Source organism: Mastigoproctus giganteus, chromosome 10 (genome assembly GCF_048544385.1).
Source record: "Mastigoproctus giganteus isolate SK-2022 chromosome 10, ASM4854438v1, whole genome shotgun sequence".
NCBI classification, from domain to species: domain Eukaryota; kingdom Metazoa; phylum Arthropoda; class Arachnida; order Uropygi; family Thelyphonidae; genus Mastigoproctus; species Mastigoproctus giganteus.
In genome coordinates, this window is record NC_143584.1 from 11,019,001 (window position 1) to 11,091,089 (window position 72,089).

The 72,089-nt window shown below is 39.9% G+C and overlaps 1 protein-coding gene across 1 annotated transcript; it reads left to right on the forward strand.

The window, feature by feature from the left end:
* Positions 1-8,269: 8,269 nt before the first annotated feature.
* Positions 8,270-42,328, forward strand: LOC150078686 (G protein-coupled receptor dmsr-1-like). The gene is made up of 2 exons (XM_090382601.1): positions 8,270-8,492; positions 39,964-42,328. The coding sequence occupies exon 2, from the start codon at positions 40,071-40,073 to the stop codon at positions 41,211-41,213; it is 1,143 nt and encodes a 380-aa protein (XP_090238727.1). The 5' UTR covers positions 8,270-8,492; positions 39,964-40,070; the 3' UTR covers positions 41,214-42,328.
* The last annotated feature ends 29,761 nt before the right edge of the window (positions 42,329-72,089 follow it).

The window sequence follows — 72,089 nt, forward strand, 5'->3', positions numbered from 1 at the left end:
AATCATGTAATTCACTGAAAGTAACAGTTGTGAATATAGGGTGGTCATCAGAAATAAGAACCCACGAAAATTGGAATATTTCCGAGTAAAATAGGGCTAGAGGTCTCTGGAGAAAAGTTGATATTCTCAAAGATGGCGATGGATCATTGCACACCATACGTGCTACACGGGATTTTTATGGACTATACATAACCCATGTGGGTAGCACAGTTCATGTAGTGTTCCTGAGGAAAAGACCTGACTTCGGATCCCGTCAATTACGTGAGGAATTTTATGGACCTTTTTCACAACGTGGTTAGTCGGTCTCAGGCTACAGGAGCAAGTTTTTTCTCCCGAATAGATACTCCGGTTTTTCGTCCATCAAACAGAAAATTGACCACAGAACACATCCAATTTACAGATAAATTATATACAAGTTTTAAAAGAGATCCATAAAGATTCCTCACATCATCAATGGGATTCAAATCCAGGTCTTTTCCACCCGGTGTTGAGAGAACGGTGAGGTAGCGACAACAGGTAGATTTAACCAGTAGCCTAGATTGGGGTGGTTACAATCAGAAATCCATTGGTTGGATATTATCAAGAGGACATAACCAGTTAGACGTTTCTATGTAATTAAATTTCAGGCGGATCTGACTAGGACGAAATCGGGAGCGAGAAAGCAAAACAGAAGACAGTTGGGACGATGGGGAATAAATACATGAAGGTTAATCAATGGTTGGTCCTCCTGTTAAAGATTTCTATGGAAAAGTCCTCATTTTCAGGAGCAAACTGATGAGACATAGTCGAGATTTGTTGTCGAAGATCTTGGTAGATTGGGCAAGAATAAATCAAGTGTTGGCAGTCCTCGGTGCCACCTCATAAATAGGAATCTGTAGCCGCGAGAGTAAGCTGTAAGTTTCGCATTATGTCCAGTGTGGAAACGGTTTTGTTGTCCACGCCTGAGACCGATTACCTCGGGCGTGGATTAAATAAAGGTTCCTCGTGTAATTGACGGTATTCGAAACGGGCCGTTTCTAACCCAACACCAAGCACCACCTTCCGCAACTCTTACAGAACGCAGTAAGCAGATGTCCTTACACTGCGCAGGTTTCATCCTACATCAAAGAAAGAAGTCTGATATTCACTATCAAGATGGCCACGGGTAAAATAACAGAGCCGAATTTCTGGAATCAATGCTCTTGGCGAGTTCCTCGGCCTTACTCCAAGTCTTCAGCACAGCTATTAGCAAACCATAACCGGGTAGCACTCACAGATAGATTCCTGCCTAATGAAATGCTTCCCTCACTGCAAGTGATCGACGGTGGCCTCCAAGAAACATTTAGAACTCCACGTCATGTCCCAGCCAACTGCGCTTTTACTTGCCAATAGTTGCAACTCCCTCACTATACCAGCTTCAATAATATAATGGCACGAACAAGACATAACTCCAAACGAAATCGCAAGTGTCCTATCAGAAACCTTCGCGCAGCCATACCACCATCTGCATATCTACAAACTCTCCAAAGCTCTAGTGGAAAAATATAAACTCGATTTGTCTACCATTCGAGATCTTCCATGCACGCAGCCTTTCATTACAGATGAGTAAAAACTGTTGCGTTGTAACTCATCTGTAGTTGAAAAATCGAAAAAGAAATGCCGGCCATAAGGAATAAATTATCAAGTTATTTTACAACTCAATGAGAAAGCTCTACACATTCTCCTACTCCTGTACAACAGCATCTGCATATAAAACTGCTATCCAGCTTCCTGGAGACATTCCATATCCTTGGTTTTCCTAAACTAGGAAAAGACCATACGAATCCAACTCAATAATGTCCAATTGCCCTTACAAGCAGCTTTCCCCCAAACACAGCAGTTTCTTGGGGGCTCCCACTGAATGTTGGAACTCCCTCTCCCCTAAAATCTCAGTTTTTAATGAGTTCCCATTTAAAATGAACATGCAGTAGTAGTGTCTTTATAAAGTGTAAAAATGTTTTTCTTGATCAATGGTTATCGGACATATACCTGCCCATTAAAGCATGAATTCCTGGGACTACTTACTTGAGTATTTATATTTAGTGAACTGGTTTTCCCTGGGGCCTAATAATAACCAGAGTGCAACTCGACTATATCCTTGGTCTTCGTGATCGATGGTCTAATGCGATAATTATCTTCCGAACGTCAGACTCCATTTTTTATTGTACTCAGTTAGCTGGCAACGATGTCATTAAATCTCTAGTTTAGTGTGCTCAAGAGACCACAGAAGTTATCTTCGTGACATCCAGCCTACTTCAGTACGCTGATCAATCGTTGCAGAAGCTAATTTCCTGTAAAACGTTCGTTAGTGTTATGTCTAGGATCGCATCCATCGCTTGTTCTACCCACAACAGCATCTCGTTAGACACAAACTAAAGTTTGCAGTAACGAATTAATTTTCTTAATATGCCATTTCGGAATATTTAAGATCTTTCCAGAAAGCTTTGGACTTTCCACTTTCAAAATCCAGAGGTTTCCTCCCATATGGAGCGGTTGTCGATCTTTGTTTGTACCACGCTTGGTGGACGACTTTAAACTATCTCCAAAACACTCAACATCCACCTTCGGATATGTCGCTTTTCATTTTTGAGGTATACGCTCCTCTGTGATGTGAAAAACTTCCACTACACTGCAGTGCCAAAATATTATCATGCACATAAAGTAATGTTATCAGAAAAAAGATTTGAACGAAAGAGTGGCTTGATGAACGCAAGGAAGACGTCTAGCATCTGTCCATGCGAGTTCAATTCCCGGATCAGGCAGTATATAGGCAAGTAAATATATATAAGAGCAGCTGGTAGGTGGGTGTACAGTTCAAACGTATTTAAAGTACAGGACGCGTATATAAAGGCAAGTGAGGACACTTATTTGCGTAACTGTTCAGTATTTCGCAAATACAGAGCTGGAGACGGGCGTGCCCACGCAGGAGTCGTCATCCTTGTGGGTAACCACGCCCCTATTTTAAGCTACACCACTTACAACCAACTTAGAGGCTGTAGCATTTCAACTTAGTAGAGTTCCTCTTAACTGTTTGCTCCATCTATTTGCCATGGGAACAACATCCCCCAGGTAGACTTTGAGGTCTCATTAGGCAATTGCCGTTCCCTTTTCTGCTACTAGGGGATTTTTTTAATGGACACTACTAAACAATTTCCTCCAACTGTGAACAACGCTCTCTTAGTTGATGATTTACCATCTTCTCTCAGTCATGCAACATGAGGATTATCTAAAGACAATTACAGCACATCGTTGACCATGTCAAATCTTGGGCAATGGCTATCGGTTTCAGGTCCGGTCCGCCTTTATCGTACACTTGTCCGAGCTAAATTAGACTATGGACCCCAACTGTACGCATCTGCTAGAAACAGTATATTACGGTGGAACATCCACAGGGCCTAACTTGAGGATATGCGGGCGCTAGACAAAAGTATTTTTGTGGCCCCTGTAAAAATGTTTATTATGAAATGACATTTTAATGTTTTTGAATTAATAATGATAAATGGATAGTTTTTGGTGCTGTTTTGTGAAGTCATGGCGAATATGGCGCATTCAAAAAGTCATCTTGTCAATAATGTTGCTTGAAACTACTCTTTAAAATACTAATATTACACTGTTCTGCTCTAATATGAGGCGACTGTTTGCTCAATACCATACAGTTCAATACTTGTTATTTGATACAGATGAAAGTTTCTGGAAGAAGGCATCTTGATGAAGGCCTTGGCGTCTTCTTATCCGTAATGGGAAACTCTCTATAACATCTCTCAGACTGCAAAATGTCCCTTTGATGTCCGTGTCCAATAGCTGTTCAGAGAGCTTAACATCACGGTAGACAACGTTGCCCAGTCACCAAGGCAACTACTTCCACCCTGCCATGGTTGCATATCATCATGCGACTTGTCCATTAAAAATTGGGGTAAAGCTATCTTCTGTCTCATCTTCTGTCCACCAACAACTCTATACTGCCCACCAAACAGAAAACCCTGACTGTCTGTCTTCACTGATGGCTTCTTGACTGTCACCTTTATATTTTATGAAGTTATTGAAGTCTAGAGTCCACCACTGTCGGAAGTCAATATAGCACGTTTAGTGCGGTGTGGATAGCAACTTATTTGATCCAGTTAGGCATTAGTGGATTAGAATCATTGCACATTTTCCAGGGAATATAGGCTGTAGTTTCTACGCAGAGGTGAGGGTTAAGATATTTTGTTGCAGTTGGGCATTAAACTGTTTTCTCTCTTGAGATATTGAAGTTCCTCCAGCAGCCATGATAAAACTATTGGCTGGTGATTCGACTAAAAGATATTAATTGGACCATCTTCGGATATGCACATCGAAAATTAAAATGAAAATTCTGAAAGGTTTAGTCGCTTATTAAGTTGTGTCATATCCATATATTGAAGGAACTTGCAGTGCCTGACAAGATGACCACAATTAAGTGGCAATTTAGCAACCAGGGCACTAACTCTTCGATGATTTCGATGGTTGGTCCTGGAGGAATATAAATAGATGCGATATCAGTGTGGCTAGAGTGGAATCTCAGTGATACTATTTTTGCTTCAAAAGACTGAGTTGTAATTGACATTCAGTTTTCTAGGAGAAAAGGGAAGTGTTAAACACCATGGCCACATAACCACCCGTGTAGTGCGCTCTAGAGGCGCACAGCATGTAGATGCCGGTAGTAGCATAGAAGATTACTACTCTTGATTAGGTTTAAGCCATGTTTCTCCCAGACAGATTAGGTCAATGGCCTGAGAGGAAAAGGGCCATTATATTGGACATCTGGATCTTAGCCCTATACTGGGTCCGGGCTTTTACCAGGCTGCAGCTAGAGTTTATAGAAGTTCCAATCCTAGTCCATTTACGTGAAATGCACCCGTACGATGACCGACCCACCCGGGGGTATCCGTGCGTCCATCTGGTTGCTTGTGAAGGGAATCCACCTTGAGAAGACTCGAAGGAAGGGAAGAGTAGGACAAGGGGTGTAGTGACTTGACAACTCCTCACAGCATAACTTTCACAGACATTTTTAGGCGTATCAGCGACTTAGTCCACATTGCGCATTTTGTCTGGTCGATTTTACATTTGCTGCCAAAAAAACATGAGTTTTCGAACCACCACGCGTGAGACCGACTGACTCATTCACGTTGTGGAAAAGGCCCATAAAAATTCCGCCTGACACGAAAGGAAGAAAATCTACTGGGCCAGCAAGTGACAGATGCTGACCCAATAAATTTTCCTTCAAAACTCGATTTCATTTTCAAATTAGATTTTCTTTCAAAACTCGAGTTTTGAAAATGAACATAAATCACATATGTCTAATATTCTAATTTACACTGTATTAAATTTTAATTAAAATTTGAATATTAAATTGACTATTCCAATCAATTCATAACTTTATGGAATTTCAAGGAATGATAAATGATAAACCTCCGTTCAAAATTAATTCCACAAATAAATAGGAAGGACATCTAGGTGAAATATAGCTCAACATTTCACAGAAGTGTCACCAATTTTCATTACGCAAAGCACGCAGATAAATTTCGGTTGAATAATTCGGGATTGGTATTTAAAAGTACTTTTATGTATGATAGTTATCTCACATCTTCTAAAGACCTACTCATAACCAGGTTCCTGGATGTTTCAACTCAACGATCTTCACTTACCGATTTACTAGTTCCTGTTACAATACAGAGGGTTCGTCTCTAGTCACTCTTTGGGACAGTTTGGGTTTGCATCCATTCAAGACTGGAGGAATTCTTAAAGGCCATTTTAATGGAGGTTGTAAATAGCGGACCTGAGGTGGAGAGGATATAGAGCCGTGCCATCCGCAGAAACTGGGGTACACGTCATGCAAAGGAAAGCAGATTCAAACCGTCACAGAATTGGATTTGTTAGTCCTAAAACTGCAGATTAAAAATTCAAAATTTAATGGCACATTTTTTCGTATTTGTCCTTATGAGTTATCACTATTTAGGTTACAGGTTTAGACACGGTTACAATGGGCAACTTTCAATCACAAATTTAGTGACATATCAGTGTAAAATGAAATTTTGGAGTTATCTGTAGGCGTGATATTGCTGCCATCTAGCGAGTAGATGGTAAAACGAGGAGAAAACCTTTGACATCATTGATTTGATTAAATTGGACTCCCGACTTCTAATACTGTAATGGACATTGCCCACTGGGAATGGGACTGTCGCTCGGCAGCTCCATAATCATTGTCGAAAGCTATAAACCCCAAAACACACACTGACAAATTCTGATTTACTGTAGGAGAACAATTTTTTAAAACTCTTTTTTGCAAAAGCAAAATTCTGATATGCATCATGGCCTTAGTTTCCTTTGGCGCTCATAAACAGCAACATCTATGGGTGAGGAGAGCAAAGTGTCATCCTAGAATTTAAAAAAACGCGTCTAAATAAAATATTGTCTAATAAATGTTAAAATAAAGAAAGGGGTTCGTAAAAAATCAACCTCAATTTAATTTATAAAATTTTTCATTATTAAAAATTTCGCTTTGAATACGTTTTTATATGCAATTTTTTGTACATATATATATTTTTTTTAATTTTCGATACTTAAGAAGAAATTCTTAAATATAAATTTGTTTTTCTATAATTAAATTTAAGTAATAACGTTTCTTTGTCTAGAATTTAAAATTCTCTCTAAAAATCTCCCTTGGAACATGCGTAGAAATGCTATATTTTAGACTGTTTTTTATTTAAAATAATAAAATCCGAATTAATGCATTTAATATATTTTTTTTAAGAAATCTATCATTAAAATATACCAGGTGTCGCTGTTGGTTATGATTACTTCAGTCATGACGTCATGGTATCGTATGTTCGAGTTACATCTGTTGTCATCATAACCAACAGCGACACCTGGTATATTTCCTTAATAGATTTCTTTAAAAATATATATTAAATACATATATTTTAAAATTTATATGGCTTTAATACAAAAAAGTTAGTTTGCAGATCGAAAAGTTAATACGATTATTGTACAACAAAAGTAAATACAATTACTGTAGAACAAAAGAAAATAAATATTTTGTACGCTACAATTATTACTGTATTTTCTAAATTCTAAATACTTCATTCATGACGTCATGGCATCGAATTTTCGAGTTACATCTGCTGTCATCATAACCTACAGCGACACCTGGTATATTTCCATAATAGATTTATTTAAAAAAATATATTAAATACATATATTTTAAAATTTATATGGCTTTAATATAAAAAAGGTAGTTTGCAGATCGAAAAGTAAAAACAATTATTGTACAACAAAAGTAAATACAATTACTGTACAATAAAAGTAAATACAATTAGTGTACAACAAAAGTAATTAAATTTTTTGTACGCTACAATTATTACTGTATTTTCTAAATACTAAATCAGTTTGATTTTTATCAATTTTTTCCTCTGATCTTGAAAATTCTTCACAATCTTCAAGTAAAAGGGAGCTACTTTAGCTTCAGACACATGCTATATTATTAAATTTAGCTATGGAAAGGTCAAAGTTTTTAGTTTAAATCAATTTCTCAAATCCAAGAACTTTGTCAAAGTTCTTATAATCAGTGAACCTTTCCAAAGGATATACAGAACTCACCGGGTGGAAAAGACCTGAGTTCCAGTTCCATGGATGACAGAGGGGAATTTTTATGGGCCTTTCACAACTCGGCTGAGTTAGATGGTCTCAGGCAAGAAGGGCATGGTTTTTTCTCCCGGAAACTGGGGTTTTTCTTCCACCAAACAGAAAATCGACCTCAGAACACACGCAGTTTGTTGCAATAAAACCCTGCAACAACAACTAAAGGACAGAAGTACTGTACCTCTAATTCCTCTTACTTTTGATTACCTCATTATTTATTAACTTCCTTTCAGTGACTGGATTTGTTTCTAAACTTTGGAACTTTAATTTCAATGTATCACCGTCTTCCCTTTTTACTCGATTAAACGCTGTACGCGACTTCTGTAAAATGTGCTGAATTAGTTTCGTAGGAATCGTGTCTGCTCCAGCTCTTATGAACGCGTGTTCGTGCAATTTTCCCTCCTTTCTTTACGTCTCCATGATAGCAGCACGTTTTGCTTGGTTCAAGCAATTTCTGGTGTTTGCATTAACGTCTGAAGATCCATCGCACTCTCTCGTAGGTCTTGCGATACAGGTGGATGTGTTATTGGCTCCTCGTACTGTAAGTAGCGCCACCCTGCGGGAGGAAAGGGCTTACGGCAGCCGGACAGCTGTCTACTGGAACTACGTTCCATAGTGTGGGAGCAGATGCAAAAACTAATGCAACAAGCTAGTTCGGCTGTGGCCTTTACGAACAAAACGGTTGCTTTTAGAGTAGCGATGGACACAAACACGTAAGAGAAGTTGATGGACTGAATGTAGGTCTTTAAACTACAAGGAGAGCGACCAGTTGGAGCATTTCACTGACTATGGATGATATCCACCTATTGTGATGTCAGGTAAGATGTCAAGTATTTGGCATTCATATATACAAGTAGTGCTGGCAAACGATATTTCAGTGTAAAATTTAGTAGACATGTTTATGATATCTATAAAAATGATTTTATCTGGAACTGGAAATATTGGCATTCATGTGCTTCAAATGTTAATGAAATGGTTAAAAGAGATTCATTCTGTTACTAAACAAACAAAGCGGAGATTTATTAGTTCAATTGTAATTCTTTAGCTTGTAGGACGGGGGCTGCTGGCTGAGTGCAAAAAAAATGTCTGCAGACTGCTGCAGTTAATTTTTTCTTTAAAATAGCAAATCTTAGACGATTTTTTAAAGAATGCTCGCGATATAAAACATAAGAAACAATGTTGTGGTTACTTGAAATTCCAGGATAACTTGTGGAGAGGAACCCTACTCCCTTCGCCTGAGATCGGTTAAATACAAACCTGATTAAAGTAGTCTTTAAAAATTCCTACAGTCTTGGATTTGAAGTAAGACTTCTCCAAATGGATGTTTATTAACAGGTCTTTAATCATATTAACTCATAACAGGTCTTAACCATATTAACGCATAACAGGTCTTATCCATTTTAACCCATAACAGTTCTTAAATCATATTAATCCATAACAGGTCTTAAACCATTTAAACCGCCTATTAAACCATAAAGGTGTTAGCCATATTGGTATATTGTCGACCATCTGGAAACATCAGTAAGATGGAACTTGCTGAATTCATTGCATGAACAGCAGTATTATATGACTTGCTTGGATTCAGTTTGTTATATGGTATCATTAAAAGTTTTACTGTAGCAGTAAATTTTCAGAGGAGATACATTAAAGTGAAGGTCGGGAAAAATTACATTCAAAAAACGCTACAAGTTTACAGAGATGCAACAAGGTAAGGGAAGATCCTGGCGTCCGATATCTCCAAGTGACCCTTGAGTGAGAAGTAAATGATTCGTCAATTGACTATGTTAGGAAGATAGCAGAAGGACAGAGAAACTGCTGGATTGATTTTGACCAAAAATATCGAGGAAGCTTGTACTAAGATGGTTCAAAAATCTTATCGACTGAAAAGAAAAGAAATGTGCCTAGTTTCAGAGATTTTAGAAAAATCCAACCTCTTGGATAAAAATTGCAAGTAGTCACAAGTCTTGGTTCTTCTATTATGACCCACAGACATAAATACCAAAGTCTCCAACGGATCGTCACAATCCAATGTCTCCGAGATCGAAACATGTCAAAACTGAAAATAAGTCCCTGCTCACTCGGAAAAAAATGCTTGAGTTGGAATCCCGCCAATGAGGCGAGGTACTTGTACGGACATATTTTCACAGCAACAATATATCATAAGATACACTGCCCTACCATTAATATCGGGACATTTGCCTTTACACAAAAAAGAGCTTTCATTGTGTCATTTAATATTTAGTGCTGAAACCTCTTGCTTTTATGATGGCCTTCAACCTTCGCGGCATACTCTCAACCAGCTTTTTATAAATGACATGTGATATGTTCCTCCACTCGGCCTTCAACACAGCCACCAGTTCGTCCTTGTTCTTTGGGCAATATCCACGTGCACGATCCAATACACCGCAAAGATGCTCGATAGGATCCAGATAAGGCTCTGGACTGGCTAATCGAACTTTTCCACACCCAAGCCCTCAAACCACTCTGTTACGACACGAGCAGTATTTCATGGCGCGTTGTCTCGCTGATACAGGTTTGGGCCATACCCGAAGTATTATCATAATATTGGAAGTGCATAATTGTCCAAGTTGTCCTGGTATTGCACAGCATTTATGGTTTTGTCGATAACAACTAATGGGCCCAAGCCAAACCATGAAAAGCAGCCCCATATCATGACACTGCCTCCACCAAACTTCATTGTTGGGAAGATACAATCAGGAAGGAACTGTTCCCCTGGCATTCGCCACCCCCCAGGAATGGCCATCAGACTGGTAGAGTGCGAACGTCTACTCATCTGTCCATAGGACTGTTTTCGACTACTCTGCAGTCCAGGATTCGCGCTCCTTACACCATGTTAATCGGCGTCTAGCATTTGTTGAGGTGACCAGTTCTGTTGAACTGTTGAGGTAATTCTGTTGAACGTGTCATTTTCCAAGCCCACTTTTGCAATTGTCTGTCCGAAGTCCAGTGTGCATATTTATAGCAGGTTCTGTGACATGTTGTATGCATAGGACCTGTTTCTCCATCCATGGAGGGAGCCTGGATATTAATCGTAGAACAGAGTATATCGTGTATAAAACACCGTATGGTATTAATTTCTTGGACTCTTAACACATATGCCCAACTTAATCGTTTTTCCATTTTGCGGGATGAAAATCCCAAGAGGGGTTACCGGGAAAGAAAAGCCATGTAACCTTCTTTCCCGACCGACTAACTGTGCTAGTGTCAAAACGTCCCATAAAGGTTCCTTACGTCGAGAGAGGGATTTGAATTGTGGTCTTTTCCTCAGGTGTAAATAAGCGGCAAATATACGCTTACCGACAGAATTCTACAATTGTTGGAGCATCGATTTCTCTTTCTATCTCATCGACTTGGTGATCACAAGAAACGAGAGCTTTAAGGTAAACTTCACATTGAAGACTTCGAGAAAACGGTGGGGCAAATTTCAACAAGACCAATGGCCATGTGGACATGTGTTGTGTCTTGTGTAAGGCTAGCTCACCTCCTCCATGGTTCTCTGTGATAATATACAAAACTCTGTACAATGGCAAGAAATGAGTGTAGTGTGTTTGTTGTTTCTGGCATCTTAGTTACTAGGAAGACTGCTTCCCAGTACCCCTCCACGCCATGAGGAGGATGGCCAAACTATGTACGTACTAAATGTAATATTACCAGCAGCCATAAGAAGAAGCGCAAGTCGAATGGGTGCAGCAGTCTCCTGTAATCACTACTGTGGTGAAGACCACAAAGAATCTGGTCAAGCATTGGATCTCTAAGACCCTCTCATTTGACTGTTGTTGTTCTTGGGTTTTAAGAGCATCAACGACTAAGGCCATATTTCCCCATGTAAAATGCGTAAGTTCTGTGGTCGATTTTCTGTTTCCGGGAGAAAAACTATGCTGCCCTCGTCTGAGACCGGCTAACTCAGCCACGTTGTGAAAACGGCCCATAAAACTCGCCACATCTAATTTAGCTCGAACTGAGGTCTTTTCCACCCGTTGTGGGAAGAACGGCGATTCTGCCAACTTTGCTACCCACGAGGACCTCATTTGACTGATTTCTTTTCAATTTGCTAGGCATGATCTCGTTTTTCTGATGAGTAGTGAACGTTCGAGTTCCGAAATCCCATTTGGGATGCTTTTTGATATCTGCTCCATAAATGATTTTCGTAGAAGCACAGGGACAACGCTTTTATCTTCTTTTTACCTTAAAGACGAAATATATGCTCTTATTCTTCTTATACATTGGAAACAATTCATCTGAGTTCTTTCCTCTACTGACGAAGGAATTCAATAAGCTTGTAAGAACATCTGCATCGCTAATGGACAACAGTAACGATCACTCTAAAGGAGATAATCAACTTTGCTCCTATCTGTAGTCTCTGAATGTCCTTAACCTTTTTTCGCTCTCTGTATTCCAGATTTAGCTCTCTATTTTTCGACTGTTCCAAGTGCGGTAGATGTACACTGAGGGTGAAATGAATGTTGTCACCAATGAAAAAATAAACATTCTTGTTTATACACTGGCACGACCACTAGATCATAGGAGTTAACAATAAACCATGGCCCTCGTGGGCAACATAGTTCGCAGAATCGCTGTTCTCCCCAAACCGGGTGGAAATACTGGAGTTCGAATCAGGACAGGACTCAAACTCAGCTCTTTTTCACCCAGTTTGTGGTCTAATTTCAATGAGTAGCGTGGATTGAACTTCCCTACATGTTCGCTGTGGTTGAAAGAAATTATCCATTCTAAAACTCGCTACCACCGTAAAAAAAATCATCATTATGCACCCCTTGATCTTTAATGTCCCAATAACTTTGGTAGCATAATGCACGCGGTTCTGCGCACGAAGGAAATCTTAACAAGTCCATTAGACAAAAGAGAATTGTTTGGCTGTCGACAAGTCTGAAAAGAAACTTCTCAAGTTCCGCTGGAGCAACTTCGCACTCAATGCTAGACAATTCCGTTACTCCAACCCGTTGTCAAGGTCAATTGAAACTGCCAAGCGCAGACTGAATAATCGCTCGAGACTTAAATCAACAACCAACGTTACAAAGGCAGTGGATGGCACCAATAGAGGATCACGAATAGAAAGAGAAATTTCGAGAAGGCCAAAATGAAAACGCAGCCTCTAAGATTGACTTCTAATTTGAAACCCACGCCGAGTATTTTAGAGGAGTATCAAAGACAACTTAAAAAAACAATATCCTAAAGTTCTGTTCGTGTATTTTCTTAAGGGACGAACAAATAAGAATTTCAAGGAGAAAAAGATGGGGACCCAAGTTTATTTACACGCCAACATTTTTAGGAGAAATAACAGGAACCATCACTGACAAAATTAAATCGCGATTGAAGAATAAGTATTTTTTTAATTCAGGGCATTAAGCGAAGTCGCTGTCAAAGGGGAAGTGGATGGAAAGCTCTGAAATCCGTGATATTAAAGGTGTAGTGGTGGTGGGTATATACACTACCTACCAATAATATCCGGACACCTGCGTATCTACAAATAACCTTTATTTACAGGAAAACTAGTAACCTGTTGTGATACCTTTAACCTTTGTGATAGCCTCTAGTCTGGAACACGAACAATCTCTGCCAGATTTTCATAAATATCCTCCAATATTTTTCACCTTCGGCTTACAGAGAGAAGACCAACTGAACTCTGCTTTTTTTGGCAGTTTCTCTTCAGCACATCTTTCAACTGGTCCACAGTCCAAGAAGGCCGATCCTTACACCAAGCTAGACAATGTCTGGCAGTAGTCGGGCTGATTAGTGGCTTGGGGACGGTTGCACGATCCTGGTATCCATATCATGCAGGATCCTGTGTACTGTGTTTGTGTGCACGCTGCGACAACGTTGACCTGCGTTCCGAGTGGACAATTCTTTGTTGAACTCTCGTCACATTCTGCCAGCTTTGGAGGTTTGTCTGCTCGTTTCATAGGTTTAGTATGGGCCCTCTCCTATTTTGCAGTTCACATCACCAATCATTGATCAAGGGATCTTCTGAAGGGTTCTGTTGAACTCCTATCTTAAATCATGCAGTGGTCTTCATATAATTTTATCTAAGCCATACATTGCATTACCTACTTAGTGCCAATTTTATTAAGTGAACCTGCTTGAAATCATGTAGGACTCCTTTTTTGTCAGCAACAAGTTGGCACAAGTTGGAATTGACTCAATTGACATCCTCTAACATTCTGGGATTATAGTTGGTCATACGCGCCATACAGTTCTTGTAATTCCTGTGGAGTGGATGGCCGCGGGTTCTGATGAGTGATGGATCTTTCGTTTTCATCCTGTGCATGCTATAATGATATGAAGTTTCTGAGACTGGGAGATCGTTGTAAAAGGGAAACGTTCCCGTTATCTCCTTAAAGTTCTCCACAAAATTAAGAGAAGACGTAGAAAACGTGGTGTAACTCGTGCAGCTTGCGATGAAGAGGGACAGTTGGTCTGGTGGTGGTTTACCATACAATATTGTATAAGGACTACCAAAAAGGTCACATTTCAGTAGTAGGTACAACATACTCAAAAATATTGTCACATTATGTGCATACAGTGTATAATCCCCTCCAACGGCTAAACAGGCCTGAGAGCGGTGAATCATGCTCAATATAAGGGTGGTGTCTATAAGAATCCGTGGCAACAAACAAACAATAACATCCACCAGCACAGATGGATTTAAATCTGCTGATCGTGCTGGCCACGGCAGTCGTTGGACATCTTCAGTTTCAAGATATTCCTCCACCACCTATTTTATTGCGAACAGTGTCTTCGGAGATATTATTCGCAATAAAATATTCATGAAAACATTTTGTTGAGCAATGTAGAACAAGTCCAATAGACGTACACCAGTGCATGGTTCTGTTTTTTAAAACAGAATAATCACTTCTTTTCTCCACTGTCAAAGATTCTGTTTATCATTCCAATGTGATATCTCAGCTTCCATTTTTGAGCCCATGGAAATAATTTATTGTCGCATGGGGTTTTTCATCCAACAAACAGGCACATCGACCACAAAATACTCGAAATTGACAAACACCAGATAAGGGTCTACTCACAATATTAGTGCCCGATATCACAATATCTAGCCCTCGTGAGTAACATTGGTAGGATCGCTGTCCTCCCCCACACTGGGTGAAAAAGACCTGAGTTCGAGTTCCATCAATGACGTGAGGAACTTTTATGGGCCTTTTTCCCAAAGTGGCTGAGTTAGTTGGTCTTAGGCGAGGGACCATGGTTTTTACTCCCGAAAACTCGAATTTTCATCCAGCAAACAGAAAATCGACCTCAGAATTGATGCTCCTAAAACCAATAATGACAACAACAACAACAACAACATCGTTCACGACATGAGCTCACTTCTGTTAAAAAGTCATTGTCAGGAGGTGATGACGTCATTGCTGAGGAGTACAAAGCGGTCTTATCGCATTTCGCAGGATTTATTGTTCAGAAAAACTGACTTCAGCTTTCTCAAACCATTATTTCCCGTTATCTTTCTGCTTGGAAGAAAAGACAGAGAGAGAGAGAGAGAGAGAGAGAGAGAGTAAGAGTGAGAGAGAATGATGTATTTCCTTCTCTTGCTTTTCTTCTTTTCATTGATCGTGTTTCTTTCCAGATGGGCTGTAAAACATCTAGTCATGATTCTGATAAAATATTTTTCTCCTTTGAAGAATTTTCTTGGATGCTGCTGATCACCACCTTAGAAGGAAGTCAGCGTTCGGCCACAAAGGAGGATTTTTCTCCTGAAAGAATCCCACTGTGTGGGGTTCAGTTTCTTTGTTAAACTCAAAAAATATAATAAAATGAAACTGTGTTTAAAAGGAGAAACAGGAGAGCATGGCTTTATCTTCTTTTATAAGGAGAGCATGGCTTTATCTTCTGGGCAACGAGTCTTTTATCCAGATAAGAAATTTATAGACAGAATACACCGACGCCTCATACTCTTAATTTCCTTGGCACAAAATCAGTCAACCTACTTACACCAAGAAATTCTGAATTAGCATCAGGCAGTTCATTGAGGGACGAGTTCCAGTTCCTGCGCAGTCTGCACTATTGGGGATTAGTGCAGACTGTGCCAGGGGTCCATAATCAAACAGCCCTCGAGTGCCAAGAGCTGATTTTAGAAGTAGAAGTTAGGCTGGGAGAAGATTCCTCTTGATTGAGTCCAATTTGAAGATATCGAAAGGTAAAACTGCGCAACCAGGGACATCAATACCTGATGGTAGTCGTGGGTTCGTGATGTGGTTGTGATGGTGACAGTGGTCGCTGGAGTATCACATTTCCATTTGGTGATTACGTCAGCCACCGTTCTAGGATTTGGGAACGGACCAGGAATGGTCCGTTCCCAAATCCTAAGAGTGTCCGGATACTTTTGGCAGTATGGTGTATGTTATCTGTAAATTGCTCATTTCTTTAGTCTGCCTAACCAATTTCCTGGATGATACACCCAATTTTCTAGTTAAAAACAGCCACGCGACTCTCTCTGGAAACGAACTGTCTCTCTACCACAAAACCCCAAGAAATTTTCTCCAGTCAAGAAGAGATTCAAACCCATTCCTATTCCACACTTGATAGATCCAAAGCTCGAACGGACCTTTCCACAGCATCCCAAAGATGCTCCACAGGCTTCATGTTCGATGAATGGGGAGGCCATTCCATAGTGGTCAAATCTACAGAATGCTCTTCGAACCACGTTCTAGTCACCACGGCTCTGTGGGGAGGCGCATTGTCCTTCTGTAACCTGGACTGTTCAGAGATGCGTCGATGTACCAGAGGTTCCAACGTGTGCCTATTGAACACGCTACAGACCATTACCGACCGTCCACTTGCCTGAACAGTTCCTTGTTTCCGCCAGATACGCACCCTCCGGTCAGTTCGAATCGGACCAGGAGACCCGTCTCCAGTCATCCAAGGTCCAGTGCCGATGTTCATTCGCCCAGCTGAGGTGTCGAGTCCTGTGTCGTGGTGTTAGCAATGGGACTGTGGTGGGGCCTCCCTCGTTGAAGTCGGCGGTGATTTGTGCCACTGTCGCTCTGCGGTTGGCTGAAACAATGCGTCGATGACCACGCTGTCCACGATGAGATCTTATTCTGGAAATGGCGTGTTCCCGATACACTCTTGATACTGTCGAACAGGGATAGTGCAATTTCTATACCACCTCAGCGATAGAGTGACCCATCCGTCGGAAACCCACTATCATCTCTCTTTCGAAGTCGGTTAACTCATGATGTTTATCCATGCTGACATCGAATTACCATCTACGTGAATGCAGTGTACCTATATACACTGCACCTGAGCGGTGGGTCCATCTCTAGCGAGAGGGATGAGAGCGTCGCGTTGCCCAGGAACCAAGTATCCCACGAATTCTGTCCTTTCAGTGTACTTCCTGTGCTATCTGCCAGCGCTCATAAGAGAAGTCTAACTTAACTTATATTTGTAATTCGTTGCACCACCATAACCGGCCGTTTCGATTGTTATGGTCATCTCATCAGAAAAATGGCAGATATTATAGAGACTTTTTTTTTTTTTTTTTTTTTCCCTACAATAAAATGGCGTCTACTTATATTTACCGAAGTAGAAAAATGAACAGTGCCGGGGGTCATTCTGCTCCACCCCATCGTCTAATGCCGCGTTAGTGCTGCCCAACATCCATCCGTGTCAATAAGGAAGTTTATCCGAACAGCCATAAAGTTCTAATCATATTCATTTGTGTGACTTCTTCCTTCTTTCCATCGCCGAGCACATTTCGCACGTCGGCCCTCCTCCGTGGCGTTTCAGTGCAACGATCCGTCCTCCCGTTCACGTTCCACTTGTTTCCAAAACGTGATGTCGTGACACAAACTCGCGCTCTCCGAATCAGACGTTACAAACCCATTGGGGTGTGACATTTCCACTAATACGTAGCTGCCGAGCGCGAGGATATTAAAGGTGTTTGAAGTCGGGCGGTTATTAAAATTGTGTCGAAGGAACAGTCGATCGGATGTCGTGGGGCAATACTGCCCCACCAAAATATTATACCCGGTTTGATCATAAAGTTCGGTGAATGTTGTAAAAGAATAGTTTTATTCATTCAGAAATGTTTACAAGTTAATATTCCTCAGCAATCTCCTTCTGCCACCCCACTGCCATTCGTCCAAACATTTTGGAGTCTGTTGGGCAGTCCGTTGAGTCTGATTCCATTTTCTGAAGCGACTCGAGTCATTTTCCTTTCGCGTCCTGTTTTAATTTTGGGAATAGCCGAAAGTCGCATGGTGCCAAATCAGCAGAATAAGGTGGGTACATGTGGGACGGCACATTGTCGTGCTGAAGGAGCCCATACCTTCATTTTTCGGGGTTTGTGTCCCTCAACCGTTATAAAATCCCCTGGTAGTAGGGTTGCATTTGCAGTGACACCTCGCGGAACGAATTCTAATGAAACGAAATCTGATGGCACGAATCATAGGTTCACACTGACACGTCGTGTCCTTAATTTCCTTGCTGTAAACTCTAACATCATTTTCTCATTCTCCCTTAGGTGCAATCCGAGACATAATCAATAAAACCGCGCCAAAGAAAGAAAAATATTGTAATGGTGGTACGTGCAATAGTTACCATAGCAACTTAAAAGGAGGAGTATTTTTCTGTAGAAAACACTTTCCATATGAATCTTAAGTCTAGGAATAATAAAACTCTCGCACATCACGTGATGCGCATGAATAAAACTATTTAACGGATTCGGAGCAGGCTTTGATGATAGTGGCCACTTTGTCTTGCTTTCAAAGCAAAAGACGTTTCGGAGACGCAACAAACCACAGAGCCCTCAGTTGGTAGACTTTCTACACAACAGGCAACGTCAACAGCTTTGTTACAACTGAACGCGCCACAGTGAATGCCATTTTTTTCATTTGTGGACTGTTCCCATTCACTGTTCTTATCCTCCACTTACCTTGCTCACTCTTCCTTTCATTTCCGAATTTTTCGAACCCAATACCCAAGACAGTCACCAATACGCCCTTTCTTCTAAAAAAACATCCAATCGTTCAAATCCGGCCCTATTTAACCATTTCTTACGAACTTATTCAATTTTTTTGACTCTCTATTGACCCTCTGCTCTTTACACACTACCCCCCAATGGTTAAATTCCCCCTTTACTAAATCTACTTGAATTACTTCTTAGTAACTGTCAACTATATAGAAGCCATCACATCAGTTTTCATAAGGTGTCCCTCAAGACTCATCCTTAGGTCCACTTCTATTTTTTATTTCCTTTGATGATATATCAACTGTGCCACCCCCTCACCCCTATTGTCCTAAGCCATTAGTGAAGGAGCACCTGCACCTTCACTAATGGCTTAGGACAAAGCAATGAATATGAGGAGGGGAGATGGAGACAGAATAATTGTTGGACAAAGAACAATCCCTAGTAGAGGAATTTGGACTACAAGTGCTTCTGCCCATCACTCGCCGGATTCTAGTGATCGCTATCACTAGAATCCGGCGTGTTTGCCATGCACTGTGACCTATGGACTTGCCGAAAAGGGGTTGCCTGGTGGTTGAGGGCCCAACCTTAATACGCTGCTTCGGCCAAGACGGGAAGTCGTGTGTCGGGACGTTCAGGGTCAATCGGCTGGTAAATCTGCTTGCTAAGGTCAGCTGCACTCCAGTAGGTCTCCTTTCCTTTGGTCCTTGGACCGGGTCAAGACCTGTTGGATTGTATCTAGGTAACGCTGACATCTCGCTTGCGTACTCACTCCCTGTTAGTTCGTGAGTGGACGTATCCTCGTTGGGCTCCATGGGGGGGTTGGGAGCCTTAAAGAATTCGAATTTTATTACTCTGCTCTATGAGTAATTCTAATATTTCTAATTTCTCTGGGGAGGAGCTCTGAGGAACTGGCTGAAAGTTGATACAGTTTTATGTGGATATTGGCAACTGTTTGCAGCATACCGAACTGAATCCCTGACTTCTTGCCATGGCATTCAGTTCCAAGAAACACTTCAGACTCAAAGTCTGAAGTGTTTCTGGGTTCTGCTTGTGTTTTTCCAAGCAATTGGATTCCGTATGGATGTAGTATATTCACTGCAGAGATACTTGAGATATAACTGGCCTTGGATCCTATAAAATCCAACCCGAACCAAAGATGCATTCTAGAAACGTTACGCCATCTTTCAGAGTTAAACTTTGATATTCGCTTTTGTTGGATCCCTAGTCAAGTTGGTGTCATAGGCGATGACTTGACTGCAGCAAAATCAGCAACGCCTCAGAATCAACTTGATGGTGGGAGTCACCCAAGAGAGTGACTTGTCACCAATATACAAAAGGAGGGGCAGATGTTCCACCTATATTTCTTAAATTTCCATTAAAATTGAAGGATTTCGCTTTAGATGGTCTTCTACATCCGTGGTTTTACTTCTTTGCTTTACATGAGATATTTATTCTCCATAGAAATACAAATATGAAGGTTCGATTATATTCCCAGTGACATCAATAACTTTATTGATTGGGAATTCCTATTCGCAGACCTTCTGGAATTAGAAAGCTAATTTTAGCTCGAATAAGAAGCCCCACCCGTTATTCAGAACAAAATGGTTGGTTGTAATAATTACAAAATCTTACAAAAGATGGTAAAAATCAGCAGCAACTCGTGAGCGAATTCCAAGACGAGGATTTGTTTAGCTTTTCCATTTTCTACCTCGTACTCCAATAGTCTTGTGTGGACTGAGTCTTGCTCCTGCTGCAGATGTATGCAGTAAGAACACGTTCCGTCTTCTTTGTCACGAGGAGCTATGACGTAATCCTAGAAGGCGGTTGGGGACTTTGATCGATATCTGATTGCAGAAGCCATTTACATTGCTTAGAAAACTTCCAATAGCGCAAATTTATTTCTGTGAAGAACGGAATGGAGTTTATTCGCTTGTTATTCACCTTGACACAGAGCCGTTGCTTACATTCTAATGACCTCCGCCTTACTGGGGTGGTCTGCATTCTAATGACCTCGGTGTTACTGCAGCGACAACCATATACTTCGATGCATCTTAAGAACTCTGCTAATCATGCTCAACGTCTACACTGGCTTCCAGAAGTGAAGAAAAATCAAATGTTTCCCACCAGCCTGATTTTATACCAAATTCGATGATTTCCAAAAAAATGTCCACTGTCCTGCGAAGAAGATTGTCTTTTTTAATGAAAAAGACAATCGTGTTTAATTACAATGGAATGGATTCAGCTGAATCCATTCCATCATAATTAAACACGATTATTCCATGATACTTCAGCTGAATCCATTCAGATGATGATGGAATGATTCAACTGGTGAGACCGACTTATTCAGCCACGTTGTGAAAAGCCCATTAACATTCCTTTCGTATTGAGGGGATTCGAACTCAGATTTCCAACTGATGTGGGCAGGACAGTTATCCTAATATACGCTTATGAATAGGAATTAGCAGATAATGTCTATCCGTTGTGAACTTAAGAACCTTCTCCCTCATTGGTTATAAACATCCGTAAATTAATGCTTATTGAGAAATGTTTTATGGGAGTTGCCATCTCTCCGACCTCAAGAGAGAGAAATGGGCCGATGATTTAGTGGGGATGGTGCAATTTTAAATTATTGGTCCTTGGAAATTTCCTAGAAAAATCATTCAATTTTTACATTGGAAAAGAGACCATCACCAAGTAGCAATCTCAGGTGGATAGAGGACCACTCACCTCGAACGTGTACTTGGAAGAGTTGCTGGTGAAAAAGGATCGGGTGTTGGTTGTGTGGTTGGGACTGTCTAGTATTCTGGTAGGTAAATGAACAATCTGTGTGTGGTCCTAGTAATTGTAAAAGCCCCAGCATGTCGATCAGCTGGGTCAGTGTAACTAGAAAACGGAAGCCAGCTGGAGTTGTGAACATTAAAATCACCAAGGAAAATTACCTCACTGTTAGGAAAGTTGGACTGGAGACAGTCAAGTTGTAAAGAGAGGAAGTCAAAGAGTTCCAAGTGATTAGTGGAGTTGGGAGATCAATAGTTGAAATTTTAGATGAATGCTGTTCGTTTGGAGTGGTATACTTGGCTGTTTGACATAACGTGACTTCAGCAGTGCTCCCCAACATGCACACTACTCCGCCTTCCTTCAGTCTTGAGCTAGCAGGGCAGAGGCAGAGAGATTATATGAGGGGATTCAAAAAAGATTTGTTTTCATTCAGGAGTAATTGTGACAGAAAAAAGAAATTTCTTTGAACCCTAGCTGATCTGGATGCCTCCTGGAGAGCTACCAATAGGTTCGGTCGAGAAGGGAGATTACAGGGAGAGACAGAGGAAAAACGCAGAAAGAGAATAGGAATAAAATCTTAAATCTTGAATGACATTTCCCCTAACTGTTCCACTTACCCCTCCTTCCTGCCCCCATTACAAAAGCAGAATTGTAGTGCTCACTTGCGGTCGGCTTTAGGGAGGATTCAGTCTTAAAATTAAGTTCCCCTCCCTGGACACGAAGTGTAGGAGAGAAGTAATTGCAGGCAACGCCACTAAAGGCAGATCAGGGCCGCTCCAAATCCCCCTTAATTACAAGTTGAAATGAGATTTCTCTGGTAAACAACGCAGAGGAAGAGGAGTGGTAAGAACAAGCGAAGGTGTAGTAAGGCCAGCTCACTTAGCCCTACGCAGAACTAATTGCTTCGTTCTGCTGCAAATTAAATACAGAGGGCGTTGTGTATGTTTCGAACAAGTGGGCTTATCGTAACAAAGGAGTTGCACCACAAATTTGTAGGTGCAATGCAGCCTCGCCTGGAAGTTTAAAGTTCGTTGCTAAAAGCAGATTCTGGTAAAAAACAGAAGTGGACAATCAAATAGAAAGTACGGGGAGCCTGATATTTTGGAACATCAGTGCATCTCTCTCTTTCCCCCTCTTAAGCGCGTCGCTTCTTATCTTTAATTTGTTTCTCGTGTAAGGAGGCGCCCTTTCCTCTCCAAATTGGCTCCCGTGGCTCGAAATTGATGGACTGCCAAGATAAGAGAACTCATCCATTATATCCGCAGTTTTCAATAAACGGAGTAATAAGAGTCATAACGAAAGCGAAAGGAAGTCCCCGAACACACAGACACTAAATCCACTTTTAATAAGCAAAGAACACTCGAGGATTCTTTCGAGGATGTGAAGGGACGGTTAATATTTGCGGAGTTTGGGTGAAGAGGCTGAAAGATGAACGCTAACATCATCGCAAATAACTGCAGCGTGTCGAACGCTTAGTGATTCGCGTGTCACTCATCATCACACACTTTAATAAGATTTGAATCGCTTGTTGCTTCACTTTCTTACAAAACTTTCTTCTCCATTTTCTTATATCGCTGCTGGCAGAAGAAGAAGTTGGAAGAGAGTCGCCTTTCAAAATAAACCATTTTCAAATCCAAATCTTCCAGTCTCTCCCGAGTGAGGAGCATCTTAGAAGTGCTTATTTGACCTCATTTCTCTTGGCTTCGTAGAACAGAAGAAAAACAATTTTTCGCTTAAAAATAGTCAGAGATAAAAAAACAGTTATTTATTTTGTGTCCTCAAAGTGTGTGCAAACAATAGAATGTTGTTTACACACACTCAAAGGAATTTTCATCTCCGGTAAGGAAATGCATTTCTCTCTTTCTCTCTCTACTGACTGGGGATTGGATGATTTCAAGATACACGAAGAAATTGAATTTGCGCCATCCGCTTCAGCTGATCTCGGAAGTGGAATAAAATATTTCTTTAAAGAAAGGTCATCCTACTTGGAAAAACAGAACTAAGGACAAAGATCATTTTAGTAAGTGAATAATATTATCGCTGCAGAAATTCCCTCTACAATTTCCGTGGTAAAGATTTAGTCAATCCTGACCGACTACATCCATAAATATAACATTGAACAAGACAGTAACTCCTTTTGGTAATCTACACTGCTTGCCCACTTTATTAGGATGGTGAAAGATTGAAGTATACGAAGCAATCTATGCAATACAAATCGAAATCACATGATGAGTGTTTGTGGAGAAAGGACAATCCTTTGTCACTTAGCATCACTTTTCAACACTTTATTGAGTCCGTGCCACATCGTGCCAAAGTCATGATTCTGGCTCACGCGGTCCTTAATTCTTGGACCAAACAAAGTGACCAGGCAGTAATCAAAGAACGAAAATTACATTCATAATCATACTGATTTTACAGTATTTTTATTTTCAACGTCTAATTACCTTTAACAATGACATTCAAATTGATACTTACCAGTAACAAAGTGGTTAATGTTGTCACTGGTAAGTTTAACAGTAACCTTAAGCTTAAACTTACTATTAAAAAACATGTTGATGTTGTCACTAGTAAGTTTAACAGTAACAGTGAAGTTGAAGCTTTAACTTCCCTGTAATAAATATGTTAATGTTGTCAGCGGTAAGTTTAACAGAAATGTTAAGCTTAAAGTTGCCAGTAACAAACCTTGTAATGTTGTCCCTAGTAACTTTAAATGTAACTTTAAGCTTAAATTTACTGTTAACAACCATGTTGATTTTGTCACTAGTAAGTTTAACAGTAATATGAAGCTTTAACTTCCCAGTGATAAACATGTTAATGTTGTCAGTGTTAAGTTTAACAGAAACGTTAAGCTTAAACTTGCCACTAACAAATCTGTTAATGTTCTTACTAGTAAGTTTAACAGCAAAGTTAAGCTTAAATTACAGTAAAAAACTTTTAATGTTGTCACTGGTAAATTTAATTGTAACGTTAAGCTTAAACTTACTATTAACAAACATGGTGATGTTGTCACTAGTAAGTTTAACAGTAACGGGAAGCTTTAACTTCCCAGTAATAAACATGTTAATGTTGTCACTGGTAGGTGTAACAGCAACGTTAAACCTACCAGAAACAAACCTGTTAATGTCGTCACAGGTAAGTTTAACAATAATGTTAACATGAAACTTACCAGTAACAAGCTGGCATGTTAAATCAACTAGAAATTACCTTTATTTATAATGGCAATTTCTAGTTGCGAAGTTAGCACGTTATTAATGAATTACACCAGGCTGCATGGTTTTCGATGTTCGACAACAGTAACATGGCAGCAGTATCATGAACAACATGATCTTAGACAATGATCTTTGAGCAATCTGAACTTATTTTGTTTTATTTGTGGAAGTTACGTAGTCCCTAAATAAAATCAAGATATCAGAATTTGCAAAAAATGTGCGCTGTGCTTTTGGAGTGAAACTCGGTGACCAAGATAAACAGTGGACTCCACGTCATAAAGTTATCCGAACTTGCGTTGAATTATTGATATTGAGGGAAAATGGTAAAAAGAAGGCTATGCCATTTGCAATGCCCATGATTTGGTGGAAACCTACAAAATACTGTGATGATTGTTAATGTAGAGGGATACAATTCAAAGAGTAAGAAGCGGATTGTGTATTCTAGTATTCCATCTACCATTAGAACAGTCCCACATGGAGATGAGGCTGTCGATTCCATGTCCTCCACTTATATTGGAGTGTGTTAGCAGCAGAGCGTACTGCATGTCAAGCTTCTGAAGATGAAACTGAAGTCTACACGCCTGGAGACATTGAGCCCAGCCCTCAACTGTTTTCACAGCATGAACTCAATGATCTGGTAGGACCTAAATTTATGAAAGGAATCTGCAGAACTCCTTGGTTCTAGACTTAAATCAAAAAATCTTCTACCACATGGGATGTTTTTCTCGACCTTTCTTTGAACGATTCTGTGGGTTTTTTTTCCAGTAATATAAATGACTGTATATCTTAGTGCACTTGCATCATTAATACACAGCCTAATACACAGCTTAATACACGGGCTATGTATTAATTATGCAAGTGCACTAAGATATACATAGTCCAACTCTTTCGCAGCTTCAGGCATAAACCCTTAATGCATTAGAGTCCTAATATAAATGACTTAATGAACTATTTAGGAATTAGTTATACAGTTGAGACTTGTTGATTTAGCTCAGAAGAGTCTCAAAGGTGTGTTGCTTCACAGTGGAAATAAATACAGGTCAATTCTAGTAGCTTATTCTGTGCGTTTGAAAGAAACACATCAGCACTTGAAGAAGTTGTTGATCAATATTAAGTATGACGAACATGGTTGGTTGGTCTGTATTGATTTTAAAGTGATAAGCATGTTACTTTGACAGCAATCTGACTACAAAAAATGTCTTGTTTTTTGTGTGTGGGGCAGTCAGACAAAGAGTAAACACTGGGATGTCAAGTTCTGGATAAGGAAGGACAGTTTGTTGCCTGGATCATAGAACGTATTTCATAAACCACTGGTAGACCGAAAACTCTCCTCCTTCCACCTTGGCACATCAAACTGGGTTTGATGAAACAGTTTGGGAAAGCTTTACTCGGGAAGGTCCCTGTTTCAACTACCTTTGTACCAAACTCCCATCGATCACCCAAGAGAAGCTGAAACAAGCTATTTTTGTTGGTCCTCAAATTCGCAAACTGATGAGGGACCGAGATTTTGAGGGAACTATGAATAAAAGATAAAAACAGGCATGGATTAGTTTCAGGTCTGTTGTTGAGAATTTCATAGACAACATGGATCCAGACTACAAGAATATAGTTGAAAATATATGTCAAGGTACATTTTTTACACTTTCACTCGACTACTTCTCAGAAAATCTATGATGTGTTAGTGAACAGGGTGAGAGGGTTCACCAGGACATTAAAGACGTGGACATGAGGTACCAGGGGAGGTTGAATGCCAACACGATGGCTGACTATTGCTGGATGCCGAAGAGGGACTGTAAAGTAGAAGGATCTATAAGAAAATCAAAGAAACGAAAAGTTCACCCATCGTAGATCAGTTTTTAAAGTGAGAAGTGAGTGTTTAGTGGACTTTTTACCACACTGCACTTTCTAATAGTGCTTTCAACATGTATTTAAATATAAAAATCCGGTAAAAGTAGAAATTTGTTATAATTTCAGTGCACTACCATTAATTTCTGCCAAAATTAATGGTAGAATTTGTGAGAAATCAAATTTTCTTTCGTGATTTTTGAAGAAACTTGACGTGATGGAAACAAACAAGTCATTTTTGAAATCAGAATTAGAAAAGGATTCAGAAACACCCTTTTCTGAAAACACAACCGTAATATTTTTAAAAATGCAGAGTAGTGTAATCAAAGAACGCTAATTACCAGCTTATCATTCATTATTATAATGATTTTACCAAATTAGTATTATCGTATTATTAAAATTATCACATTTTAATTAGTATTATCACATTATTCACATCTAATTACCTTTAACAATAACATTAACATGATACTTACAAGTAAAAACACGTTAGTGTTATCGCTGACAGGTTTAACAGTAACATTAAGCTTAAACTTACTATTAAAAACATATTAATGTTGTCTTTGGTAAGTTTAATATTAAGCTTAAACTTACTATTGAAAAACATGTTAATGTTGTCATTGGTAAGTTTAATGTTAAGCTTAAACTTACTGTTAAAAAACATGTTAATGTTGTCACTGGTAAGTTTAACAGTATCGCTAACATGAAACTTACCAATAACAAAGAAACATAAAATGAACTACAAATTACCATTATTTTATAATGTTAATTTTCTGAAGTTAACATGCTATTAATGAATTACCATTAACGGTGATGCTAGCCTTCTAATATTATCATCATTAAGCTCTGATTAATCCATAACCGAATACCGTCAACAAAAATATTAATGATGTAAAATAAACATCAGTGTTATTTTCTTTATGGAATAAATACTGGGTCCTTATATACATAATTGAGCATAGTTGTAGAAAAAATACTTACCAGATGAATTGCTTCCTTTTCAAATTATTAAAGCCGTGTGGATTTGGCTCTTTGAATTAGCAAAGCCTTTGAAGTAATTCGGTGTGCGAATTTCCTCCTCTGAATCTCCATATTCGATCTCCATCACTTTTGTGTTCTGTATGGTATTGTGGGAGAATCCAAAGACATTTTACTTTTCCTCTTTGATCAATGCCGAGTTAAGATCAATTTAAGAAATCCTAGCCGAAGATATCCCCACACTAAATATATATTTGTGAGTACAAGAAAGGGGGCTATTTTGACTTCAGGTTCTTTGCAAATAAATGAATAGTTATTAACACATTTGTGTTAATTAAACCCCGGCGTTCGCTGAAAGTTTGGTGACAAAATTTAACTCATTAGGGTGGTAATGGATAAAAAGTAAATGTAGAACCTTGATTATTTTTCATCTTTAATTTTCCATTCTGGTTTTTTCCCTACATCAGCATTAACACTAAGCATCAGCGGGGAAGCCACTTGCTATAACCATTAGGCAAATTAAGGTCACTTATTCAGAGCGAACTTCCTTGGCAGCTTCTCGCTGGCATGCAAGTCGATCAAACGATTCCCCCACCTATCGGAGTTAGTGGAGCGCATTTCGCCTGGCCATTATCTCAGATGTCAGGGCCCTTTTTTCTGTTTGCATCCATTTGGAGAATTCTGCATCTTTAAGGTGGGAATGTCAAAATAAAAGTGGGTATTTTTGAATACAAACTTCTCTCAAATAGTCCTTTAAGATGCTTTAGCGTTTTCCTAACTAATGATGAATACTTTGGACTACTAGACTAAATTAAGATTGAGTTTAGATGTATTTATTATCAAATTTAAAATCGAATTTTGATTGAAATGACCTTATCATGCCAAAGCTCAAAAGTTCGTTTATTATGATAAATACTTCAGAAATTCGGCTCTTATCTCTCTCTTTGAAGAAAGAGTGTGCTTATCTCTTTAAATCGTGTATAAAAATGCTTCCAGATATACTGAATTTCTCTTTCTGTTGATATTTGAAATGAGTTTCTTTCGTTTAAATAATCACTACGTCCAGCGCGTGTTTTTGTGAGATATGAGAATATCAAATATGGAATAACTAGTTAGAGAACATCCAGATGGAAATGTCTTATTATCGGAATGTCAATATTTACTTGGAAAGGGATGGGCTCTCAGCAAGCCAATGGAGCTGAGAAAAGTTATTGGTTAGAAATTTCAGTTGTTGTGTGTGGATGTCGCACCAAAGTGCATGGTTGCACATTTTGTGTTTTGACAGTAATTCCTGGAGGGGACAGATTCTTTTTTGCTATAAATATATTTAAACACTTCGAACAGAGCACAAAAAATGAAACCGCTCCTACCACGTGATACTGAGTGACAAATCTTCCACTGGAAATCGGGATCAGAGCAGAAAGCAGATATGACATTTCAGAATCTTTAAGAAAAAGAAAGGAGAAGAAATATAAATGGAGAATAGAGAGGAAAGAAAGAAATAGAGAGGTACCAAGCGACCGAAAATAGATAAATAAGAGGGAAGAAAGAAGGAATAAAGACGAGAAGAAAAGTAAATAGAGAAAAGAAAATGGGAGGTGAGAAAGAGAGCAAAAAGAAAAGCGGTTGAGAGAAAATATGAGTAAATATAAAGATGAAGAACTAAAGAGACAGGAAAGGTGAGAAAAAGAAATAGAAAGAGAGAGAGAGAGAGAGAGAGAGAGAGAGAGAGAGAGAGAGAGAGAGAGAGAGAGAGAGAGAGAGAGAGAGGAGACAGAAATAGGCAGACAGTGAAAGAGAAAAGAAATGAGATGTTCAATACCTTGAAAGTATAAATATTCCTCCTTCTTGACGAAGAAATTTCCCACGAAATATCTTTCTATCATGTCGTTTTATTATAACATCTTCCTGCAGCAGTGTTTCACTCTTTCTCTCCTCATCTTTGCCTTTGCATCCTGCTCCACATCGATACCCTGACTTTGCTCTTGCTTTTCAGCTCGCCTTTCTCATCCTTTCCGATGTCCTGTGTTCGCTGCCATCTGGTCTCTGGAGATGAGAGGATTACAGCAGCCAAGAAGACGCAGAAGAGATAAAACACAAGAGCCAGATGGTTATGATAGCTTTGATATATTTATAGATTTCTGTAAGCCGCCAATTGAAACAGATTTTGAAGGCTTCCCCTCCATTTCGCGTTATCCAACTTTCGTCACGCACTTCGCCATCTCCCACCAATTCTTTCCTTTCCTTTCTTCTTTCGATATTAAAGTCGATTATGTACTCTACATGCTCTATTTATTTCACTTTCATTTTTTCCGAAACGCCGACCCCATTCTCTGCTAGAAAAGAATAGTTTTCAAAATGGTGTGTTGATCCCGCGCTCTTCAAAACCAGTTTTTCACATATTGGCAAGTACTTAGGAGCTTTTATCTGAAATAACACTATTTCTTTCTGCTCTCTCTTCTCTTCTCTTGCATTTATTGTGGCGATATCGATGAAATAAATTTCTTTCAAAGATCGAGAATAGTTTTCTGTCTCGTTTTCAATTTAAATTCTTGACAAGCAACGGAAAACGATTCCATCAACAAGCACATTCTGAAATTATTCTTTCTGATGTGAACGGGATCTTTATTTCTATGTTTTGTTTCCTTGAGCTAAAGAAGAGCATTATGAAGACAAACTGGTGCCTTAGGAGGCTGAAAGTTTGTTCGAGGAGCCTCGAATCTCATTTTTGTATCAATTTTTGAATATCTATTACAAGAAATCATGCCTAGGCTCAAGATATTTTGAAATATCCTCCAAAAAAGGTACTGATCCAGCTGTCTCTTAAATTTCACCAGAGTGTCAACCTAAACCACTGAGGAAGGCAGTTTATTCCAGTGCCTGACAGCACCCTGACGAAACGTAACTTCCTAAGTTCCATCTGTTGGTTTTATCCAGTAGTTCATAATTATGTTTCCTGATTTTTGTGTCCCATTCCAATGTAAAAATTCTGTCGCTGTTTATTTTCCACCCCGCCTCAGCACCTTATACATCTCAGTCAGATCCCCTCCCCGCGATGCCTCATTTCCAAGTACTGTAACCTCACACAGCTTCGTTGTCTCTTCTCATTCGGACGTTGCGTTGACGTCCTCACCAGACTGATCTCGCCTTTGAACCCTATCAAGAAGACCTTCCTAAATGAATAGATACATCTGATCGTATTATAACACCTAGATCTTGGGTGGCTGTGCAAATCTTTCTGAAGAAGTTCAGCCTAACTTTCATCATTCACCACCCTCCTGACCTTCATATCATTTGCAGATTCCAATGTGGTACAGTTTATTCCATCGTTGAAACCATTCAAGATCAGAAACAAGTGTAGTCTTACCACCGAACATCGAGACCCTAGCCCTCTCTGAAGAATGACCAATTATAGCAACCATCTGTTTCTTTCGGCCACTCCCAATCCACTTTAGTACCTTGTCGGTGTCCCCAGTAGACTCCAGCTTGTACAGCACTATTCCATGGGTAGAACCGTTCACAATGTTTTCTTAAATTCCAATTACCCTAAGTTCTGGAGAGCACTACACATATTATGTATATGGTCTTACCTTCCTTCAAGACATGGTCTTGCCACAAGTTCTCAAACTGGAGATTCTTTATTTTAAAAATCTTTACCCTCAGATGTGTTTGCATTTGTTTCTTAACTTTTGAACACGAGTGTTCAAAATAATACTTCGAGAAATATTAGATCAATCGAGATAAAGGAGATTTATTTAAAAAGTATTGGATAAATATTAACCATTGGTTCTCCAATTGGCCAGTATTCTGCGACATGGTGGATATTGGATTATTTATCTACAAGAATCTTTTATTATAATCTTTTATTATGCATGATTTAAAATACATTTGGGAGTTGTTAAATATGGCATAAAATCTGATTTAATTCTTCAGAGCAACTTCTACCTCACCAATCCTTAGACTCAAAGCGATATTGTATACGAGAACCTTCTTTTACATCTGCATAGTAGAAGCATTTAAATCTTTTCCTTTGATAAATTCACGGGCAAATATGCATCTCCATACGACATCGATTTTGCCATTTTCCTCTGGGTAATTTGTCTTCAAAGTTGGCATCATCTTACTGATAACCTTATGGTCTGATGATTTCTTTCTTCTATCTCCTCAGTTTAATACGAGTCGTAACATTTTTCGACCATTTGGTACAATGGAGCTCTCAGAGTCGTTATCCACACTGGAAGAATTCATCAAATTGACAACTTTGACTTTCTACACAAGAATTCTGAAGGTTTTGTGGAGGGCAAGTATATATGACACTTCATTTTGTTTCCGAATAAATTTAAGGCTATTCTAACGTCAGAAATATTCACGGATTCAAAGTCACCATCAATGGACTTTCATTAAAGGCGAATAATTCCCATGGTGAAGGGAGCAGATGCCACCTATGCTTTAAATACGAACCCTATGACAAATCCAATAATTCCATAAATTGAATAGCGCGGTACGGTTGTAGTTCTTGTGTTGTGAATGTTCCATCTTCGTACCATAATATTTCGCTAATCGATACTTTCTCCAGTAGTGTCCAAAGCTGATAAAATAGGAAAGGACGGATCAATGATGAGTCGAAGCAAAGTTTGACGCAGCTTCTCCTGATCGAAGAAGAAAGTTTCTCTAACGGTGTGCCAAAGCCATTGAAAAGATGAGAAAGAATTTCTAAAACAGCTTTTGAGACAATGAAAAGGCCCTAAAAATAAAAGAAAAAATAGACCGAACATGAACAATACAGAGTTAATCAAGTGATGGGATCCCGGGATATAACACTGTTCTATTGTTTGTTATTCTGGTGACCTTCGTTAGGCTTTATGTTCCTTTGCTAACAGAGCCTTCACAGTTGATGATGTCGACAACGTGGCTCACAATGTTACTCTAAGTCCATAATCTCTTAATTAGTTGTTTTATTTGTAGCGAGAAAGTTTTTTTCTACTTTCTATCTCTCAATAAAGATGGTTATCTGCCAGATTTTAAAAGTTTCGTCTTTTAAGTAAGGTAGATGGATGTTTTGAATAAAATTCGAAGACAGGTTGTTGTTAAAGTGTATTAGAGTGGTGTCCCCTGGAGATGGTGCTTCTCTGTATGACAAAGCTGTTATACAGAGTAGCTTGTTTACCGAGTGATTTCGAAAGAGTGGATTTTTTGAAATTTGTTTGAACAGTTTAGTGAGGTAATTAAGCTAATTGAGAGCTCTGAGTAATGAATTCTCTTGATGTTTAGGCAATAGATTATGAGCGGGAAATTAGACTATCTATTATTAATACAGTGAATGGTAATTATTAATATAAAAGCAAATCTTAAAAATTATAAACAGACAAGTGTTTGTAATTTTAGATGCTTTATTCTTTTTGTAAAATGCGCGATAATTTTTGGTATTTCTAAATTGTCAACAACGTCTGATGTCCATTGTCTATACTCTGTTGTTCTGTTCCTCGGAAACTGATTTTTGAATCTTCACAACAGTCTATTAGCATTATTACAGCTTCCATTTATCTTTACAGGAATTTAGCGAGGTGAAAATGAAGGCATTCGTTGTGGCACCTTTGATGTAAACAATGTCTGATATCCATTGTCTACTTCTCAGTTGTGTCATCTCTGGTGCTGTTGATGTTCTGCAAGAAATATCGTTTCGAGTAGAGCAAGTCGCCTTTTCTCCTCTAACCTTTGAGATCTTCTAACGAAGTAATTTTCAAAAATGCAAATGGTGGAAGACTTATCTATGAATGCTAACATCCAGATCTCAAAAAAGAGTCAATAATGAAGTCAGAAAAAGCCTTTCTCTCAGGAGACATCAGGAGACACCACACGCATTCATTCTCTCGTGAGCAATGAATGCAGCACTTCACATCCACCATGAAGTGATAAACCACCTTTCAACACAATGTAAGGATCATCTTCTAGTTTCATTTAATAAAATATTTTTTGGCAAAGAATTTCCGGGAAAACCAGGAAAGGATTCTAGAAATCCTTAGTTGTTTCTGTAAGGAATAAGTTATTTGAGCAGATTTGTTTGTATTTATAGTCAGATTGAGATTCTTAAGATACTTGATGATTCTGCACATCTGTAAATTCGCATCATGGCTAACCTTGGAAATGTCATCATAGATTTGGAAATAATAAACAACTTTAAGCCATCGGCATAAGCCAGCAGATTTGGATTTTCTTGTAGAAGTGGTTGTAGGGATGCTGAAAATATAACACTGGAGAGAACACCTCCTTGAGGTGTTTCTCCAGTTGTGGTTGTGACGAGTATATTATCAGAATTAGTGGGGGAAGATGGGATTTCTGTGATTTAGGCTGTACTGTAGATAGGATATAACCATTGTGTCAATGAGGAAATGATTTTTCAGTATTTCAATGGCTTTCTTGTGATCAATGTTGTCGAAAGCACCTTTGGTGTCTAAGTAAAAGACATCGCATTGCGCTTTATCCTGAAACGCAGTTTGGATGCGCACAATGGTGTCAGCTAGGCTTGTTGTTATGGAGCGCCCTGTAAGACCAAAATGCACGTTGACAGGTGCATTAGCGAAGATCGCATCCTGAAGATATGGCAGCATGATCTTATCAATAATTTTAGCGATTATTGACGATACAGCAGTTGGACAATGCTCTGCTCCTTTTTATACTTTATGTATGTTGATGAAGTGCTGTACTTTTTCCACCGCCTGTGGCATTTTTGTTACCTTTTAAAGATTGGTTTTAGATGGGATTTGAACCACGGTTTGGATTGAAAAGAAAGTCTTACAAGTTTGGATGCCGACTCTGTTTTCAGTTGATTCAGCCATTTTATAAGAAGAAAGGTGGCGTCCTGTATAGGAATATTTTTAAGAGAATCCCATGGATAGCCTTTTAAGAGCTGCGAAAACTTTTCTTTCTGAAGGAATTTAATTGATGTTGGATTTTAAAATAATTGCTGACCCTCCACCTCTTCAATTAATCCTAGATGTGATGGCATGTATGGAGTGTAGTTGATTTTTCGATAGTAGAAAAACATCCTGAAGAGGTTCCTGCATCAATGTTTCAACTAAACAAATTATGTCATGTGTTTCTTCAACCAAAAGTGCTATAAGCGTGGACAGTTTATTTTTCACGCTTCTTACATTCTGAAGAAAAATGCTGAGATTAACATAGGTCTCAGAAGGATGTTTGCAAGTATTAGGAGGAAGGATAAATGATGGACTATGATGCGAACCCGGACTGGTATTCTCTAGCTACGCAGAGAGCTCAATAGATTGAGAGTTCGACGTTAACTTCTCACTGGAGTTGTTGACAGAACCTAGAACAGTTCCATCAAATGGCATGACGAGTAGACCATTCGGCCAGATATCAGGATTTAGATACTTTGAAGGTCACAATCCTTTAGCTCAATTCTGAAGGATGCGTAAGTCGGATGTTTGGTTTTTATCTTGAAAGCACTACCCGGAATTTCCAGCTCCAATAGGAGCTGATCCATCTGCTGGGAATAATCCATCTGCTAACAAAAATATTATTACTTCTAAACATCGGACGATTTCTATTTCTAATTTTAATGCAAGGCTGCATATTTTTGTTCCTATTATGCTACCATATTTGTTTTTCCTGCGGGGGACCTTGAAGCTTGAGGAGTTTGAAGGCAAGCTATTATGGGTAGGCACTTCAGGATTAAGATCAGATGGATAATTTTGACAGTGCACCTGCATACTGCCAGGTTTCTGTTGATTTCTAATTGTGGTGGGTATCAGTTGCATGCTGTGTCAACAATACGTTGAGAGGATACACGATTCTGCCCTCGGAGAGAATGAGAGGTAGAACTAGATTTGACAGATGACGCTGCTGTTGTTTCTGGAACAAATTCTTCAGCATCTGGGCTGAGGACTGGATCTGCAGCAACCTGATGAACATAAGAAGGGCGAGGTATTGGAGGGCTCTCAGCCATTGCCTTTAGGTCAAGAAGAATTTGCATTGTTGGTCTTCTATTCGGAAAAGATGCCGTTTAATATCATCATTCTCTCTAAATTGTTTTCTCAACATTTGTTCCAGGGTAACAAATGAGATATCTTTGTTCGGGGATATTGTAGGCAGGGGGACGGGTAAGAAATGTCCTCAGTTTGTGTGGTAGCATCTAAGCTTGACTTCCTTGTATGATGTGAGGGCTTCGGAGATGGTAATAAATTGACAGAAGGAGATGAAAGATTGTTAGAGCTACGTGGGAGATCAGCATTTGTTGGGGTATTCTGACAGTTTAGCTTATGTTGACTAGAAGGAGATTGTAAATTCGAACTTCCATTGTTAGCTTTTTTACAGGAAGGATATCTCCAATTATTTTTTAACACACGTGATGACTTCGAAAAATTTTTAATCAATGAACATAAATCGCAGTAAATGATACTGCAACTCTTGCAGATAACCCAATTACGAACTGTTTTTGACATACATTGCATGAAACTGCTTCTTTAGGTGCCATGCTGAAGATTCAAAAAATGACTGGATACCAGTAAACAGAATATACAACCAAGCAGGTGGTCCGTTATCGACGAGTTAGAATGTCTGAGTAGCTGAACTACAGGTGAGATCGATGTAGGTGTGGCTAACGGAAAAATTGCTGGAGATCTACAGGACTTGACCCAAATCAGAGACAATGCCAAGGTCCCAAACAGTCTTATGACAAAGAAAGCACTCCTTTCAAAAGTCAACCAGCGTTTCTGTATGTAGCTACGCTAAGCAAAAGCGAGAACCTTACACACTATAAACTTAAAACTCAAATAAACAGTACTTATCTTTAAGAAGACTTCATAAAACCATCCAAGCTGCCCAATACTCATCTAAGGAACATGTCAGTGCACCACTCTACAAAAATGCCATTTAAAAAGCACTTAAATTATTATAAAGCAGGAGCTAAATTACAGACGTCTAACACCAAGGCCACCTAGCGATAGAGGTTCTTAGTTAATGCTCTCCTTATATATGGAAACGAATAGACATTTGGTGTTCTTTTTCTCATAGTGGATTGATTGCTTGAGAGAACTGTACTGCGATTGGACTGCATTTATGCATAAGCATTTAGGGCTTGGCACATTAGATCTTTCCCTGCCAATGCCTCATTAACATCCATCCATCTTTCTCTCTCTTTCATCTATTTACCATCTCGTCTCTCTCTTCTTTTCGAAAACTTTTTCTGTCATTTATTTGCCAAAAGGAAATCTTATTTTACGTTTACGAGTGATAAGGAAGAAGTGCACTCACGCTCTCTGCAATTCTTTTAAATTAGAAATTCGGTATTTCGAAATCGCGAACAGCAGCAGCAGCATAATTTTAATCTTCGAGTGGTCCATTAATTTGATTTTAGCAACGCGCAGCTCGCTACATTACTAATCGGCATTCGCCGGTTTCTGGTTTTTTCCCAGAGATTGCACATTAACGTGCTCTGGTTGCTAGGCAGCTGAGCACTCTGCCGGATTGCTTAGACGGACCACACATCATCAACAACTACCATCTAATCACGGTGATTGTTGAGGCTGTCTCAGTAATCTTTTATTCTGTTCATTCCGCGGTTTCCTCTTCTTTCAGAAGTTCATTTCCTTCGATATCCAAAACAAGTTTGCGAAATCCGCATCGATCCATTATTATCATCTGGATGAGCATCCCCGTTATCAGTTAATTTATTCGCACTAATTTGCATATTCTATCATTTTCCAAATGGGTGTTGGCCTCCACTTTCGTCAAACTTTTTCTCAATCGACGTCTGAGATGATCGCTCTAAACTCACGCGATGAAAATGGCGTTATCTGATCCGAAAGATAAGATAGAAGCGGAAGATTCAAGATACTTCCATTCTTTCCTGTTTCGAAAATAAAATCTCAGAACCCGATGTTTCAACTCTTCCATTCCACGAGGTTTAATTGACCCTGATTGCCTTGGGAAACAGCGATGCCAACAAAGGGCATCCTTTAATACCATCATTTGCTCAGACGCTAATTAAAGCAGAAAATTCCACTTAACGTTTAATCAAAATGAGGACGAAATACCTCTGTACATGTGGAATCTGAGAAACGTTTATATAATTAAAAGGAAAACGCCAAATGCAAAATACCCTCCCTTTTTTAATTACCTTCTTCGCTCGCTCAGTGTTTACGCTTATAATTATCATTTTCCGTTAAACGTCAAACAAAGTGGAGAAGCCCAATGGCCAGAAAACTTCGAGCGTTATTTCCATTAAATTGAGTTCTTGGAGAGGCCGTCAGAGGGAGCAAATACTGGGGACGGATTGTTATAATGTCAATTTGGCCGGCACTGGAATTCTAAAGTAAATAGCGAATATAATTTAATTAACGGCACTCAGGATTGGAGGAGAGCTCACTTTCATCTCAAAGCAGGTGGAAAATTAAGTGGAGAAGCGAAATCCACGCGAGCAATTCATAATAGACGCATTCCGTGCAGTAAACATTGCAGAAGTGTGTCATTTGGGGACAGAAACCCATATGAAAGAGGGTTATTCTGGCTGCGCCTTCTGGTGCCTTTAGGACCACTTCGTGTGCTTTTAGAAACCCGAAGCAAAATAACTGACCTGATTGCCAAGGTGTTAATAATTACAACCAATGTTTCTCAAAAGAGAAACATCCACATTTATAATTCTCCTTCTGTTATTCTTCTTGGTTAAAGAAACTTCAAGGATATAACATTGCCAAAAAGATGGGCGAGATTTTCATCCAAAGATTCGTTTTGTTATGAAGCAACAGAGCATACACCATTTTCACATTTCAGATATCTCCATTGACTTCAAACACCAACTTAATCCACGAAGAGGCCAATGTTCACTGGAGCTTCTTTCTCGTCATCAATTTTACAGTCCCGGACCAAAAAAATTAGACACCTTTATTTTAATATCTAGTAGGGTCACCTTTGGGGACTCTGTAGGGCCTCCGTAGCTGAGTGGCTAGAAACGGGAGTGCAATTGCACACGCTCTTTAAGTAGACCGGGGTTCAAATTTACCTTTTTAGAGTCACCTTTTTCTCGAAGGACAGCTGGTACACATCGTAGCATGATTCCATTAGGTGTTTTAGGAAGTTTACGTCCAGGGTTAACCATTCTTCCATTAGGATATTTGATACCTGCTGTATTGTGGAAGGTAGAGGATTGCGAAGCCGCGCTGCCATTTTCAACACATCCCAGATATTCTTCATTAGATTCGGATCTTGATAATTAGGTGGCCAGGGTAGATGTTGGAAATCTTGGGCATGTTCCTCGAACCATTCAGATACAATTTTGGTACTGTGAATATTCGTGCTGTCCTCTTGAAATAATACAACATAATCTGAGTAGAAGTGAAAATGGTCGGTACAACACAAGATATCCATTGGAGGTAACGCGACCTTCTAATATGAACGAACTCTCAGCCCCTTCCAAATGAACCTACCCCACAACACCTAGAGCCGTTTCAATAGTGGGCACGAGAGAATCTGGTGTCTCGTAAAACCACAAGATCGTTTTGAACTGTTCCACAGTCCAGTCTTGGAGTTGGCACACGACTACAAAGTCCCAGATTCTAAAACTCCAGCCGCATTGTTGGGAAGTGAATCCTTCTTTGCCTCATTAGCTGCACTGGACCTACTATTGGGATTCTCTTTAAATTCCTGTGGTCTCATTATTGAAGGGCAAACTTCTGCCGTCTTCCACTCATGGTACTCTATTGAGATGGTTGTTTTCGGACACACCAGTGATTTTTTTAATAACGACTCCCGCTAAACAATACCATCTTTCTGAAAATCGGAAAGATCTCCTGTCTCTCCATGGTCTACATCGACTAAGAAGCCTCAGGAAAGCGTGCAGCATTTATCTGATAAGGAACTTCGATCACATCATGTGACAACTTAGATTTGCGTAAAGTACATTTAATTCTGTCGTTGCCAGTTGTAAAAGATTTCCAATTTTTTGGTCAGTGAGCGTATAATAGCAGGCAGATCGATCCATCGCAGTGTTATCTTCTTTCCTTTTGTTGTACCTCCCTTCTTTAAAGGCTCGAAGCGGGAACACCTTTTCAATCAGCAGCCAGAGCAGTTATTTCGTTATGTGATTTTTCCGGGTTTTTCGTTATTGGATCTTCCTGTCAAGGAAGATCCAATAACGAAAGTAGCCATTCTTCCCATAGTGGGTGGAAAAGACCTGAGTTCGAGTCGCATCGATGATGTGAGGAAATTTTATGGGTCTTTTTCACAACGTGGCTGAGTTAGTCGGGTCTCAACCTACGGTATCATGGTGTTTTCTCCAACCAAAGAATTATCTTGAATGACTATTATTTGAATAGGGTATTTTTCGTATGTACAATCACAACAGAAAGATACGTGTCAAATAATTACTGTTCTCTCGTTTGCTACAGCAAGTGAGTTTAACTTTTTTTATTGCATATTGAATATTTACTTTAGTTTTTTAAGAAGGCAGTATCTTTACTTAAACCATCTTTAACTATCATCTATTTTTTTCTGTTTCAGAGATTTGTTCTCCCACAGTTCAGCCGAAAATTCCAACCTCTTGGAGCTGTATGTATATCCTCTTCAAGGCCTTCTAGAGCTACACTGACCCTGCTTCCATCCTTACAATGAATGAGAGCTGTCTGGTAACTCTAGAAAATTCTTCCTTATCCTGGACCATGACATCAACCAACTCGTCCATTAATCTGAGCTCGGTAGGGGCCGCACTAGAAGGTAGCCATATCAGACCCTATTATGGCGATCAGCTGCTGCTGATCAGGAACCAGTATGTCGAGATTCACGGCTATCTCAGTCTTATTGTCTGCATCTTCGGCTTGATAGCTAATATACTGAACATTGTAGTGCTCACCCGACAGAACATGGTGTCTCCTACGAATGCTATCCTCACAGGGTTGGCCATTACTGACATGTTGGTGATGTGTTCGTACCTCCCTTTCGCTGTGCACCACCACATTCGTACGGACTTGCCAAATGAGGAGAAATATTCCTACGGATGGGCTGTGTTCACTCTTTTCCACGCTCACTTCACGGTGGTGTGCCATACGATATCCACTTGGCTGACGGTGACTGTTGCAATCTGGAGATTCATGACTGTCAGCTTTCCAGCGAATTCCATGAATTGGGGAAACATGCGGAGAGCTCATTGCGCAATCGTATGCACGTACATCAACAGTGCTGTCTTTTGCATACCGGTTTACTTGACCTTTACGGTTTCAGAAATCAGGCGAGGCAATAAACTCCTGTACCAGGTGGACTTCAGCGAAATAGCCCAAGCTCATGACAGACTGCTGGAAAAAATCAACTTCTGGCTGTTCAGCGTCCTCACGAAGCTCATCCCGTGTGTTGCCTTGACAGGTCTCAGTCTAGGATTGATTCGGGTTCTTTACGAAGCGAAACTGCGCAGACAAAGATTGAAGAATCGCGCTGAATCTGACAAAACCCACGATCGCACTACTCGTATGCTTTTGGCCGTTTTATTCCTTTTCTTGCTTACTGAGTTCCCTTCCGGACTGTTGGCCCTGCTTAGTGGAATCCTGGGAACGAAATTCTTCAGCAATGTCTACCTAAACTTCGGAGAGATGATGGACATTCTGGCCCTCATCAACAGCGCCATCAACTTTATCATCTACTGCACCATGAGTCGCCAGTTCAGAGACACTTTTGTCCACCTCTTCATAGTCAGAGCCGGAACAAAATGGAAAGCTGTGCCTACGGAACCAAGCACAACATGTGCCACCACGTGTGTATAAAACATCCTGTGCCCAAGAAACCAAACACAATTGGATCCCTTTAAAATCATTGGCGAGGTCTCTGTAATACAACGCCAATGACTTTAAAGGCTACTTGAAATTACCCATCTCTCTGTAATAAGACCTCCTGACTCAAGACGGATTAACATGATACCACCAACATTGTTATGCTGACTGTTATGATTACTCAAGATAAATATAAACTGCAACCTGTGTTATCTCCCATTCTCCCAATGGATCATCAGTTATCCAGAACTAGTAAATAGATATCGAACTGAACAAATAAGTGGAATACGTGAGTACTCCAACAGCGCGTTGGAACATGACTATACTTTCTTCCCAATAGATGTGACCCTCCTGGAGTGTTGATTTCGGAACAACAATGGAAACGCCAATAGATGGGTTTATATCTCTCCACGCCAAAACTGCACAACGTTCACAACGACAGTAAACACGGACCATGAATCTGAGCTTAACTGTTACCGTCCCAACCTGATTGTAACTATCGAGCTTTATCGCTTGTTCATTTCCCACGAAACTCTTTGGGTATTTGAAGATGCGATCCATCTGTATATCTTTAGGTGTGTGTGGTCTACCACTCTAGACAGAAACACACACGATCAGCCTCCCTGAAACTCGAAGAATCCCATACCAAAGGATAAAGTACATACTGTCCTTAACGGAAATCAGATTGAGGATTATTCCAGTAATGGACCACGAATCATTTCGCCAGATTTCCAATACAACTGAAAGTTCTGTGCTGAAGAATCCAGTACTGTTTTCCCGGATGTGTCCATTAATCTACGCAGACAATATGAAAAAATATCGATCCAAATTTGCATATCCAACTGTAAAAAAAATATTACACAAATATGGAAAATTCCCATTTATTTTTGTCGATGTTGTGGTAAAATCCTTAACTTCTGTAGTCCTTGTGAATAATTAAAACGACAAACATATGCGATGGGACTTAAACTCAAATGTCTCTACACTTCACGTGGCAGAGACATAGACCAGGGGCTCATTTAAATCTCATCGCAAATATTTGCGTTTCTGTAATTTCCACTGATCCCTGAAAGAATCCTCTTAAAATAAAAGGCAAAAACAGGCTAATTCCATAAGGCTACTAAAATGCTTATTCTTTGGCATTTTTCTCTTATGTTGCCCTCAATTGATATGTGATGGATCATCAAAGATGTTTGTTGCGTTAATTGCTTGACATTAAAATGTTTCACGATACTTGTATTGGTTCTTTGTTTCACCACTTACCACAATGACAACACCTTGATCAATACCAATGCGACTTGGAATTGGTCAAGTACAAAGTTTAAAGAATGTTTATGGGAGTGCTTTAATATTCATCCATCCGTGTTCAAGCTCATCTATGCAAAACAACTTTCAGAAATTCACTCAGCCCATTATTGTCTTATTCAGGAGAGGGCCGAGGATAAATTATGCCTCCACTCAATCTCGTATCTTATTGGATGTTGGCACAGCTATAAGTAGAAGACCACGGATTTTGAAGAGCCAGAAACGAGGTTACTTATGCTGATGGATTCAAAGATTGCGGTTGTATATTAAAATAATTGCGCGGAACAAGTTCATATCTGGGAGAAAAATTATCCATCGCTGTTCTCCAAGAATATTTATCGACTCCAAGAAAAAAGGCATTTGTCTTCAACTACTTTCGACAAGAAAAGTAGACTGCAGTTTATAACGCGTGGATGTTACAATCTAATTGCAGAAAGGATGTTTGCTTATTCAAATACTCTGAAAACTGAAATGGAATGACAATTTCTGCCCACGGTAGCAACTTCCTTTCTAAATGGGGTTGTTTACAAAGCGAAGATGAATCCGGAAAAAGATAATACATTTACGTACAAACACCCTCTCTCCAAATATCCTCAAGAGATTGCTTCTTTCGTATCGCGCCAGTTTAATGCGCGCTTGAAGAGAACTGAGCGGAGTTGCAAATGCACCTGGAACGCTGTAATTATTCGACCATAAAGAAAATTAGCAGATCGTATCTTACGATGAACAAAAAACTACTCCCATTTCGTTAAAGTGCACACTGACTGAGATAAACCGGCCCTTTATTCAGCAGGCGAAAGTAAGGCAAACAATTTATTCTCCCTTAATAGAATCTTAATGCTTTTGGGTATTCTGAAGTTGGAATCGCGTGTCTGGTTTTTAGTCCCCTTTGCTGAATTTCCTGATGAATATCTAAAGATGTCCCTTTTTTTAACTCCCAACAGATGACACCACTTAAGAAATTGGACTGCTTCGATTTTACGCGTTATCTTCGAATAAATTGGAGTCCCGCGAATGTTTTGAACGACTGCAATTTTCCTGGTCTGTTTTTTTTTTGTCCACCTGGAGGCAATTATAGAAATGTTAAGGTTCTCTGTCATTTTTTACACCAGGCTGCGCCCAATCTCACTATAAGTATGCGTGTCCAGCTTTAAGAAAAGCCATAGTTTCTTGGTGATGTAACTCAGCTGAATGAAGAAAAATGTGGGTGATTTTTCGACTTCAGGAGAGGTCCGATGTGAGTTAACCATGCATCAACGCAAACAATGATCTTGAGATCTTGAGATTGATGATGACACAAGTTTAGAGGGCAATCACAAAATCCTAAACAGCAGATGCAGGACCTCTAAGTAGAACCGATGTACAACTTAATATGTTTCTGAACTTAGTCAAACGCTCCAACCCAGTGTTCGGATAAAACTGCAATAATCTCAATGCTGGTCATCAAATCAATAAGAACAGTTCTCCTGCAGCGTGACAAATGCTCATTCCTTGCTTTCTGACCACTAGAGAAACCCACCCACGGATTGAATTTTGAAGTCCACTCCCGTCCATGTACAGTCCTAATCTCGCACCGATCTTCGTATATTTGGACCATTTAAGGATGGACTGTAGGGACATAAGTTCAAGGATGATGCTGAAGTTCAAAAATCCAAAAATAATTGCGCACCTGTTTTCCCAGATAGTTTCTTTTCTGGTGGACTCAAAATCATCTCAGTTGCTGGCGCAAATGTGAACAAAATGTTTGAAAAGTCCCACAAAGAAAAATGGTTTCGCTGCTGGACATTTAACCACATTCCATTGGAAGGCATCATCGAAGAAGTACTTCATAACGAAGTAAATTCTAAAAGAAACCAAATTTCTTAAAAGAGTAACTTCTTAAACAACTAATCGTAAGAAAAAGGAAGTATTCCTCTTAATTTCCACCGATGTTTTTTCCTTTTTTGAAAATGTCAAAGTTCGCGTGATGTACTTTAAAAAATGCGTAGAAAATCACTTCTGCATTTACAAGAATATCGTCAGCGCCATCTGGTTAAAACTGTCTTAAAATGATCCCTTCAGAGATGGAATTAGACAAAGATACACCTGAAGAATTGCGTAGACGGGCAATACAAGACAGAAAATGGATTTAAATAATAAAAAGTCCTTGAATAATGAAAGCCAGTAGCAAAAGCGGATTGCAGATTCTTCAATCTTAGCTCCAAAACCTATCAAGAAGGGACTCGGATTACTGGAACTGCGAAACACATATCGGGTGCGCGCAATATGTAGATCAGACCTCACCTGGAAATTGGATCTAGCACGTTCGCTAGAAGTTATTGCCTCGCAAACATTAAAGTATTGATCGCACGGATTCCCCCCAGGAATTACAATGCCAGAGTAAGATGGAGGGCAGAAAAACAAAATGAATGCCGTTTAATCTCTTATAAGGGATTGCTTCCATCTTGCTTACAGGTTGAATTACAACGGCTCTGGATGTGGCATGCCTGTCTGTAATAATTCTTTATTATTTATTCGAGACGGTTCCATGAGAAAGAAAGTTTAAACACGCCATCTCTGTACTTATCGGAGGATGTTGAAATCTGCCTCGTGCTCCTTGTTATTGAGCATCGGCTTTTCTTTTTATCTCCTAAGCAACCTTATACTTTCAGTCGCCTTTGAGATATGATAAACAAAATAAAATATTTAATAGGAGAAGACTTCTGGAGAAAAGGTTAAAGAAATACCTTGATCACATCGTAGACTATTGTCTAAAATCTTGGAAGAGTAAAACCTTTTAATCTTTTACTGTAATCCGTTCTCAGTCCTTTTAACCTTTTACTGTAATCCGTTCTCAGTCCTCCTATGGAACAAGAAATAATTATACCTTTTTTGAAATACTAGAGACATCGGAAACAAACTTTGATCACCAAACTAGTAGTCACCCCCTTTGGTCGATAAATATAAAAATCAAAGGAGAAGGCTGTATACTCCGAAAGAAATCGAAAATAATACAAATATACTTCACCGAACAATTAACAGTTCGCAACATATGCAAACAACGTTTGTATAAATATGATGACATGAGTACCTGGTGATGTAGTTCAGGCTGACCCCAGTTTCACACCTTCCATGAATCGATAAAATCAAAGTATCGATGATTTCTTGCAGAATTGGTCGCGACTTTTGTGTAAGCTGCTTTCAGCTGATGACGTGTCAATGGACAGTGCGGATGGGTTGCAGTGCATCATCCTAGGGCATTACAGAGGTGTTCGATGGGATCCATGTCGGAGGAGCAAGCGGACCAATCATATGACAATACCCTCAGCTTCCAAAGTAATGTTGACCAATTGTTCCCTGTGATGTTTAGCGCTGTCGTCCATAAGAAGAACCTTGCCTTCAGCATCATAGGGAAGGTCCATTGGATCGAAGGACTGTCTCACCAGTGTGCAGTCACGATCCACTTTCTAATGTTCTCGAGGTCTTTGGACCACAAAGGCTAATGCTATTCCATACTGGCAACCTACTCCACGCTGCGATCCGATAAGAATCCAATTCTTCTGTGAAAAATGCACAGTGGAAGTCCTCGATGAAACACACACCATAATCTTTCTCGAATAAAGTCCATGTGTGTGCAAGATATTTCGATGGTTTGGTTTAACACCAGTATCTGTGTCGCTATCGAAAATGTCAGGAGTGGACTCTGACAGAGAGACAGTGATCTTGACTCGAAGTTGCTGATGGTCTACGGGGTGGGCCCTGATCTAAGCGTCAACAAACAGCCTGGGATTCTTGAAAAAAATTCCCCAGACTGATGACACTTTGAAAGCCACCAAACCATACTGCAACTTGGTGTTGTGACCTCTACATTCTTCTGATGACAATCCAAAGGACAGATTCAAGCAATCCTTCTGAGATAAAGGATGCTCCACTAAGATAATCGACAAGTGTGTTCTCTTTTGCTCTACAGTTCACAAATTAGGTGGGGGGGGGATGTTGTCCATATCATGTAAATACTGCAACATAGTCGAGTATTTAAGGAAACTGTACCACGCCTGAATTTTGATGTTCTCGGTCTGCGTTTGTTGGAGAACTCAGCAACTGACATCTGTAAGTCAGTCTCTGTCCAATAGGTTATAAAGCGATCCCCTAATTATTTTGGCAGTGTATATTTATTTTTGAATCTGAGCACATATTTAAATCAATATTTTATTCTGAAGTATCAATGGTATAATTCTTGGATTTTGCACTCAAAAGGAAAATAGAAAAGAGAACCGCGCATGCGTGAATTAAACATATGGAAATGGTGGACCATTCTCAATGAGTACGCGCATAAATTCAAAGGAAGCCGTTTCAAAACCGTAAAAGATGTTGCTATGGAAACGACTCCATTTACCAAACAGTAACTATCACGCGTGATCTGAAAGCGCCTTCGTGTACTGAAACTGGTTGTGCGGAGGGTAGTCGCAAAAATGTACACAAATGGGATTTATATTTCTCTGAAGACACCGAAGACATCCAATCATCCAGAAAACTAAAAATCCAGTTATAAGGAATGGACGGATAACAGCCTTTCTTCAAGTTCCAGGGGACAAATGAGATTACAAGGCTGGTAAAACAAAAGAGAGTTCTGCCAGCACTTCGATGTCTTGGGTCGAGTTTCACGTCGCTGTACAAAGTGCGTGATTGAGCAAGAGGGCAAATGGAAATATCGAAAGAGAGAGCCGAAAGGTTGTTGGGTACCTTTTAGAGTAGTAGGCTGGAAACGTTGTTAAATTTATGACCATCATCTGTTGCTTGTTTACCTTGCCCGTGAGTTATATTCCTCCAAAAGCAGTCATCTCGAACAAGCAAAAGCCATTGGCCCGGGTGCCAAGCGTTATAGTGAAAAGTTATTTTAAGTTCCCTTTAATCAATAATAAACTTAGTCTTACCTTTCTCAACCGAAGAGGTTGAAAACAACTGCTCATTCTGCATTCTCTATCAAACCAGCCTCTGAGTAAATTATCGCCCTTCCTTGTACAGAAATGCATTGAGACTGCTGCAGATTCACCTAAATAAGTAAGGCAACCCAGTCGGGCCATCTTCTGGTAGAGACTACCAAAGCACAACATTCTGCGCAGCTATTAAAGCTCACATCCAATAAAAGTTACTCCCCATTCCAGCCTAAACTCCTCTAAGGAAGTAATGATAGAACGAGACTTATTAGCTGTCTCAGAGGAGGAAATTGTCCAAGAGCTACGCGAACAAAAATTGATCCAAGCAAGGAGAATCATGAATCGAAAAGATGGTAACAAGTAGCGTAATTCTCGCTTTTAGGTCTCCTAACTTACCAACATCTGTCAAAGCAGGCTATCTACGTTGTCGTGTGCCACCATAAATCCTGAATGTGATACAAATTGTCAACAATACGGACACTCCCAAACTGCACGTCGAAGAGAGGCAATATGCCCTAATTGTGAGTCAAAGGAGCGTACCTCTTTTTCCAAATAATATCCTTCGCAGCAAACAAATGAACAAATTAGTAATATCCCAATTACCATAGCAACCAATTTTTATTGAACAATAAAACCAAAAGTGACAGAACCCATCAAACCGCAACCATCCCTCTCCAACGGAATGGACATCGATGAACAGCATGATTCAGACGATGGAATTTTAGAACTACATGCGACTGATGAGATGGACATGACACGCCCCTTCTTTCCTAAGAAAGACAAAACAAGAATAGATCGATACATGCAAACTACAACTAGAAAGCTGTCAGAACCAAAAAGAAGAAGATTAATTACCATATTTAATAAGCACGCCTCCTTAGCCGACTGGACAGGAACGGGAATGCAGTATCACACCTCTTTGAGTAGACCGGGGTTCAAGCCCCTAACAGCTAAATAGTCGATCTGACAACCCGCACTGGACCAGCGTGGCAGATTATGGTCCATCTCCCTCAACATGAATCGTTCAAGAGGCTTCCATCCTGCAGTAGATTGAGAATGGCTGCAGTTTACCTTTTTTACCTTATACCACGTGCAATTAATAATATAGTTTATTAAGCCCATCTGAGCATGGTCTGATGATGGGTATCGGTAAGATGCCTGAAACGTCACCTTAAATGTATAGGCATTTGGGCTACAAGCTTAATAAACCATATTATTAATTTCATGTGGTATAAGAGTGGTTATTAAATATAGTAATCAGTTTTCATGGAAAACAACCACATAACGTCCTTTAATAACGATATTAAATAAACAACCCAAAAAATCCTTCAATGGAACTGTAGAGGCTTTCGGAATACAAAAGACGATTTGCAGGATCTTATGAATCGGTGTGAACCAGCCGGAATACTCTTACAGGAAAATCTTTTAAATTCACCAGTGTGTTCTACCATTAAAAGTTATTCCATCTTTAGACGAGATAGGAGTATTGACAAGCCAGCTCATGGAGGGGTGGCGATTATTGTCAGACATTACATTCCATCCAAACATGTTTCTCTTCAGACTCCTTTTGAAGTAGTGGCAGTGCGCATTGTAACTGGTATCACTCTTAGAATAGTTTCTCTATTGTAAGAGTTATACCAGTCTCTTCCCCTGAACTAGAAAATCTAACAGATCAGCTGCCATCTCCGTTCTGCTTCTCAAGGACTTCAATGCTCATATCAGCTGTGGGGATCTCCAACATTGACAAAAGAGGTAAACTAATAGAACCCTTGCTTGATGCTCATCATCTTACTCTGTTAAACACTGGCTAACCCACGTATGCCCATTTTTCTTCAGAATCCATGAATAAAATAGACCTTTCAATCTGTTCCTCCTCCACATAAACCTACACCGAGTGGTCAATTCTTGGTAGCCCACTAAATAGTGATCACGTACCACTCGGAACGTGATCAAGCTCCACTTGGAAATTCCGAAGGGCGCGCTGGCACGAATATGCCTCTCTAATTCATATTGATGATGATATAGTTGAGTCCCAGGCCATGATAATGTCACTCGTCATATAACCAATCAGATATTACAAGCTGCTACTACTGAAATACCAAAATCTTTGCCTGGGAAACGTAAACGCAGCAGTTACTGATGGATTCATAAAATACACGCACCCTAAACAGATACAAAATATGGCTTGGAATTTGTTTCGAAAATTCCTTACAACTAGAATTCTAATTAACTTTGAAAGACTCAAAGCCCAATTCCGCCAAATAAGAAGAAAAGCAAAGAAAGAAGGCTAGATATAATCGTCTCCGATAACCATAATATAAAAGATTCAGTCATAAGTAAATCATGAACAGCACAATATGGCCCAGGAGGATATGAACCTCCGTGCCAAAATCCCTCAATACAACAACAACAACAAAAATTAATATTTTTAAAACTTAAAATTACATACCATGAGCATTGCAATCTATTATGGAAAGGCCAAATATTGGCATTGTTCAAGCAAAATTTTAAAAATTCCATAACCTTTTCCAAAAACATAAAAAGAAAATGGGCATTTGTCAGGTGTCCATTTACTTTGCTACAACTGGTGGGTAAAACCACAGCCGGGTAAAACCAGTACTTCGGGTCCTAGCATCAAATCTCCTCTCAGTTATAAATCATGAACAGCACAATAGAAGGAAGTCCCTCTCCCAGGGCTAAAAGGAGCAACAATGGATTGTGATTATTGTCCACCACAAGAGCCAACAGGCTCTCATCGTACTGAAACCCGTAAAAGGGAACGCAATAGAGGTCTTTGAAAAAGAATGAGAATGGATTCTAACAAATCAGAACTACCAGTATTTCACATAATGCATTCCTTATCAACTCAGTTGGTAAACAGACTCTCACCCTTTGTTATCCAGAGATGTCACTAAGCAAGGCTAATTATTATCCAGAACGATGATAAACTTGTTCCAATAAGAAATATGATTTTGACATTTAGTTCAAGACAAAGTGCAAAGTGTGTTAGTTGGCCTATGGCACCAGGGGGTTTCCCCCATCTCCGCGTTGCGTACTCTGTTTGTGTAGCACAGAACTCTGTGAAGGCCAGAGATTTAAAAGTGTGTGGGGGAGTGGGCGGATGTGTAGTGTTGTGTGCCTCACCAGGCGGAAGAAGGGGACGGCAGGGGGATGATACAGGAACCTGTCTCCTCTCCTCGGCCGGGGGGGAGAGTAAAAGAAAACCAGACTAGGGTGCTCGGTTTGATTGCCAATGTGGCTTGTGACAGAGAAGCTGCTGGTATCTCCAAAGTGTGGGTTTGGAGTCTTGTGTGGGATCAGGTCCTGTTTGATCTTGCCTGCAGATTCAGTTGTAGATATCAGCCCGATGGAACTTGGATGAAGAAAGTGAATTTCAGTTCAATTGAGCTTCGATGAGATTGGTGTTTGATGCTACTGGAGAGGGGTGCCCAGAATCTGTCTCAAATTATTGGTCTTGGTGGTTTAAAAGCTCCTTAATATTCTTCGCGTGTTGAGGACATCCTGTACAAAAGTGGTGAAGTATTTATAATTATCATGGGTATAAATTAGTATATGTTCTTGGTCCTTTGGCAAATTAATAATCTTTATGATCAGAATAGATCTCAAGTCTTCATAGTCAGGACAGTCATACATTATATGGTGCCAAGATTCGTCAGTGCCAAAGTGGCAGCGTGGATCATCTGTGATGCTCAGAGACGTTAATTTTTCTTGAATCGACCCATGGCCTGTGAGGAGGAATGAGGTATGTAATGTACAGGCCAGGGAAAAACCAGCTTGAGGATTTTGGGAACGCGAACTTTACTTCACAGATGAATTTCTCTATGATTGCTCCCTTAGTGGATGTCATCCATCTGCCCTGCCAGGCCTGCTGCAGATGAGCGAGAAGGCACTTTTTTCTGTCTCGCGATTTATTGCTGGGTTGGTGGTTAATCCAATGGTGGTAGTGGAGATTCCGTTGGACAGATGATACAACATGCCACATCTAATTATTTCAAGGTCTAGAGGGAGGACTCCAGCGAGGACTTGGAGAACAGGAATGCTCACCGTGCAGCAGGCTCTAGTGATGGTAAGTGGTATTGCTCTTTGAATGGTGGCTAATTCCTTCTGATTTGTAACAATAGTTGCTCAGTGATACCAGACCGCTGCAGCATATGAGATGGCTGGAATAAAGACCGCTTTGTAAAACAGGGCTACAGTACATCTGTTTAAACCCCAGTCCCTGCGGGTGACCCTTGCCACCAATGCTGTGAAATTTCTTATCTTCTTTTTGATATACTGTAGGTCTGGGAGGAAGGACTGCTTCGAGTCCAGGATTACACCAAGGTGCTTAAGCTGGGTGCGGTGCTTGATGGTTGTAGCATCGATCTTAATCTGCGGTGGTCTGGTTGAGATTAGGTTTCGTCTCAGGTAGATGTTGGAGTCTTTCTCAGCCGAGATTGCCAGGTTGTGCTGCGTAGCCCACTCCTGGAGGAGTCAGAGTGCTCGGTTAGCAGAAATTTCAAGTTGAGCCCTTGAGCTGGCAGGCCCAGGCCAATGTTCCAGACAGCCGGTCCTAAGACCGAGCCCTGTGGGCATCCCCTGTGGATCTTTCTGATCACCCTGGAGTAGGGAGTCTCCACACTGACAGATCTGTCACATAGATAGCTTTTAAAGCAGGAGTAGAGATTTTGAGGAATCTGTGCTTGCCTGAGCCTGCCAAGAACGCTCGGCCACCAAAGTGAGTCAAACACCCCGGCGAAGTCAGCTGCAATTACAAGGAAGTATTTTTCAGGTGTGGGTGACATTTAGTACACCTAATTTGCCAACTTCAGTTAAGGCAGGGTATCTGCACTGCCGAGTCATATATTCCGAATCCCTTAAGATGTTTCAAATGCCAAAAATTAGGTCATTTTCAAACATTATGCAGAGGCGAAATTACATGTCCTAATTGTGGGTCAAAAAATCATGCTCAAGCAGAGTGTACTGCAAAGTCTCCTGAATGCCAAGAGGGATCGCCCAACTTATTCGAAATCATGTGACCTGTGGAAAATGGAAAAATATATACAAAAGTATAAGATCGAAAATAAAGTATCATACCAAGAAGCAAGAAGGCAAGTCAAGGTAAATATACCAAAACGTAGCTATGCTTCTGCAACCCAAAATTGTCAAGCTGTCACGACCCAAACAGAGGTGTCAATCCCGCCTAACACATCCATTGCAGAATGGGCACGATCTGTACTGTTGGCAAATCAGCCTACTAACAAAGTTTGTTAGTAGGCTGATTTGTCAACAGAATAATTATCATGGATAATAGAGAACACTTGATAGAACAGCTCATAAACCAACTGAACCTAACATTGCTGAACACTGGTCATAACACCTAGACTCATCTCTCCACGGGATCTATGTCAGCAATGGACTTAACTATTTGTTCCGTAAGTTTCCAACCACCAGCAACCAAATTCAATTTAAAATGCTTAAGGTAAAAGCACGACAAAAGAAGATTCATGGATACAGTTTGCCTCCTCTATCACAAAGGATACTAGAAGTCTAATTATTTGTAAAAAAATTCGACAACTAAATGGTAAATATCTACCAGTTTCTGTTCCAATCTTAACCAAAAATGGACAAGAAATATCTTCACCACAAGAAATAGTTAACGCACTTGCAGAAACTTTCTCTGAAACGTCTGTCACTACAACTTATGATGCTTCCTTTCTACAAATCAAAGCCTCAGCAGATAGATGCGAGATAAATTTCCAACCTACTCGGTCTCTTGCCTACAATCAACCTTTTGGTCTATTTGAACTCCAAACAGCATTAAACAGATCACCTAATAGCGCTGCTGGAGCTGATGGAAACTTTTATGTAATGCTGAAACATCTAAACAATGCAGGTTTGAATTAAGAAGAAGAACTCTTTATTATATACAGAAGGTACATTGCTGTACAACTCCCTTCACGGTTACAAGCCAGGGGTTTCATAAAAGAAATTACACAACATAATAAACAAAGATGAAAAAAACAACAAAAAAAAGCATTATGACTCCAGAAAGGTTTGAACACTGGAGTGATGGATCCATGGCAGTGATGGATAGGTCCTCGGGAGCAGGTTCTAATGTTCTCTGACGTGGTCCTGGGAAGGAAGTCCACCGAGTACTTTCTGCCTATGTTTCTTATGGACTGCGAATTTGTAGAGGTCGCTGTCCAAGGAGTGTATGTCTAGCAGCATTTGCATGGGTATGTACCGATCAGATAACTTTAACCTGTTTGGGATGACCTGAAGGATTGGATAAGGCTTGGGACCGGGATCCTCCATCTGCAGTTAGCCCAGAAATCTCGTACTGAAATAATGTCGACCATCATTTTGATGGCAAAGACGAGTCTTCTCTCGTGAATGATGGCAGGAAGACATCTGATGTTGAGAGCCGCCGCCATCTGGGAAGTGGGGGTGTCCTTGGTACACGGGGAAGCCGAACTTTCTATATGGCCCACTTCAGTAGCCAGAATTCCCTCCGCGAAAATCCGTCTAAGATGGGTCGTAGCAGTTGAAATCCAGATTTCGGCGCCATAGAATATGACCGGACAAACACATGTCTTAATATATCTGCACCCAACAGCCTGGTCATGGACGTGCATTAGTTGTTGTTTATTCATCCACCGGAGTCGACAGAACTTTATTTGCAAGTGGTCTATGTGCGGTAGAAAGGAGAGCTTTTGATCGAAAAGAACGCCCAGATCTGTATGTTGTTGGACGGCAGAAATCGCGAATCCTCTTAAAATGGGTTGCACTATTGTTGGGCTCCTTGAGAGGAAGGCCTCAAGGTTAAGAATTTCGGCTAAAGAATCACCTGATCCCTCTCACCAGTAATCTTCGTTTACTAGGTTTAATGTTGGACACCAAACTTAACTTTGTTTCTCACATAACATATCTCTGAACTGCCTGCCTGAAGAAACGTAACTTGCTCAGATCCACTTCTACCATGAAATGGGGTGCCAATAGATATACTCTCTTCTACATCTGTATCATGCACTTATCAGGTTTCGTCTATGACTCGGCTAGAAAGGTCACTGATTAGACTCAATACCATACAACTCTAGGAGCGTTTAGAACATCCCCTATCCAAAGCCTTTATGTAGAGGCACATTAACCTCTAGAAAAATGCTGCTCCTCAATTATGCAGCCTAAATTCAAAGTCTTCCGGCCCATCCTCTTCTTCCAATGCTTTTCAACCCCAGAATGGACCGCATTCTACAACAGAAACTGGCAGAAAATAGACCCACTGGTATTCGTCTAAAAGATTTATCGCATACCTAGAACTTTCAATTTGACAATATACATCAAGAGACCGATGTACCTGATCCACCCTGGTCTGTAAATCTCATTCTCTGTGATACCTATTTTCATCAATGGGTAAGAAATGGCTCGAAAATGAAAGTATTAAACAACTACATATTTCATCTGTGTTTTCCAATTATTCCTAAACAAAATCCCCAACTTGTTTTTAATGAAAAGTATTCAAGTGAGGAATCGGCAATGTCCCTGCCATCTCCAGAAACTCACCTTGAGAAAACAGAGCTCTGAAATGTGTGCATCTATTTGTGCAATCAATGAATACCCAGATGGTGTTCGTCTAAATGCGCTTTTAAATTAAACATCCCAAAGAAGAGAAAATGCAAATGACTGCAGGAGAAGGAGGCGGATGTAAATATTCAGAATTCTAATGAGCCGTGATCACCTCTCTATGTGCGAAGCGTTTGGATTTAACCCCCCTTTTATCTTCCTCGTTAATCGATATGACGGGACATAATTCACTTTTACGACAGTAATTAAACCCAAAAAACGAGTCCACGATTTGTCTCGTGCGATTTTTTCCGTTGTGATGAGGAAAAACTTCCAGTCGAGTGATCAAAAGTCAATCGAATTCGATACCGAAGCTTGAAATTTGTAATCTCCCTCCACCATCTGCTAAGATTTTTATTGCCTCGTGTTCATCGAGCCTCGTGGATAATGTAACGGAAAGTTTTCAATGAACTCCACCACGCCTAATTACTCCAACGTCAAATGTATTGTCCGATGATAAATTTCAAACGACTCCTCTCGAGTTGCTGTGGACACAGTTTGATGTCATAAATCCTCCGATGTTGTTGGGAATAAAAATATTGGGGAAAAAAACTGAAAGCTGGCAGGCACATTAAAGGTCACAGTATTATTATTATTATTATTATTATTATCAGTTTATTTCCATAAGGAAACCACCCCGGGACGGCAAAGTGCCAGGAGGGTACCTTCATCGATATTTAAATTGCTGTAGCAAACCTTCTGGTGCCCTGGGTAGATAGCATACACCCACCGGCCAAAATATTAGAAACCTTTTGAAATCGGTGTTAATTAAATGTTCAAATCCTGAGTGCAAGATTCAGCCTGTGATAGGGCGCGCTGATAGGGGGGGTTCACCCTATTACAGTTCCAGGACAGTTGCTGACAGCTCAAGATGGTGAATAGATGAAGGAAAGGATGCCAAGAAACAGTTTCTGAGACGGGAACCCTTTTTCAAGAGAGCAGGAGAAGGCAGCCCATGGCTTATTTTAACAAAGACGATTTCAAAACATTCAGCTTCTTGAAGAAGATCTACGAGACGTCTTCGATCTTTACTTATTCTGTACCATGAAACTGTCATGCATCTACTAACCACTGTCTTATCAAAAGTAATCGGATACCAATAATACTTAAGAAAACTAAATTTTATTTAAAAACTTAACATCTGGAACCATATTTGTCCTAATTAACAGCAATGGTCCTTCGTATGCTGGAATTTGACTCCAATACTTCTTCAAATACAGTTGGCAACACAACAGGCGAAGTAGGCCATGCCGACCTCATCCTAAAGGTGTTTTTCAGATCATAATCCTGGAATGTCCAGGGTCCACAAACACTGGATTCTGAATGACCACAACCAGAGAACGTTTTGGTCCAGAATCCACGCTTCGGTATCGCATTCCACTGACTTTTGATCACTGGGTTGGAAGTTTTTCCTCATCACCACGGTAAAAAGTCACCACTGAAGTAACAGAAGGCAATCATTCCGATTAATGATACCTTAATGACTTACTGAAACCCATGCTACTGATATTTCTAGTGTTTATGGCCCACTTTTATACCCGCTCTGCATTCACTGGGATCATATCCTTATCTTCGGAGAGGTGCCCTGAGAGGACATGGTATATATTAACAGAAAGATGAATCTGCTATTTCATTAAAACTCAAGGCGCGTTCATTCCTCTGTGGACTTAATTTGATTCAGCGAAGAAGTTGATTTAAATTTTGGGTATTGAAGAGAACCTTACTGAAGAGTACTTCTCAATGGGGCTGTGAATGGAACAATGATTTCTAAATCCATTAGATCTCTTTTGAAGTTTCATTTCGGACATCGATAATCTACATTTGTCAAAACAATAAGTGGATCGCTGCACAGTCCATTCCAGGCGGTATCGATTGCTCTGCCTGCTCCTCCCTGAGGATGTTGTCTCATTTTCCAGATGACTCTGTTGCTTGAAAATTTATAGAGGGACTGGGGGAGAGACCACTTTGGAGCATGGTTTGGTGTCATCAGCTAGTTGTAGAATCGGTTCCAAAACGCTCAAACTGTGCACAGGCGTCGAGATAAAGGTTGCACACCATCAACAACGCCTAATCATGATATCATGATGGTGTTGATCTCCTGATGTGTCATGTTCTAATAAAATCGCTGTTCACTCTGGAGTTGGTGTGAGCGCTTTTTCGATATGCGCTGATCGGAACTTAACTTCAACAAGATGGTGAGGTACATGCGAGCTCATCACATTTATGCAAACGTCCTTTGAATGTGGTCTCATAATTGTTTTGACGACTATATCTGAGGAAAGACAAACCCTTGAGTCAGCAGAACTAGGTACTTTTAGCTGTTCAAACCGTCTCTGTTTTCTCCTTAATGAATTCAAGAGAATTGTAGGCTTGTCCAATGAGATACAAGAAAATCGACTCTTGTAGAAACGAAGTTGACAACATTTGTCAATTTAGTCGAAGAGAACAGATTAAGTGTTATATTCGCTGTTGGTTTGTTTTGAGTGGAAGGAACCAGAGTAAAAAATGGTCCAGCATTTATGGATTAATTTCTAGTCCACACTATTTGTAAAGTGACAGGTCAAAATAGATGATCCAGTGCATTTAGTGGAACGTCATCCGCCATCTTTGTTTAAGCTAGGATCTTAATAAATTATAAGAGAAATATACGTCCATAAACAAGAGGCCAGGACCATCGGAGACTTTGGACCAGAAAGAAATTCGTTTCTTTCTATGGTCCAAAACCTAGTTTGGACAATCTTGCAGGACAGGGATGTGGAAAATGGCCACTGATAATTCACCCTTCCGTGAAGGTTTCCATTAGAAACTGTTTGACGTTGTTATCCATGTCGGGAGTAGCACCATCCCGCATAAAAATTATGATTCCATGTAAACCACTTCATTAATGTGTGGAATAATTTTGATCCTAAAACGCTAAGATAATTTATGCGTGTCTCAAAATCCCTTCGATTATTAATGGCTTCAAAGAAAAAAAACAATAACACAGCATGTGCCACACTGCAATCATTAATGGGTGGAGTGATTCTTCAACACGAGGGTTCTCTAGCCAAATTTGACATTTTTTTAATCAAAAGCTAATTTGTTTATTAAAATGAATAAATCGCTCTTAGCCCCCCCCCCCGATGGTAAAATTTCGAACTAATTTTGTATTATTTAAAACATCCAGATTTTCGAGTTATGAAATTTTAATCGTGGGAAAGCATTTACAACCACCCTGTACCTCACCAAAATAAAAATACAAAAGTTATTCTGATCTTTTTTATTATTATCTCGACTTTCTTCCACCATCGATGCCTCGCGAAGCTCCACAAGACAGTTCCTGCCTTGGTATTTCTTTAAAAGATTACTCTTTTCCATTTTGTAATGAAACACCGGAAGGAATCTCTTGGAGGGAAAAAAACATTATCATTTCCAATGTCCTGTTCTGTTCCTTCGAAAACCAGATTCAATCAATTTTGCCCGAAGCATATCTGTTAAAGTAAAACGTGCCCATGGGTATAGATCTCAGAGACTCCTGGCAGGAACTTTTAATAATAGCCTCCACCACAGAGACTGTTTGGAATAATTTAATGTATTAAACGATTTTTTAAGGAAAAGATGAGCAAAGGGAAAACTCAGTGGAGCTGAAATCTCGGTGGATTTTAATATTTAAATATAAATGAAAGAAAAGCTAGAAGACCGCCAGATTGGATAAGACCCCAAAAAAGGCTGCGAGCCAGAAATCAGCATTCTTAAAAAGACAGAAGTAAGGAGGAAAGAAAAATGCAACTTCGAGAGGACTTTTCAGACATCTACAGTTCTAAAAGGACAGGAACACGAAGAGAGAGAGAGAGAGAGAGAGAGAAGATTCATTTTTCGTTCTCAATTAACAATTATTGATTCGTAGTTAATTAAATTTAGGCCTTAGTTAATTATTATTACCAATTAGCAGTTGTTAATCATTGAGAAAGTATTTGAACTCGTCTTTCGCTTTGGACACTGTAAAGACGAGTTGAAATAATTCTAAATTCAGATGCAAATGGATCTGGGCAACTATTTGTAACTGCTCCTCTTATTCCAGGTGCTTTTTAAGAAAAGGAAGAGTTGCTAGAGTGTCCTTCTTAGTTTTAGATTCTTTTTTTTACATCTCTTATAATCCATAACATCTCCATCCTCTGTGACTTTCATATATCCGAAAGATCGCATCTTCATCTGATGTTTGTCTTCCTAAATAAATTCTACTTGAAAGACTGCCTTAAATAGTTAGACCAACCCCTCAAGCGCACACACGAGACACGAAATACTCTCAGGAGTAGCAGACAGATGCAGTTAGCGAGCAGACCCAATTCGTATCGACTTGGAAAGAGGACAGAGCCCCTGTATCTAGGGAAATATGTCTCTGTCAGTAGAGATCCTCTTCATTTTAGCAGCTGGAACGCAAGACTCGCTCTCAACGAGACTATGGGCTACTTTGAATTATGGCCTGTCACTGTGGATGCATAAATCATGTCCCCTCATATGACGTTCACCCTCTCCTACTTTCTATATTTGATCCGCGAGCCCTCTACCCCTGTGGTTTCTCCGAAGAAAGTTCACTATTGGCTTTTACAGAGACCAGAGCGCTTATCACTGCATCATCTTGCGCTGTCCAACTACAAGTATTGGTACTGACGTGTCATGACTTTCTGTCACTTCGAACAAGGGATTTTCTTCACACCAGAAAAGACTGACTTCGAAACGAACACACTGCTAACCCAAGGGAATATCAAGTAACAAAACAAAAGAGAAACTGATAGAGAAAATCCTTCGCACAAAATAAAATTTCGGCCAGAAACTCAAGAGGCAAAGTTCTCGTGTCACATTCACAATTGAGTTTAAAATCCAGAATTCGCCAATGCCCCAATTTTATCTATTAGATCAGATTTATTCTTTTTGTTCAATATCTTATATTACCTTTATATTCTCTTCTGTACCTTGTTTTGTAATTTTTATGTTTTTATAAATTTATCTACTCTACTGCGTATTTTCTTCGAATACAGAAGAGTGTACAAGTTAAAAACACGTGTACTGTACGCCATTTTGGACTGTGTAAAAACTCTTTTCATATTTTCGAGGATGGAACCTGGACTTCTAGACAGGACAAAGATGAGGTACGCTGGTAGTCCAAAGATATAATTAGTCTTTGTCTCCTTTTTATGGACGATAATGCACCATCTCGAAGCCATCAGGTGGTTGATGAATTGCTGGAAATGAGATATCCAGAGAAAGGAGAGTCTTACCACTTAAATCTTTCGTCTTGACAATTCTTGAACTAAGTTGCACACATATAGTATCCCCACATAATTGCCTTTGACCCGAAGCGCTCGCCAATTAACTGGCTAAGCAATTCTGCAACATCTGTACCTTTCCCACCCTCAACTCCTCCTACTTTGATTCAGTTTTTACCCATGAACCAACTTTCTTCACAATTTCTAAGAGTGATAATTTCATCCGATTGGATCACTTCCCTGTCTGTCGTCATTGATTTCTTTCCTTCTGTTTCTGAATCTTCCTCTGACAGATACTTTTTTAGCTTTAGGCACACTGACTGGACTTCGTTAAATTGATTTCTGGCCATGGGCAATGCTGATTGGATTGCCATCCAACATTTTGAATCGATTGATCATTGCATTGATTATCTGTACTTCATCCTCCATTCTGCAATTTCTGAGTTCGTTCCCATCAAATTGTAAATTATGTCACGTTTGCTCGAATCGTGAAGTGAGACCCTTTGCTTATTATACTGATTATTATATTGGAACTCTCTAATGCATTGAAAGACTTTCGTGTCCTATTTCGATCTGACCTTCATCCCTCTTCCCATGGTGATCATATAATATCTCAGATTTCCAAACTTCTTGGATTCCTCGATTTTCAAGAGTAACAAAGTTATTATTCTTCTCTACAAGCAGCTTGTCCTTCCCATTTTTGATTATTATTTGGTCCTCACAACAGGAATATCTTTCTCACAGGCTTCAGAGAATTCAAATTAAATTCTTATGCTTTCGAACTCGCATAGCCTTCCAGAATCTCTTCACTCCAGACGACAACCCCATGGGTCTCTTTGTCTACGGCCTCATAAACTCTATGATCGATTCTCCAATTAGAAAGACGCAATATGGCCCTAGCAGCCTATGTGTCTTTAAACTCCCCCACCACCAACAACATTATCGATCCCCCATCTCTTCTTGAACAAATACCTTTCAGTATGCCCCGCTTGAATTCTCGTAATAAAACTAATTTCTCACTGCCTGGCCGTCCCTCGTCCTCAACACTTACTTCGAATCCTCTGTCCCTTTCCTTCAGGTATTGAATAATCGTAATATTGATTTCACGCTTAAACCGTCTGAGTATTGATTCTCAGCATCCTCACCATTATCTAGGATCTGAGTGCCCTGTGGGTGGGAAGTTTGTAAATAAATAAAGCTCCATCCACCCGCTTTATGTCTCATAGTTCGAACACGTGGCACCACTTAGTGAAAAAAGAGTAGGTGTACCTAATAAAGTGGCCACTTGTGTATGCTTTTCGATTATCTTAGGGCTGCAGGTCCAGTCATTGATTCTGCTGACTTCTTAGTGTCATCCACTCATTTCATCGAATTATTTTAAGGGTCATTTCCAAGTTAATTGAGTCCCCCCAAAATAAGGATGGTGGAGTAAATCCGAACCTTCGTTTAAATTTCATCCAAGGGTTTCGAAACCAGATGTTTCTTCGTGTTTGTTTGGTGGATGGCGTTTGGGTATTAGAGTGTCAACAGAATGATCTTATGAACAGCGTCGCTAAGTTCGTTGGGCTTCCAGAAGGCGCGCGCTAGTTAAATTGCGCGTCACCGCTGGGCTTAAAACATTCGGAGGTAAATGCGGTGGATCTACGGTATTCTCGGAGGGGCATCGTGTTGGATGACGGGCGCAGCTGCGTGAGGAAATACCTCGCGATGAAACTGTGCGCGTGTTTAATGTGGACGAAAATTGGAAATCTTCTTCCGCTAATAACGCGATCACTCAGAGAACGCGGTAGCGCTGTTGGCAGAAGAGGGGGTTTTTAATGGCAGGAGGAAGACAAATTGGACACGAGCGGAAAGTCCCCCCCCCTTTGCCCGTTATAAATTATTAACTCTTTTATTCGTCCAAATTAGCTCAATGTGGATCTCACGCTGAACGCGATGGAACTGCACCTGAAAAGGTCAGAGGTGGTTGAAAATAGAGGCGGCCCTTCCTTCCAAAAAGCATTTCAAAGTCCCATTAAAATAATTTAATTCATAAATAGTTTTATTCTGTTCTCCTTTACTGGTTAGTGGTCTTGTACCCCTTTTGCACCCCTTGAAAGAAGTGGAAAGTTGCTGGAGAGGCCTTCATCCTGCAGTGGATTGAAAATGGCTGATGATGACCCCTTTTGTAACCGATAAACGATCATATAAGTTTTCAAAGTGTCTCCTTCGATTAACTTCGACAAAGATTGAAGTTTGATATCATTTGGTTTATAGTACAGGTGAAGACAAAGGAGGTGGATGACAGGAAGACTTTCACCAAGAAAACAGAAATTAAAGAGACAGAGTGGTGGTCCTGTAGAGGAGCCCACTTGCAGATTGGGAAGGGGGCTGGTAAGAGCAGAAAATATGATAGGAACAAAGTATAGGAGGATTAATCACTCCAGAGAACCGATTTCTTCTTCAGCCAATTACGGTGTAAGGAAAGACCGCTAATTGGGGTTGGTGAAGTTTGGCTTATGCGTCGCCGCTATCCCATTAAAATCGAGGTTCTGCGACTCCGACCAGACGGTAACAGGAAGCTTTTATAGGGATGTCTGACAAGTTTGCCCTAATAAGTTTCCAGAAACTGTCTGGTCACGTGGATTGGGTTTCCATGGTCTTTCTGTGAGTTGCTCAATGGTGCTAGTAATGTTATGCATTCATATCGTTCTAACGTCACCAACGGTGACGAACTGATGGGGCAGTTGCCCTATGAGATGTACGGCTCGCTTGATATTTGCTGCGCTATCAGGAATGGAACATGACACTCAAAAAATGGTCCTAAGATTCCAATCCGGTGACCTACTAGTTGAGACAAGTGACCACAAACACTCAGAATGACTGCTTAGAATATTGAAGTTTGGTAGAATTCCAGAAAAAGTTACCCCGCATGCAACCTTGAACGCCTCTAAAGGGGTAATAGCAGAGTGGGATCTCCTTAATGTGTCAGAGGAAGAGATCGTTCAAGAACTCAACGATCAAAACGTAAATCATACAAAAAGGATATCAATCAAGAAAGATGGAGTACTCGGACGGTTATTCTCAATTTCAATTAACTCTGCTATTGACCATAAAAGCTAGATATTTGAGATGTAAAATCAGACCATACGTTCCTAATCTAGTCTGCTGTTTTAAGTGCTAGAAATTTGGGCAGGGCACTCCCAAGCAGTCTGCAGAGTTGTCACCACCTGCGTTTCCTGTCGATCAAAAGAGCACATTCACACAGAGTGCACTACTGAAAAGCAGTGCTGTCCAAATTGGCAAGGAATCATTCATTGCCATGACAGAGTTACGCAGTGCACTTTTACGATAAAAAAACAGTGCTGCCGGCCCTGATGGAATCTATTATGCAATGGTATGTCATTTGAATGAAGGGTCTGCTCTTCTGAAACTATGTAATAGAATCTTTCTTGAGGATTACTACCCTATTAGGTGGTGTCATTCCATTGTACCAGCTTTCCCAAAACCAGGAAAGGACCATTCTGGTCCAACGAATTACAGACCTATTGCTTTAACCAGCTGTTTAGGAAAGACATTAGAGAAAATGATTAATTCTAGGTTGACATGGTTCCTGGAGACCGCAAATATCCTAAGTCGAAATCAAACATGGCTTTCGAAAAAGAAGATCAACATTTGACCTCGTGGTGAAAGCCGAAGGAAACATTCGAAATGCATTTCTCAGGAATGATATGTCTAGTGATGACATGTCTTTACATTGAAAAAGCTTTCGACACAACCTAGCAATATGGGATTCTTCGCAATCTCTTTGAGGTCATCTTCCGAAATTTATCCGGAACCTTTTGAGCAACAGGTCCTTTCAAGTACATGTCCACGCAAACGTTTGTGCAAGAATAAAGGGTCCCTGAGGGTTCTGGGCTTAGTGCCACGCTCTTCTCCATCAGGATTAATTCAATTACCACTTACACCGATTACAAACACGTCATACAATGTACCAGAAGAAAAAAATGGCTGTTGATTTGCCAGGAGAACAAAACCAATAAATTGGTCCAGATTAAAAACGATCACAAACTGTGGCCACTAAGCCTCAGAGGGAATAAGAAGGAAGAATTTGTACTTTCTAGATTGCGGATTGGGCATACCCACCTAACTGGAATAAATTACCTTCGTGGGTGGTTGAGGCTGTAAGCCTGGGGAAATCCAGATGTCAGCTGGATGTAACTTATCAGGAAGGAATTTGTTATTTTTATTTCTTTGGCTAGTGCATAATTGAGACTTCTTTGAAAGACGAATTCTGAAACCAGCCCACAGACTGACATAAAGAATCATTTTATTTGCACATGCAAGTGGAAAAGCTTGAAGGTTTCAAACGTTTCTTTTCTGTTTCCTTATCGTCATTTTGACAATCGCTCTGCACTTCTTATTAATCCGCTGTGGGTGAGTTAAGGGGACCGTTAACAAGATAACAAAGACATAACAACCTCCTTGTCACTGTTCGCTTTCGTGTCCACAGTTGCACTCTTTTGTCCTTCGCTTAACTGCAGCCGTGAATGTCTCTTTCTGTAATTCTCCCACATCCAGGACCCAGCTAATTCCTAATGACCCCCCGAAGCCTTTCTCCTCTCATTGTTTGCAAACAAAAGTTGTCAGTCTTTGCTTCTCGAAAACAATTCTCTTTTAATGGTAGTTCCCTCATCAAACTTTTGTTTTTTGTCTTTTATAACCACCGCGCGACGCACACAACTTTCACGTCAACCTTTTGTTTAATATCCCCGAGAGAAAAGTGGGGATTTATGTCATGCCTTGTTATAACCTTGTTCTTTCTTTTCTTTCTTTTTTTTTGCCACGTGGATCACGTGCTTAATACTTGAGAGAAAGAAGAATAGACACTATCCAGAGCGTGAAAAACATTGACAAATCTAGGGGAAGAGTGGAGTTTGGCTATTACCATTATGTCATCTGTACAAAGCTCATAATCTTCAGATACATTTGCGTAAGGCTCCTCTAATTTATGTACTCCAAAACCATTTCTAGAGTGCCCTTTATCAGAATAAAGGGCTCTCTGGACACAAATCCATAATTCCAAAGTACATTATCCATTTATGACTCAGCAAACGAAAGTTAACATATAAGTACGCGAGTAAATACGTTAACTTATAAGTACGCGAGTAAATACGTTAACTTATAAGTACGCGAGTAAATACGTTAACTTATAAGTACGCGAGTAAATACGTTAGAAACTAATAACCTTGATTTAAATATTATTAAACATTTTACTTTTTAATAAATTTAATTTACATATCTTATGAATTTAATTATCTAATTTTCTTCGTTTAATGGAACTGAATTCGCACCATTAAATTGAATCTTTCCATCCTCACCATTTGCCAAAGAGAAGTTAAACTGTTTTGTGTGAAAAAGAAAAGCTTTAGTTGGAATATTGCTTAATAATTTTCCACACGACGCCATTACCAGAAAAAATAAAATAACAATTCTTTCTTTCTTTCTTTCTTTCTCTTTGACTTGAAATACAGCATTGAGCGCCTGCTCTGAAGAGCGACAATCGAACCAGGAATGTTTACTCACGAGAAATCCTGAAAAAAAGATGTTGGTGGATTTTTTTCTTCTTTTTTTATTACCCTCATCGGCTGGAGATCTGAAAGAAGAGAGAAATCCTATTTCTTTATCCAATATACGAATCGAGAGCGACTGGCGTCACCCCTTTGTTCTGGCAAGGTCCCCATTTAGAAAAAAAGAAAGTTCAAGGATCCAATACACTACATCTTTCAAAACTTATTGGATTATCGGAGTCAGCAGATGGATGGTGACGCGATGCGCGAGGTAATCTAGAATTCTTTGAACAAAAAAAAGAAACTGATTAAATGTTTCAGAGAATTTTAGAGATTCTTTCACAATATTTCTTGTTTCCGGGTTTGATATGGAAAGAACCATTTCACTTTTACTTTCCAAGTTTGTTTCCATCATACTAAGGAGTTGTGGGGGCGAGGAGGAATTGGGAGGGGGGCAGTTCTTTGTTGCTCTGCTGAGATTACATCTTTCTTTTAATGATACGTCAATCATATAAGGAAAACGAAAATCTTTCTTTGAATGAACCAACGACAGAATAATCGCAGTCTCTGGATTCAGATGGTTTCCAACTAAGGCTCTATCCAGAAAAGTTCAGTCGATTTTGGTGCTTATAAAAAGAAAAAGATGAGACCGGATCTTTTCTTCTTAGTTGTCTTCTGTCCGACAATTACTATGACGTATTAAAAAGGAAAGAGATCTGATACTTATCTGTTGCTCAACCATTAAAATTTCCTCCACTTCCTATCACACAAGACTGCTGCATTTATTCTTTCGACCTGTGAACTTTGGAACGTCCTGCTGCAGCCTAAAATTATAACCTGCAGAAATGCAGGTCAGATGTCAAGTTACTGCCATTGACCCATTGATTCACGGTCTTAGAGTCCAACTGGTCAATTAAGGCCATTAGGCGTATACGTGTAAAACTCTCTGTGGCCTTAGAAGATCACAATGACCTTTGAGGTTGTTGTTGTTGTTGTAGGAGGGTGTTTTTATGCGCATCAGCAGCTTAGACTTCGTACATCTATATGCTGAAGATGACATGGACGTTGGACACTAGATGGACACAAATAGGCTGTGTGTCGATCTAACTCCACAAGTAACTCCAGTGATTAAAAAGTACTGTCAACAAGACAGAAATATTACTAACTCAACAAGATGAGGCGCAGCCATTTTTGTCGACGACAACGCTCCTATCAAACAGATCCCATTGCAGACCACATTAGCAACTTCCATCTCCTTTCTGGTCTACTGGGAAATTTCAACGGATACCATCATATGTGAGGATCTCCTTAGATGGATGAGAACCTGGGAGAAGGAATTCCCTCTCGCAGGGCTGAAAGGAGCAAAGATGGATAGCACTGTTTCCACCTTTAGAGCCATCGAGCTCAGGACTAGAGAAAAATGACAAAGCAAATGACTTTTCTCAAAGGAAACTGGTATCGCCTTCAAGAGGAGATACCAGCATTCCTCATTCTATCAGACCCGCCCCTGAGTACATTAACTTCATCCCTTGTGCAAAAATGCACTGAGTCTGCTGCAGGTTCACCGAAATCAGTAAAGTGGCTCCAGTCTGAGGATCTTCTGGTGTACACCATGAAATCCCAACATTCTACAAAACTATTGAAGCTGACTAATTCGAAAAACCAATAAACTTTACTTTCCATCCCTCTCTAAACTCTTCGAAGGGAGCGATTGCAGAATGGGACTTATTAAATGTATCAGAGGAGGAAGTTGTCCAAGAACTACGTGACAAAGAAATTGTCCAATGTCGACAGCTCTTAGCCCAAGCCGACCGTTTCTTTCGATTTCCTGGTTGAGGGTTTTCTGACCGCTAAACAACCACGAAGTCCTGCTTGTTTAAGATGAAGTTTTACAATGGATGAAGACACCGGAGTTTCTCTGTTCCTCTTGAACTCAACTCAGATTTCAAGTGCAGTTAGTCGTCAACTAAGTTTAGAAATCAGTATTATGGTCTTATCTTCTACAATGTTCTACAACGTTCAGGAATCTTCTCTAACAACGTTCAGGAATCTTCTGTACACTTTTCTGGAATATTCTCCAATATTCTAAAATTGGTAAACAAGTTGATCCTATTTTAATAAAAATCTTGAAAAATGAAACATGATTCCAAACTTTTAGACAGGAGTGTATACGAAACATACAGGGACGTGTCTGCTACCTTAAGAATCTGAGAATGCTACAAAACTGTATATAAATGTTAAAAGGCAAATAAAACGGTAAGCGAATAAAAATCTAAGGGTGTTGAATGGATGTAGAAAGGTCAATGGAGGGCCAGGGACCCAACCAACGAAAACGCTGATATTCAGAGCATTTGTTGAATCATTCCGAACACGAAATAAACTCTGCATTCCAGCAACCCTTCTCTCCAGACATTTGCAAATAACGAAACAGATAAGTGTGTGATCGAGAGACGTACCCTATGACCTTCGAGCTGCGAAAGGAGTAGGCGAAATACGATAATGCGACTCCTTCCTGCAGAATTTATTCAAAAAAAGCACTTTAATGGAAGATGCTGACAATGTTGCCACGCATATACCTCACGCGCTAAAGAAAGAGCCAGGTAAACATCTTTCCAGATAATGCTACCTTCGGCGAATACCTCTTATTGAGTCCAGGAGGTAAAAAATATCCTTAACAATTTCTCAGGATTCACAACAGGAAAAAGAACATCCGATGCGCACGTGAAAGCGAGCAGAGAGAGTGCTTTTAACAAAAGCCAAACAAAATCTTTCTCTCTCTCGAAAGAAACCCTTATTTGCATAAAAACATTCTTCCCACTTGGGAAAAAGAAGTTTTTAAGGTTTTTTTGTTGTTGCGGACAACTGGAGAACTCCACTTTATTCTGTTCCTGCTTGAAGCAACAGAAAAACATCAGATGGAGCTTTCTTAAACAAAATTTCTCAATCAGTTCGTTTGCATCAAGAAATGCAAATCTGGTCCGAAGTTTAATTTTTGTGGTGTCTTAGAAGACCTCTTAGAATAACTCGAAATGATCTCTTGAAATGTTTTACGAGGGCTGTTCAATAAAGAATGAATTTGTTCTTTGCAGCATGCCTTTATTAATCATCCACATTTTGATGGTCCGCTTCAAAGTAGTCCCCATTTGATGAAATGCCATTACTCCAACGACTCTTCCATGCTTCAAAAACATGGTGGAAGCCATTTTTTGACATGCATTTGAGAATCGCTTTCGATGCCCGTACTACTTATGACCTCTGGAAACGTTTCCCTCGCAATTCCTTCTTTAACTTTGGAATTATAAAATAAAATCGCGGAGTGCAAGGGATGTAGGGTGGATGAGGAAGACATCTGACATTAGCAATGTGAGGTCTCGCGTTGTCGTGATGCAGCATCCACCCACCTGCAGTCAGTTGTGTTCGTTTGTGATCCCCCAAAGTGTCCAACGTAGTTCTGTAGTAAGGTTCCTTGACAGTCGTATGACATCGCACAACATGCTGATAAGCCATTCCCTGAATATCAAAAAAGAGAGATGACCATAACCTTTCCTGCACAACTTTTGTTTTTTGGGGGGTGTTGGCGATGACGTAGACTTCCAAACAGAGCGTTGTTGTTTAATCTCTAGATCGAAATGATGTCTCATATGCTGTTATCACCTTGAGTCAACCTCACCATCTCCAGTAACCATCCGTTCCAGCTCCTGACGAACCTCCATGCTGTTGCTCAGATTTCAGTAGTCTTCGAACCAAGCGTGCACAAATACGTGTCATATGCAAATGGACATGGAGAATATGTGCGTGCGTGCTTCCTACTAATATTCTCAACATCTCTGCCAGCCTCTCACGATTACAGAAGCAGCGTTTGTGGTTTCTGCGATGACAGCAGTGGTTGGAGCTCCAGAACCGCAGATTTTTTTGATTGAATCGCGTCCATCTGTAAGCTGACGAACCAACTGCGCAGTCTCTATATGACGCAGCTTGGTTTGGTCTTAACTTTCGCAGCTCAACTAGAAATAGCAAGCAGTACGGTTATTCGTTAAAAATTACGATTATTCTTTATTGAACAGCCCTCGGACAAGATGAAATGTCTTTTTATCCGGGAGTGAATAAAATGTAACGCATGCGCAGTACCTAAACAGATTAATGTGATATTTTGATCGGGTTTTCTTTTGCACTCAAAGACTATTTGTTCTACTCGTCTCCTTGGGAAGATACTTTTTAAAAGAAGTGTTTGGATTCCTTTAATTTGTGTAATCTGGAAGTTCAGTTTTTCTCTGCGCAGTTGTGGATCGTTAAAAGACTAAAAGATTTCTTTTCTGTATTTGTAATGTTCCCTGGGGGGTGCGCGAACTTCGTTTTCTACGCGCCACTAATTCTCAGTTTCTTATAACAAAAAAGATTCTTCGAAACAAGAGCTAATGTTGATTAGAGTTGTCACCGCGCGCCGATTCTGGTCCCTTATGGATTCCCTTTGATCTCCCTCGTTCTGTTGTTCCCAAAGAATGAAAAATTCATCCTCCACTGTCACCTCGCGGTTTTCTCAAAGGATGTACGTACTCTTAGCAGCAAAGTGAAGGACTTTTTTTTCCATCTGTACTTTAAATTTCTTTTATCGGCAAAAGAAATTTAAAGTAAACAAAAAGGCAGAATTTAAAGTTGTGTATCAGCGCGTAAAGAATTATATCTTTGGCCCTTTTATTCCAACTATAAAATCTTCGTGCCTTTGGGCTTCTCTTTCTATTTTAACAAGAGATGGCTGCAACGCCATCTGAGATCAAAAACAGTTCTTTTAATAAACGCGGTTTTTTCCTCTTTTTTTCTAGTCCAGTGTTGCAAAATTGATGCGATTATAATCCCTGGAGGTTGCAGCCAGCAGGAGTAAACATAAGAGAATTTTAAAATGTATTCTTTGGATTTAATTTGCAACCGCCATTATCCAAAGGTGGTGCTGCTGATTTCAGTCCGATTCCAAATTCTTCTTCGAAGTAGTTTAAATATAAATGGACTTTGGCTTCTTGGAAACAATAAAATTAATACACTGTCCACTCAAAAGATTACAACCACCCACCTACCTCCCACCAGATCCATGGATGCACGTAATCCCAGGGATGCTCAATATTATTTTAATAGATTATTATATTAATAGGCGTCTTTAATAGACAACATTAATAGACAACAAAAAAGACATCCTTGTCTTTCTTGTTGTCTAATCTTCAGCCAATACCAAGAGGAATGATCTGTGTGCCATCCTGAGGCGTTATCCAAAGGTGCACAAAGGGCCTTCAACGTATACGCGAATCTTTCACTGTTGAGTAAGACAATTTATGCAAAAATAGGCACTCTGGTCTTCTTGAACATTGGCATTGAACAATGGGCCAGTGAAGTTCGAACCCAACTTGTTGTGGAGATTTCATTAGAGGAGACCAACCAGGAAATTTCTCCAAATCAATTTAAAGAAGCTCGAGTAACACCTGTGCAGACACACTGGGAACCATTAAAAGCGATGCGAAATTAAAAACAACATTATCATCATAAAATATACTAAACTACCAAAAGTATTTGGACACACCTCACCCAATGTATTAAAATTTATACATTAAACTAGGATTTATCCAAATGTGATGTAAAAAAGTAGTCGGATCTGGTCCGAAGAAACAGACGAGAGGAAATGGTATTGGCTAGATTGAGAATTGGAGACATATCCTACATGCCTCTTCCTGCTATTGGGTGAAGATCTCCCTCTCCGAAGTGCATAACCCATGGCACTCAACTTACGATCTGTAACTTACTGGTCAATTGTTTTCACCATTCGGATATCCTTTCCAGTATTTTCCAATCACTTTCCAGGACACAGAACTGACGCACAGCACAACTGCACGACCTCTACTAAAATTAACTTTACCAAAGTTAACTCCAAAATAATGGACAAATCCGTCAACCGGCAATTTTAAACTATCTGGAAACCTTCCATCTGATTAACAACAGCCAGTATGGATTACGTAAGAGTCAATTTGCTGGTAATATCGTAGCCAGCCGGTTTTATAGTCATTTAATATACAAGAGATCGTCCAAATTAGTGACCTTTTTCCACTAGCTCGAAATCCGACCTACTTTTGCTGATGATAGCACACTAAGTTCACCTTCCAGTTTCAATAACATTATCTGCACAAACAGCTTTAATTCCTCGAGTACCCACCAGCAATTCCTTAAATTCTGATCACCACATAATTCATC

What these genes read in the sequence shown, in the direction of transcription:
- LOC150078686 (XM_090382601.1), top strand. Translation starts at nt 40,071, where the DNA reads ATGAATGAGAGCTGTCTGGTAACTCTAGAAAATTCTTCCTTATCCTGG.